Here is a 72,089-nt window from a genome sequence, read left to right as displayed (position 1 = left end):
CTCATTCATCTTAATAAAGGTGAGGTAATCTAGATTTGTTTGACCTAGGCGACTTCTCTTCTCAGTGACAATACCTCCTGCTGCACTGAAGGTCCTTTCTGACAGGACACTTGAAGCGGGGCAGGCCAGACGTTCTATCGCAAATTGGGATAGCTCAGGTCACAGGTCAAGCCTGCACACCCAGTAGTCAAGGGGTTCATCGCTCCTCAGAGTGTCGAGATCTGCAGTTAAGGCGAGGTAGTCTGCTACCTGTCGGTCGAGTCGTTCTCTGAGGGTGGACCCCGAAGGGCTGTGGCGATGCATAGGACTTAAAAAGCTCTGCATGTCCTCCATCAACAACACGTCTGTAAAGCGTCCTCTCCTTGCCGGCGTGGTCGTGGGAGTCGGAGGATTACTTTCACCTCCTTCCCTGTTAGATTCCCGTTGTGCTGTGACATCATCCTTATATACTGTGTAAAGCATACTTTTTAATTTATTTATGAACTGCTGCATCCTTTCCGACTTGCGGTAATTTGGTAACATTTCAGGCACTTTATGCTTATACCGGGGGTCTAGTAGCGTGGACACCCAGTACAGGTCGTTCTCCTTCAGCTTTTTTATACGAGGGTCCCTCAACAGGCACGACAGCATGAAAGACCCCATTTGCACAAGGTTGGATGCAGAGCTACTCATGTCCTGTTCCTCATCCTCAGTGATCTCACTGAAGGTATCTTCTTCCCCCCAGCCATGTACAACACCACGGGTACCAGATAGGTGACAACAAGCACCCTGGGATGCCTGTTGTGGTTGGTCTTCCTCCTCCTCCTCAAAGCCACATTCCTCCTCTGACTCCTCTTCCTCACAATCCTCTTCCAGAGGCAGTTGCCACTGGTCCAGCAAGCGATGCTGATAAGGCTTTTTCTGGTGGTGATGGTGACCACAACTCTTCCTCTTCACGCTCATCTACGGCCTAATCCAGCACTCTTCGCAGGGCACGCTCCAGGAAGAAAACAAATGGTATGATGTCGCTGATTCTGCCTTTGGTGTGATTGACTAGGTTTGTCACCTCCTCAAAAGGACGCATGAGCCTACAGGCATTGCACATGAGCATCCAGTAACGTGGCAAAAAACTTCCCAGCTCCGCAGAGGCTGTCCTAGCACCCCGGTCATACAAATACTCGTTAACGGCTTTTTCTCGTTGGAGAAGGCGGTTGAACATTAGGAGTGTTGAATTCCAATGTGTCGGGCTGTCGCAAATCAAGCGCCTCACTGGCATGTTGTTTCGCCACTGGATATCTGAAAAGTGCACCATGGCCGTGTAGGAACGCCTCAAATGGCCACACACCTTCCTGGCCTGCTTCAGGACGTCCTGTAAGCCTGGGTACTTATGCACAAAGCATTGTACGATCAGATTACACACATGTGCCATGCACGGCACATGTGTCAACTTGCCCAATTTCAATGCCGCCACCAAATTACTTCCGTTGTCAGAAACCACTTTGCCAATCTCCAGTTGCTGCGGAGTCAGCCACTGATCCACCTGTGCGTTCAGGGCGGACAGGAGTGCTGGCCCGGTGTGACTCTCTGCTTTCAGGCAAGTCAACCCCAAGACGGTGTGACACTGCCGTATCCGGGATGTGGAATAGTAAATGGAGAGTTGGGGGGGTGCCATTGATGTGGAGCAAGACGCAGCAGCAGAAGAGGACTCAGCCGAGGAAGAGGTTATGGAAGAGGATGGAGTAGGAGGAGTAGAGGAGGTGGCAGCAGGCCTGCCTACAAGTCGTGGCAGTGTCACCAACTCCTCTGCAGAGCCACGCATTCCATGCTTGGCAGTCGTCAGCAGGTTTACCCAATGCGCAGTGTAGGTGATATACCTGCCCTGACCATGCTTTGCAGACCAGCTATCAGTGGTCAGATGGACCCTTGCCCCAACACTGTGTGCCAGACATGCCATTACTTCCTTTCGCACAATCGAGTACAGGTTGGGGATTGCCTTTTGTGCAAAGAAATTTCGGCCGGGTACCTTCCACTGCAGTGTCCCAATAGCTACAAATTTTTTGAATGCCTCAGACTCCACTTGCTTGTTGGTAGATATAAAAAAAAAATCATCTTTTGAGTGTTAATTAGCATCTTTTTTTATATTTCTCATTTATGTTATCTTGCATAGTAAATACAAATGTGAACTGAATGTCAAAAAAACAAAACATAAGAAGATACCACAAAAAGTACTAAATTTAAAAAAAAAAAAAATTAATTTGGATTATAGCTTGGGAAAAGATGTTAGAGTGAGATGAATGAAAGAAAGATGGCCTACATCTTACATTAGAGAGGGATGCAGAAGAATGTGAAATAAATTGCTGAAAAAAAATAAAAAAATAATATATATATATATATATATATATATATATATATATATATATATATATATATACATATACATACTGTATATACACACACTTTATATATATATATATACATACTGTATATACACACACTTTATATATATATACATACTGTATATACACACACTTTATATATATATATATATATATATATATATACTGTATATACACACACTTTATATATATATATATATATACATACTGTATATACACACACTTTATATATATATATATATATACATACTGTATATACACACACTTTATATATATATATACATACTGTATATACACACACTTTATATATATACATATACATACTGTATATACACACACTTTATATATATATATACATACTGTATATACACACACTTTATATATATATACATACTGTATATACACACACTTTATATATATATGTACAAGAAATGTTCTTTTTATTTTTAAATATATATTTCTACATATATCTCCTATTTTGTATGTATTCCTTTATATATATAGCTTTATGAATATCTACAGGTATAGATATATACAGATATAAATAGAAATATCTATTTAGAAATACAAAGAACTATCACAGCCTAGAGAGATAATGTCCATTCTGAAAGGTTAGGTTAGGAAGTGAATATGAAAACACAGCGTCCCAGCACAAAGGGTTTAACCCATAACGTGACCAGTATAAATAGGCCAAGCGAAGTTGTTCAGGCAGAGTTGGCAACAAACTGGCAGAAAAAGAACCAAATCATAAGGAATGGTCAGTTCAAGAATAGGGATCAGAAACCAGGCGGACGATAAAAAGCCAAAATCACAAAACTGGAGAGTAGTCAGAGTCAAGATTCAAGGAATCGAAACAACAGTTCAAATTACAATCCAGAAGAGAAGTAGTAATCCAAGCAAGAAGTCGGTGCACAGAAGGAATTTGCAGTAGAATAAATCACTCCCAGGAAAAATGCAATACACAATCATAGGCAGGAAGCTGCAGGAAGCTGCTTATAAAGGCTGCTAATTAGGTAGCGCAGGCCCTGGAACCCTCCGTGCTAAGCCTATTATAGCACCCCAGGGCTCTGTAAAGAAGGGTCAGGATTAGTGCGGCTCTTCAGTGTGCAAGAGGTAAGTATATAACGCTACAGGTAAACAGAGCATTTACATTTGTTTAAGGAAAACTAATTTAAATGTTCCACGAATATTCAATATTCATGTTGTTTAAAATGAAATGAGCACTGAATATCACGGCAGCTGATGCACACCTCTAGTAATCATGCATATACTGTATATAATGAATAATTTGCATTATCTGTTATAGTTAACATATTTTCCAGTGTTATCAATAAAATTATCATTTTAAACGTGTACAAAGTATAATCTTGATTTCACAGAAAACAAACTAATGTCAAAAAAATTTCAAAAAGAGTTTGTGTACTTTTGCAATACTAATATTAAGTTGTTTGCTGTAGCATTCAATATTGCACAGTGTTAAAATGTGAACCAATATGTTATTTATATATATTTATTCTGGATGTTGCTTAGAGAATTAATCTCTCTTCTCTACATAGCTTTCCTTATCTAAATACTTTTATTGAGGCTCTGAAATGTGCACTTTTTTTTTTACTTGGGAGGACAATACAGTGACCTTCATGGCAGAAGTCACACCAATAAATCCTTAAATCTCTCTTTAGACTTTATAGAAGACATAGCAGGTGTGTTTTTACTAGTGTTGGCTAAATGCATAGCAACTGGGCTTCTGTATATTGCTTTAACCTTTGACCCAAATGAAAATACTTAAAAATAAATTAAGAAAAAAAGGAAAAATAAAAGCTTTGCAATAGCTCTTAGAAACAGAAATCCTCTCCGCTACTGTTGTAAATTAACCATGTACTTTAAATTACGTATCTGCAAAGCCAAAATGATTAGGAATTGAATCCAGACTAAACAGAAACAATGCAAAATTTAGAATGCAACTGGATGGTATGAAATACAATTTTAAGGTTAAGAGAAAAAGAGGTAATATTAGGTTAATGCATGTAAAAATATATTTATAAAAATTTATTAATTTAATTTATATGAAAAAATGTTTTTCTAAGAAGATATTTTGAAGAATACAGCAAAAAAAAAAAAAAAAGGCAAATAATGGAATTTTATCAAACATTTATCATATATATATGTGAGAATATAATATAGTACAGAGCTTTTTTGTGGCACAGTGTATAAGAAACACTAAAGACTATTTTATAAACTATTTTATAATCATTGGTAGTGATGAGTAATGATCAAAGTAATATTATTGTGCATGCTAAAATGTCTATTTATACCAGGTCTATAAAAAATAAATACATTTTGATGATGCTAATTAACAGAAAGATAGTACTATTACAGCTAAACTTTGATAAAAAAAAACCCCCACTTGGTTCATCTAATAAGTGAATGTTTAGTAAGAATTAAAAGAGAATGTAAAATAGAATTAAGTATCTAGTAATGTTAGATTTGTGTTGGTTAAATAGTTAGTGTAATACAACCTGTTGTCCATGAGAAGATGAAGTAGGATTATTGGCTGTGGAATCTGAGTTAGGAATTGCTGCCCAAGGGGAAAGAGGGTTGTAACTGTTTCTAACTGCTTTCTCGACAGCAGCTTTACTATGAGGTCTGAGGGTAAGGGCCGCCATCAGGGGGTAAATAGGGTGACTCCTGTCAGGAGCCCAGTGGGCCCCATAAGGCAAGCACAACTAATATTACATTTTTTTTAACATTTTGGCAGCCACTAGAGGGCGCTACAGCAGAGTGCTATTGAGCATGGGAAATGTCATTAAAAGAAGTAAAGCATTAGCATTTGAGAGGGTTTCTGAGTGTGCACTAAACCACTATGCACAGTGTTAGACAGACTTGGCACTTCAGTTTGTACAGTGTGTGCACTGTTAGTTTACATTACAGCTGACTTAATTTTGAAATACATACAAATAAGCCTAAATCCTGCATTCAAACCAGATCGAATAGTATGAGACCGAGTACCACAGCTGACAGATGGGAACATTTGTACACCAGATTTGAAGTGGTGCTCTTGGTTGGGGAAAAAAAAACAACAATCATATGTCAACCTTTCAAAAGTACTTTTCCTCATCTACCCATTCTGACTGTTCAATAATGTACAATTTTGAATTCACAGAAGTATTTTTGTTTGCATATATACAAATATGATTCTTTAAAAAGTGATTTCTTAATTTCTGCTATTTTTTTATCATTCGTGTTACACACTGTTGATTTAGGTTATGGCAATGTGCAGAAATGTTACTCCTGTGAGTGTTTCTGTGGGTGTCTGTGTTTATGTCTTTGTGCTTTTGTTGGTGTATCTATGAGTGTGTATGTATTTTTTTCCGTGGGTCTCTCTGTGAGGGTTTGTGTATCTGTCTGTGCATTTTCTGTGGACGTCTCTGTGAGGGTGTGTGTGTATGTCTTTGTGTGTTTTCTTTGGGTGTCTGTGAGTGTGTATGTCTTTGTGTGTTTTCTTAGGCTGTCTCTGATCAATGGGTAAGTAAGGGGTCCCAAAATTTCTAGTGGCGGCTGAGGGTCACACATAATGCATTGTCTTTTCTCATAGCAATATTCACTGACAAAGGGCCAGAATACAAGTAGCGCAACATCACTGGACTGCACTAATATTAGCGTGCAACTTGATATTACAAGTCTATGGTAAATCCCATTTACCAGAGAAGGGTTAGCTCGCCCAACATCACTGGTATTACAAGTTGAACGTTATAGTTTGCGCTCGAGCACAAACTGAAACTATGCTAGAATATTTAGCACAACACTTACACTTTTTAAATAAAAAATATATAATTTAAATATTGGTTACATTTTTTTTAAAAGGGTCAAAAGGGATAGGGTACATGGCAAGGTGTTTGACTGGATATATATGGGCTTTTTTTGGGGGTATTCACCAGTACTGAGTACCCCTACCTCTGCCAACTCATAACAGGTAATATTTGTAATCATCATTTAAATACTCTAGTTTTCATAAGAGGGGGCTGCAAAATACATCAAATGTTGTAAAAAATGTAGTCCCTTTGCTTTTCTCAAAGTTACTGAACAGAATTTATCAATCAATAATCAATGAGTACCGGCACCTTTTTTTGAGTATCGACACCTTTTTCTTTTACAAAAAAGCACTATATATTTATTTATATATTTATATATGTCTAAATATATATTTGTCTGTGTATGTATATGTGTATTTATGTTTGAAGCCCTTCCCAGTCAAATACCATGAAAACATACAATATCATTTTTATTCATTTTTAATTGTTTTTTTTTAATTGAGTTTTTCACTTAACTCTGTACAAGCAAATCTTACATCACTGTTAAACGGGGGTACAATCATAAGTATACATAGTCTGAGATAATCATTTGAATGAACATTTTTACAACAAAAGATGTCAACAGAGATACACATAAAATACCTGAGTAAATTTCAAGCAGTTGGCACACTTTCTAGTGAATGGTGCTAAGCTTGCAGATCTCTGCTAAGAAATGGTTAGAAAACCTCATTTATATATTTTTAAAGTGAAAAATTTCAAAGCTAAAGAAGGCAAATGAAAAACAAGGGACAACTTTTGGATCCCAACTTAGGATAACATGCAAAGTTTAAAAAAGAACCTATTACTTGTCATTGAATACTAGGAAATCTGAACATGTAAAGCCTAGTAAGAACATAAAATGTATTATATGACTCCAACACCTGCCACTGGATACAAGTCTCTAAATCTCAAAAGCTAAACACTTACCACATATGCATAGTTAAAACCAACAACACAAAAAAATAGAAACGTAGAAGAAAACAGGAATGATCGATAACTGCTATATTGAATGATCAGAAATATCGTTGGTTTTTGTATTTTTCTTTAGCAATCACTAGCTAAGAGTTCTCCCCAGAACATAAGATTCATTGGGGCCGTGTCATGTCTGCCACACATCGATAAATGCCAACAGCATACGCTGTCGGCATTTATCATTGTTCAAGCAGTTCTTGTGAACTGCTTGTGCAATGCCGCCCCCTGCAGATTCGCGGTTAAACAGCCGCTAGCAGGTGGTGTCAATCAGCCCGATCGTATAGGATCAGGGGGATTGAAGACTGCAGCCTCAGAGCAGGCGGATCAGTTATGGAGCAGCGGTCTTTAGATTGCTGCTTCATAACTGCTATTTCCGGCGAGCCTAAAGGCTCGCGCGGAAACAGGGGCATCAAGCTCCATTCAGAGCTTGATAATTCAGCCCCTTTATCTTAAGTTCTGGGGAGAAAGCTTAGCTGGTGACCGCCAAAGACAAATACGGTTAAACAACTGTCAAGCGGGAATAGTATACAAAGGGGCGGAATTATCAAACTCCGAAAGGAGCTTGATGCCCCTGTTTCTGCGCGAGCCTTCAGGCTCACTGGAAACAGTAGTTATGAAGCAGAGGTCTAAAGACTGCTGCTCCATAACTGGTCTGCTGCCTCTGAGGCTGCGGTCTTCAATCCGCCCGATCCTATACGATCAGGCTGATTGATACCCCCTGCTTCGGGCCAATTGGCCACAAATTTGCAGGGGGCGGCATTGCACAAACAGTTCACCAGACCTGCTTGTGCAATGATAAATGCAGACAGCGTATGCTGTCAGCATTTATTGATGTGCGGCGTACATGATATTCTACATCGTATCATGTCCGTCCGCACTTTAATAAATCAATAATTTTATGGGTGGGGCAAAAAAAAAGAAAGAAAGGAAGGGGTGATAAAACCACAGTAAAGTCTCTCTAAAAATAATATATTTCTATCACAGCTAGCTAGATTTCGAGAAAGTCACCGCCAAGCTGGTATTTTTATACAATTCCACAATCCAAAGTATCTAAGGTGCTAGAATCCTTCATAACAGAACTTAATTTAAACTATAATAGCATTAAGCATTGAAAACCCCGGATGGTACATACCTGAAGAAAAACAGGGCATAGCACAAATCAGCAGTACAACTAATAACACCCTAGGGATTGAGACCTGGGATCTAGAAACCCAGATGTGCTGTTGAAATATACTATGTTATTTTATACACATGATAGCAAATATAGACCTAGATTTGGAGTTTGGCGTTAGCCGTGAAAACCAGCGTTAGAGGCTCCTAACGCTGGTTTTAGGCTACCGCCGGTATTTGGAGTCACTCAAAATAGGGTCTAACGCTCACTTTCCAGCCGCGACTTTTCCATACCGCAGATCCCCTTACGTCAATTGCGTATCCTATCTTTTCAATGGGATCTTTCTAACTCCGGTATTTAGAGTCGTTTCTGAAGTGAGCGTTAGACATCTAACGACAAAACTCCAGCCGCAGGAAAAAAGTCAGTAGTTAAGAGCTTTCTGGGCTAACGCCGGTTCATAAAGCTCTTAACTACTGTACTCTAAAGTACACTAACACCCATAAACTACCTATGTACCCCTAAACCGAGGTCCCCCCACATCGCCGACACTCGAATAAATTTTTTTAACCCCTAATCTGCCGACCGCCACCTACGTTATCCTTATGTACCCCTAATTTGCTCCCCCTAACACCGCCGACCCCTGTATTATATTTATTAACCCCTAATCTGCCCCCCTCAACGTCGCCTCCATCTGCCTACACTTATTAACCCCTAATCTGCCGACCGCAAAGCGCCGCCACCTACGTTATCCTTATGTACGCCTAATCTGCTGCCCCTAATACCGCCGACCCCTATATTATATTTATTAACCCCTACTCTGCCCCCCTCAACGTCACCTCCACCTGCCTACACTTATTAACCCCTAATCTGCCGAGCGGACCTGAGCGCTACTATAATAAAGTTATTAACCCCTAATCCGCATCACTAACCCTATAATAAATAGTATTAACCCCTAATCTGCCCTCCCTAACATCGCCGACACCTAACTTCAATTATTAACCCCTAATCTGCCGACTGGAGCTCACCGCTACTCTAATAAATGTATTAACCCCTAAAGCTAAGTCTAACCCTAACACTAACACCCCCCTAAGTTAAATATAATTTACATCTAACGAAATTAATTAACTCTTATTAAATAAATTATTCCTATTTAAAGATAAATACTTACCTGTAAAATAAATCCTAATATAGCTACAATATAAATTATAATTATATTATAGCTATTTTAGGATTTATATTTATTTTACAGGTAACTTTGTATTTATTTTAACCAGGTACAATAGCTATTAAATAGTTAAGAACTATTTAATAGCTAAAATAGTTAAAATAATTACAAAATTACCTGTAAAATAAATACTAACCTAAGTTACAATTGATGCCTAATTAAAGTTAATACATACTTCATGTTCTATACACTGGTGTAAGTGAAACTCCAAGTTTAAATATAAATTTAAATTTGGATTTTCATTGCTAATCTAATGACTGGGTTCACATCTCAAATTATATATTCAGTCCTAGTGTTGTTATCAAATTTATTAATAAGATTCTGAGTGCTCAGATATATAATTATATCCTATATACGATTACAGTTTCTTTCTAACAAGTATGGTCGTTACATTGTAACACATTTCCGCATTTGCCCTAAAAGATACTTGCTTGCATTTGACTTTTATATTGTGGGAACTTTATAATGCGGGATTTTGCTACTTCAAATGTAATGACAGCTGCATTAGTTGTTTGCAAAAGGGTACCGCTATTCAGTACTTTGACATATTACTCTTTTTAGAATAGGTGTTTTTGTTTTAACGATCCTTTGTATGTACATGATTATTTAGAATGTATGTGTATCAACTTTATTGACAATGTAAACTAACATGTCTGTGATTTGTTGAGACGTAGGTGAGAACTCTGTATGCCGATTGGCTACTCACCTTTGTTACCTGTGATTTAACAGCTGTTTGTAACACCTTTTCCCCAGCTCTGATGAACCGCTTGTGAAGCGGGAAACGCGTCAGCGGGTTTGTTTTGCTGTGCCTCTTATGTTATACACGCTTTGAGATGTATTAAATACCGTTTTACTTGCAAATCTCTCATAGTCCTTCATTACATCTTTGCTGCGGAATCTGTTTCCTTTAAGTTACAATTAAACCTAACACTACACTATCAATAAATTAATTAAATAAACTACCTACAATTACCTACAATTAACCTAACACTACACTATCAATAAATTAATTAAATACAATTCCTACAAATAAATACAATTAAATAAACTAGCTAAAGTACAAAAAATGAAAAAGAACTAAGTTACAAAAAATAAAAAAATATTTACAAACATAAGAAAAATATTACAACAATTTTAAACTAATTACACCTACTCTAAGCCCCCTAATAAAACAACAAAGCCCCCCAAAATAAAAAATGCCCTACTCTATTCTAAATTACTAAAGTTAAAAGCTCTTTTACCTTACCAGCCCTGAACAGGGCCCTTTGCGGGGCATGCCCCAAGAAGTTCAGCTCTTTTGCCTGTAAAAAAAAAACATACAATACCCCCCCTCAACATTACAACCCACCACCCACATACCCCTAATCTAACCCAAACCCCCCTTAAATAAACCTAACACTAAGCCCCTGAAGATCATCCTACCTTGTCTTCACCTCACCAGGTATCACCGATCCGTCCTGGCTCCAAAATCTTCATCCAACCCAAGCGGGGGTTGGCGATCCATCATCCGGTGGCTGAAGAGGTCCAGAAGAGGCTCCAAAGTCTTCATCCTATCCGGGAAGAAGAGGCGATCCGGACCGGCAACTATCTTGATCCAAGCGGCATCTTCTATCTTCATCCGATGACGATCGGAACAGCCAATAGAATGCGAGCTCAATCTGATTGGCTGATTGGATCAGCCAATTGGATTGAACTTGATTCTGATTGGCTGATTCCATCAGCCAATCAGAATATTCCTACCTTAATTCCGATTGGCTGATAGAATCCTATCAGCCAATCGGAATTCGAGGGACGCCATCTTGGATGACGTCCCTTAAAGGAACCGTCATTCTTCAGTTGGACATCGCCGGAAGAAGATGGTCCGCGGTGGAGGTCTTCAGGATGGAGCCGGTCGTCATCGGATGAAGATAGAAGATGCCGCTTGGATCAAGATGGTTGCCGGTCTGGATCGCCTCTTCTTCCCGGATAGGATGAAGACTTTGGAGCCTCTTCTGGACCTCTTCAGCCACCGGATGATGGATCGCCAACCTCCGCTTGGGTTGGATGAAGATTTTGGAGCCAGGACGGATCGGTGATACCTGGTGAGGTGAAGACAAGGTAGGATGATCTTCAGGGGCTTAGTGTTAGGTTTATTTAAGGGGGGTTTGGGTTAGTGATCAGGTCCTCACTAGGAGAATCCTGACACCATTGTACCAAGTTAGGCTCACTCTGTTGTCTAGCATAGTTTCTGGTAATGGCTTCTACCTGAATTGCACCCATTAAGTGGTCGATATTAAGGAGTTCTCGAGTTATGCCTCCTTGTTTGGCTAATGAATCCACAAGATCATTGCCTTCCTTATCAGGACCTAGAACCCTGGAATGACCCTTGGTCTTTTTCCAGTGTATGGTTAAACCATTAGACACCACTAGATTGTCAATTACGCAGAACAACTTGCCATGCTTGACTGGTTTGTTGTTACTTTTCTGTATGCCATTTCTTTTCCAAGTTGGCAGTAATTCAACAAAACTGTCACGCACGTAATTTGAGTCAGTAATGATCACAAATTCATGAATATTTTGTCCAATAGCCATTTCAATGGTTTTTATAACAGCAGTGAGTTCTGTAACTTGACTGGATCTTGGTCCAATGTTGAAACCTATAAATATATTTGGTAATCCACTTGCCCAAGTTATACCACTGCCAGTGACTAGTCTGCGCTCATTTTCAATAGTGGCATGGTAAGAACAACCATCAACATATATCCAAGGTAATGTTTGACAATGTTCCTCATTGTATATCTTATACAGGGAAAGCAATTGTTCCTCCAGGAAATCATCTTCTAACAATTCTTCCCCAGGATCCTTAGCAGTACAGTCGTGGAGCTCAGCGAGCCCCTGTGTGACTGGATTCTTTTTGTTCTGCTTGTAGCGAATTTCTAAAGGCCAGCCTTGTAAGGAAAGAGTCCAAGCTGTTATGCGGCTATTAGACAATTTCCCATGTCTTATTTTTCACTTTGTAGATATAGCAAAGGCTGTTGGGCCATTTCTACAATAATTTTCTCGTCCTGTATATAGCTGCGGAAATTATGTAGAACCCATACAGTAGATAAGAGGGCTTTTTCGCAATCACTAAATTTTATTTCTACTGGGGATAGAGTTTTGCCCGCATAAGCAATGACTTTGCTTAAATTATCATGCATTTGGTATAAAACAGCACTCATGCTTATATCTGTGTATCTCTAAGATAGTTTACCACCTTCAGGGTATGCTAAGCAAGGTGCTTGAGTGAGTTTCCTCTTCAGCTCCTTGATGGCTGTCTCTTGAGTCTCATTCCAGAGCCATTTCACATCCTTGTTTAAAAGAAGTAGTAGTGGTTTAGCTAATTCTGCATAATTATCAATGAATTTGCGAGAATAATTCGTCATACCCAGGAATGATCTCAATTCCTTTGTTACTTGGGTTTTTTGAATTTATTATACATTCCACCTTTTTCTTCTGAGGATTTAGCCCTTCAGAAGTAACTTCATGTCCCAAGAAGTTTACACGAGTGCGGCACCATTGAGCTTTTTGTGGGGATAATTTGACACCTGCCCTTTTAAGTTGGCTGAGGACATGTTTAAGTTATGCAATGTGTTTTTCAAAGTCTGTGCTTTTGATTAAAACATCATCAACATAAGATAAGGTCGCCCTTTCCAGTGCATCAGGCATAGCCTTATGCATGAATACTGCAAATTCATGTCCTGAATTTATGTATCCAAATGGGAGCCTTTGGAATGTATACTGGACCTTTTGGAATGAGAATGCCAGCTTATACTGGTCCTCCTCGTGTACCTTTATGGTCCAATATCCTTGTGCACAATCAATGGCAGTGAATATTTTGGATCCCTGCATCTGCGCTAGGCACTGGTCAATATATGGCACAGGCCAGCCAGACAGGTACACTCATTTGTTTAGCTGTCTTAAGTCATCACACAAACGCCATTGTCCATTGGGTTTAAGAACACCTAGCATAGGATTGTTATAAGAACTGTGCACCTGTCTGATAATACCTCTTTTTTCCAAGTTCTTTATGATTTCTGCAAGAGAATCATATGAGGCTAAAGGAGGTCTGTATTGTTTAACAAAGACAGGTGATCCATTGGGATCTGTTTGGATTCTTGCAATGTGCAAGTCTGTAGTCCCACAGTCACAAGAATCCCTAGCAAAAATATCCTTGTACTCCATCAGGAGTTCTTGTAGCTGTCAGCGTTCATCATCACTGGAACAGCCATTAGCTAAAGATATTTGCTCTTCGACTATTTGCTGAAATCCTGGAAAGATTTCAGGCTGTCCTATTTCATAGGCTTCTTCCAACCTAGAGGTGAGGTCCCCTTGATTATAATTTATATTGCCCCCATGACTTTGGGTATTGGGGTATTCTTGCTGTTTGATTGGCTGATCAAATACTAGAGAGGCTTCTTCAATTTTACAGATGCCTTCCTCTGAGCTGAAGGGATAAATAGACTGAATTGTAAATAGTCCCTCTGGCCTAAATGCAAAAGATTGTTCTTCAGTTAAGTATCCTTCAGGTATTAGCCCAATTATATTATATATATATCTGGAATCCAAAAGTGTAATAACTTGATTCCATCGCATATCCTATGGTAGTTCCCTTGGATAAGGTGATATCCTGTGGAGTCATGTTATGCACAATAACATGTAGTGGAATAGTTCCAATATTTACCATAGGAGTATGGGTCATTGTTATACCCAGATTTTGCATTCTATGGGAGAGGCAAATTAGTGTTTCAGAAGTTTTTAATTTCTGACCTCTTTTTATCTGTAAGGGTAAGAGGAATTTATCAGCCCCAGCAGGAATTATAACATCGTTAGACACCTGCATATTCACAGCATATGGCATTTGCTGGTTTGATTTTAGGGCTGCGTTTTCATCCTGAAATACCTCAGGGTCTCCCTTTAACCTGCTCCAGAGGCAAGAGTTAATCAAATTTATTTGTATGGCATATCTATGTAAAAGATCATTGCCAACGTATATTTGATTATGGGGAGTATTTAAAACTAAAAACAGGTGCTTTGCTGATTTATTACCTATGGATATAGATAATAAACACTTAGCTGTGACATTATAGCTTTTAGACCTGTCATCCAGGCCGTGGACACATTGGTCTTGGGGAGAAAGATATTTAATGACTTTAGGTTCAGCGATCTGCGCTAATAAGCCTTCACTTATATAGCTAGCTTCCTGTTTTAAGTTTAATTTAGCATACTTGGTTTTTCCAAGGTCATGCACTTGCATGGGGATAATTAGATCATCCTTAACTCTCTCAATTCCTGTGAGGTATTGAGTGTGGCCTCCCCCTTTAGGGGACTTAGCATCCCCCTTGTGGAGAGATATGGTTAACACATCGCTGTCTAAGGAAATATTCGCTATCTTTCCAGGTGAAATTTTAAAAGTATTATCATCAGAACCACTTAAAGGAGCCTGATCATCTATTTGTAAGATAATGATTTCAGGTACAGAGTTATTCCTGAAATGAATCTCCACAGCATCTGGCTTCTCTTCCACCATGTGACAGTTATGTCGGGTGCGTGATATATTGGATCGCTCATAATTAATAGGCCTTTTTACTTGTGACCAAATTACATTATTTATGCAATCAATTAAGGTGCTTAATCGCTTCAGGAGATCACTACCAATTATTAAATGATCAGTTGGCAGATCCACTATAATGACAGAGTGTCTTATGACCCTGTTCCCCAGTTAAAATTTTAACCATGCAGTACTGTACATTTTGAGAGAGTCACCCCCAATACCTATTAGAGAACCATCAAATTCTTTTATTTTTGGTTTGTGGGGTGTTAGCTCATTTAGCTGTGTGTAGTACCTGTGGGTTAAACTAGTTGCCGGAGATCCAGTATCAATTAATCCCATTATAGGGTTGGAGACTGAATCCTGGAGCTCAGCTAATACATAATATCTCCCTGCAGTTTCTAACATTTCACACATAAAATTGGCATTATCATACATTCATGGGCTTCGCCACATGTTACCTGAATCTGCCACGTTACCTGATACAGGAGACTTTTCATGCTTACCATTCACGTCCTTTATAATAGGGCTGATTGGGTTCCTGTGTACTGCATCGGTGGAAATAAGGTTAAGAGAATGCTGCAAAGGAAGAGATTTGTTAGGGTTTCCCGGCTGAGGTTGCTCGTCATCACAGCTAAATCGTCCGTCTCTGGTCTGTAGGGAAAGAATATGATTAGTACCATTATTGACATTTATCATTTCATTTGGTATATCTCTCCCCCCTCTCTCAGGTAATACTGCAGTATTTATGACTGTGCCTGTGGCCCACTGCTGGCCACTGGCTGTACCCCTAAAAAAGGATTGTTAGGTTGCTGAGCCGTAAAAGCTTGACTCATATTAGTAAATAGTGTACATAATTGACTAACTTGTGTGCTGAGTTGGCCCACTTGAATGGACAAGCTATCTTTACCCACGGACTGATTTTTTGATGTCCCAGGGTATTGATTCCTTGATCCTTGGGATCCCTCAGAATCATAGCTATTTATCCTATTTTGACGTGGTTGTCTTTGGGGTTCAACTTGTTCAGCGTTAGTATCTTGGGGAGCACTATTTACTTGGGGTGTCTGGTTACCCTGAGAGTATTTTCGCCACTTTTGGTATTTATTTTTACGGGGATACCAATTATTTTGTGGGTGTTCATCTCTTTGGGGATAATTATTTACCTGGGTATGCCCCCCATTTGGGGTATAGTCTCTCTGCGCCTCAGCCCATGTTGGGGGAGGGGCAGAGTTAAAACTTTGTGGGGATGGCGTGTTTTCTCGGGCCACCTCTGCATAGGTTTTCTTTTTAGACTCCAAATTGAGGGGGCTAGATGACACCCTCGTTTCTGCCACAATTTTGGGGTTGGGCTTTGGTTCCCTTTTAACCCCCTGTTCACCGGACTGCTGAATAGAGTATATCATTGTACTCTCTTTGATCAGCCAGTCCAATGAGCGATGCGCATCAAAATCTCAAGCTAAATTAAGTTTGATGGGTGAGGGCAGTGCTTCGAAAAATAAATTCACAAATTCTGAGCATTCAAATATGGGATAATATTCAGCCATACTGTATGCACCTTTTAGTACAGAAAGGAATTCTATAGGGCTTTGATTCACACTACATTTTAAACTGTATACAGCTATTTTCGCTGCAGTTTTGGTGCGATATTGCCCGAATTCTTTTCTGCACTGTCGTTTTGTCTCATTCCAGGAATGAATATTAATTTTCTTTAGTGAAGCAAAGAATTTGTGATATTTACCTTCAAATACCCAGGGCAGAAATTCAATTTTTGACTACTCACTTGTAACATTCATAATGGATAAAGCATTTTTATAAGTCGCTAAATGGTCAATTATAGAATTGGTTCCCTTGTTGGAGAACTTAGATACTGCATGACTTAAAAATTTAATTATTTTACATGTGTCATATACCATATTAGACGTATCTTGGGCTTTCCTAGGAGTCTTATTTTTGGGGTTGGAGCATTCTCTATCTTCCCTTTTACTATGGGGAGAACCCTTATGCATATTAGTATTATGGGGGCTATTTGGGTAGCTAGCTCCGCCCTCTGACTCACTACTAGAGCTTTCCTCCCCCTCTTCAGCTGAGGTATAGCAGTTCCCTGAATTTATATCATGAGGTAACTGTTTATTTGGGAAATTTACTTCTGACCCAAAAGGGGTCATTTTTTAAATTCTTCCCTAAATTTCTGCAGTTCATTACTGATGTAATCTTTAAGGGAGTTAGAATTATCTGCATTATCCTCATTGCTAATAGAGGGTTTTTCATTATGACGATACAATCTTTTTAAACCACTTAATTCTCTCTGGCTTTGTGCGAGTTGTTTATGCAAATCTTCTATCTTGGCAAGTAGATTTAAGTTATGCTTATCTAAGGTGACCATGTTTTGGGCAATCTCATCAATTTTATTTTCGGCTATATTTAAATTCTCTTGCATCTGTGTGAGGAGCGAATACTATCTTCGTCAATAATGCATATTACCAGGGGCCAAGATTTTAGTATTAGTTTGTTTTGCTTTTTGAGATTTTTGCATTGATTAATTTTTAATAATTCTTGGAATAATTCACTTTTTTCATTCCCCCTACCATCATCAATAGCAATATTTTTAGCCTTAATTTCAAGCATATCCATATAATTATTTAAATTACCCGCAATATTACGCCTCTTTTTAATGTGGCCTATAATGTCCATCTTAAGAACATCGCCCTGAGATAGGGGTAATTTTGGGGAACAAATTTCAACACTATGTACAGATTCCAATGATTCACTTCTGGTTAGAGACATTATTATATTGGCTTAGTATTTAGTTAAATTAAAATGCTAATACAATTTTGGCTAATAAGAAGAAAGAAAAAAAATATTTTCAAAACATTAATATTCATTTTGAAATATGAAAAATCAATTTATCAATTTTTCAAATTTTTTTAAATAATATTTCAAGATATTAATATTAATTTTAAAATATTTAATCACAACAAAAAAATAAATATTAATAAAATCTAAAGCAGTGCCTCCAAATAATATGTCAGTATATGGCTGGGTTATAATACAATATATTTAATAATTATTCTTTAAAAATAAACCCCCAATAAAATTCATATACAAAACAATAAAATTAATGTAAATTCCTAAATTCTTTATATTAGTTAAAATTTATAGACACATTGAATTATATTTATAGGAAACCAGATATGAATCAGACTATACCAGCATAAACTGTATACAATATTCTTTACAAAGCAAACCAAATTATAACTTTAGAATTAACCTTATGCACAATTGAGTTGCAATAAATTACCACAATGAGATACCAAGATATGAGCCACTAACATTCAGATTAATACAACTAAGCTATTTAACCCACAAATGATTTTATGCAACTCTAATTAAAATACCAGAAGTTATATATATTCTTACTGTAAACAGTCAGTTTATATGCCAATTTATCTAAGCTGAAATAAATTCTTAATTATCTACAATTAAGACAAATTCTAAATTCAAGACATCCAAAAAACGTTGCTTCCCTTGTGGGAGCTGTACAACGTGCAACAGCATGTGTAAAGGGGAGTCTTTCCAACACCCCCATAAGAACCAAAGGTTTAAAATAAACCATCGCCTCAGCTGCACCAGCACCTATGTGATCTACATGTTGTCCTGTCCGTGTTCCCTCATCTACATCGGTAAAACAATAACTTCCTTCCGCGACAGGATGGCAAACCATCGCCATGCCATACGGGAAGCACTGAAAGATGGTGACTCGGACCAACCGGTGGCACGCCACTGTGCAAACTACAAACATCCAGTGTCAAGCATTAGATCAATGTTGATTGACCATGTCCCACCAAATCCAAGGGGTGGTGACAGGGGTAAAAAATTACTCCAATGCGAGAGCAGGTGGATTCATAAGTTGGGAACTATGACCCCAAAAGGACTCAATATCACTTTGGATTTCAGCCCTTTCTATTGAAATCGATGCCTATGTCCATCTGGCTTGAGCTAGTGAACACCTCACTGTTATGGTTACTACCGTACTCCATGGGCTTGATGTATATTTAAATCTATTAATATATTTTTTTTTCTGTATATATACTTTTTAACACACGTTGTTGCATATAATTCTTAGACAATGAAGTATTATACATCTTGCAGACTTGCATTTCAGTAGCATAACATATTTACATTTGCATGTATTCTTATTGGATAGATTTTTATCATGTGAGTTGTGCGATTTGCTAGGCTGATAAGATCTAATATTCCTTGAGTACCCGCCTTAGCCACATAATATGAGACACCTAGAGCGGTTTTCATCCGCCAGGTTGACAGGTTTACACTGGTTGCCTAGTGCAACCGATGCGCTTCATGAATACGGTTGGTTCTGAACATGCGCAGACTGTCTCCTGGTGATCTCCTATTATTTGACTTGTATACTGATGCAACGCTTGGGACGTTGTCATAACAACGCCGTGCTATGCGTCATCACGCTAGGCACGGCTAGCGTGCCAGCGTGAAGTATCGTCTAGCTAATTGGATGAACATGCAAATGCTTTGGCGGCAAAGTCGTAGTGGGGTAATGTTGTCTCCTTCTATTTAAGGGGGTTGTTTTTAAATGTTTGTTCACTGATCCGGGGTACCAGGGTGCACTCTGTCCTTGTACTTTTCTGTATAACATTGACAAAGGCACAATGCAGTGCCGAAACGTTTGTTTTTTAAACTGACATAATAAATTCTAAGTTTTACTACAAAGACCAGTGAGTTGCCTGCTTTTTGGAGAAGATTATATATATATGTATATATATTTGCAAAGATAAATTACTTAGCATACAAAAGACAAGCTTAAAACTTTACAGGACTATGAATGCAAGCTAAAATACAAATTGTCCTTTTAAAATTACTATCTGCAATTTAGTTATAGTTACCAAATACCTTTGTTTTAAATATTAAAATATAGAATGGTCATACATCACCAACATGAGCCAATTTAGTATTTCAATATTCCTTGTTTCACCTCATATGAAAATAAGGGTATTTGCAATGTGGATAAGAAAAAGTAGCCCAATTTGCTTAAGAATGACTGTGTTCCAACGCAGCCAGTTATCAGTTCAGAATTCAGCAACAATCAGCCAGCCTGCTCCTTTTCTCCTCTTGCATTCAGCTTATATATCTTAATCATTGGTGAAACAAATTCGATTGGCCCTAACGGAGCTTGTCCCTAGTCTGCCCTTAGAGTTGAAAACATTTTATTGGCTATTTGGATTTACATGTGTTCTAATAGATAATTCATTTGGTTGTCATACCAGTTTTAATCCCCTAGGGGGCAGTAGACAACCGCAAATATCCTCACCATCAATATTGCTAACAATTTAATACATCCCTATAAAGTGATTATTTAAACTACTTTACTTCCTTGTATTAATCATTTACAATTTAATTATAGATGGGATGATATAATGTCATTTTTCCTGATTATTTTAATATGAAACATCAGTATTATTTCTAACATCATATTATTATTATCTTAAGCCAGAAACTGTTTTTTCCTAAACCCAATCAAGCTTCAAACAAAATCCAGTGAGCCATTGTGTTAAATTATCTCATGTCTGTTGGCATATGCTTCTCTCAGATCAGAAAGCATATTGAGAAATTTCAAAGGGCTTCTGAGCATATTTTCCACCAAAACACAGATTATTGGCTCCATTAACCTAGGGGTTCCTGTGATCTAGGTAATAAGAAAGATGCTCTCTTTTGAACTCTTAATGCTATGTTAATCAGGAGAAGTATTTCCTGTCTGATCTAAGTTTTGCAATAAACAACCATATAGATGACCATCCTTTTGAAGTAATTTGTCTTTCTTTGAAATGACTGCCTGAACTAAACTAGACCAAATGTCTTCCCTTTGTTCTCACCTGGATGCATTGTAATTTTGCATATTGAGTGGTGGAGGATTGAGTTGTGGTCAGCCAGGCATCTAATGTCTTACAAATAAATGAATCATTTGGTGTAGACAGCCATATATATTAAATAATATATATATGTATATATACATTATTTAATAACATTCAGATACCCTGACAAAAGGGGCCGCACAGGTACCATTTTTTAAGGGTTTCCTTTTCCTTCCTTTTACGTAGTGCCAGTAAAATATCCCTTTCCTAGCAAATATAGATTATAATAAGTAGTAACAGCCTAACAAGGCATTAAGTTGCACAAACATAGGGAACAAAGTAGTTCATGTATAAACAATAGGGATGCACATGTATATTGTATATCCCAAAGGGTGCATAAATCAGCAAATACAGCTACAAGGGATACATTTGCTATATCGTTAAAGGAAAAAAATACAACAGTCATCCTAACAAAAAAGGCTGCAAAGTATAATTCAGAAAGATCTAAAGTCTGAAGCAAAATCAGGATATCAAATAGTCTTCTGAAGAGTAACACAACTTAGTTTACCCACTAAAAATTGACACTTTTCATGGTCCGACCACTGTTCATAAAAGATTACAACCCTATGGATCAGACAACTTAGCCTATAAAAAATCCATAAAATTAAGGTGACATATCTCCCCTGAGAGAATATATTATCAAGAGTTAGTAATAGAGTCAGGCGTAGTCTCAGAATTCAGAAACCATCCGTATCTCTTCTATTATGGGATAACTCAACCTATCCCAGTCTTACACACAAGGCTGAGAGTTTCAACAATCTTCTGGTTCTGAAACTCTATATAAGTGAACATTTGAATGTAACCATTATAATAAACACTCTGTGGACCTGAACCAAAATGTGGCGGCATTCATGATAGCATTGGGCCTCTGAAACCCTTCGGAGCGCACACTGGCTAAAGTGCTAAGTATGTCAGAATCTGCTAAATTAAGCTGCCTATATTCCAGTCTTTGTGAAATCTAGACTGCATGTTGTTTTGCTTTTTTACAGAAGTAGTAGTTTAAGGCGATACCTGTAAGTGCCCATTTCTTCTTTGTTCAAGTAAGCTGCCTACATCACTCTCGATCAAATCCCTTTTGAAGTCTTCAAAATTTGCGGCAATGAAAATCTTGTCCCCAGGACCCGCTGGCAGCTCGATAAGGTAAGTGGCATCTGTTGGGGCCCCAAAGCACCGTCACCCCCCCTACTGCGAGCCAACAAGGTTCACAGATGAATTATTAGCAGGGACTACATCATCCAGTGAGTTAAACACCACCATCAAAGTTTTATCTAAAGAGGCAACATAATCATCCACTAATATATGGCATTTCCTTTGCAAATAAGCATCTGCTATTGTCGATACAAGTTCCAGGAGGCAAGTGCCAGATTTGAGATATGTTAATTTAAACAATAAACATATTGTGTGACATAATGACAGGGACCTAGGTGTACTCTACCAGGGGGGGGTGAGAGGCTGCAACCTCAAAAATGCTCCAGATCTCTGATGCTGGCGACTATAGTGGTAGTAGTAAGTTCTTTCGATAGAGGCTCAGGAGCCGAATTATCATTGTGTGGGTGGATATGATCTGCTGTAGCGGATCATGTCAGCTGCACACAAATAAATGCCGACAACATACGATTGGCCGCTAGCAAGGGGTGTCAATCAACCCGATCGTATCTGATCGGGATGATTGTTGTCCGCCACCTCTAGTCAAAATGAAACTTTCATAATTCAGATAGGGCAGGAAATTTTAAACAACTTTTCAATTGACTTTTATCATTAAATTTGCTTTGTTCCTTTTATGGTATTTTGGAAAAGCTAAACCTAGGTTGGTTCAAACTGATTTCTAAACCAATACAAGGTAATCACAGAGGTAAAGTGAATATTAATATAACTATGTTGGTTATGCAAAATTGGGGAAGGGGTAATAAAGGTATTATCTATCTTTTTAAACAATAAAAGTTCTGGTTTAGACTGTCCCTTTAACTCCTGTTTTCAGCAAATTAGAATTACCCCTCAGAATTACATTACAGATCTGCTATGCTCTGTCTCGGATGGTGTCTATTGGAGATAAAGCTCAAAAGCTGAAGCAGCAAACAGCTTTGTGACTGTTCATGGCCGCCCATGGCCACAGATTTTTTTTTAGAAAAAACAGCTTCTATAGGCTAAAGTAGTATTTAGTGTAACCTCCCCTTACACTTAAGCAATAGCAGGAACCTGGCTCTCGTTAACCTAAATGGAATGGAACCCTTATTAATGCCATTGCTAACACCTGTATTTGTCCTAATATTTCATGTCAAAATGACTGCTATGAAAAAGGTCTATTACACCAGGTTTGTGCAAGACATGCTTGAGCATTACATACACATGTGGTATGAGTTTAATTTATTGGAAGCTTGCTAATAAGATCAACTTTCAATCACATCATTCCATTAAAAATGATGTAGATCACAGAACTTGACAGACATAAAATTATACTTTTGCATCAGCAAGACCACTCTTGAAAGGGAAACCAGCAAACAAACTGGACACTCAAGATGTAGTATTCAAGCTGAAGAAAATTGAATAATCAGGAGAGGTCAAGGACCAAAACAAAAGGACTGTAAGGCCAAGAAAACTTTCAAAATCTGATGAGAAGTTTCTCAGAGTTTCTTCTTTGAGAGACCACAAGAAGTCCAGCAAGAACCTGGCTCAGCATCTGGCAGCTTCATTAGGATGCCATGTTGACCCTTCTACGGTCTGAAGAAGCTTGATCAGGAATGGTCTTTGTGGAAGAGTAGCAGCCAAGAAAACACTTTTTCAGAAGGGGAACAGGGTAAAAAGGCTAAGATATGCTAAAGCTCCCAAAGATTAGAAAAAGATCAGTGAAAAAGAGTATTATGGAGTGACTAATACAAGTTTGAAATGTTTGGGTGCAACTGAAAATATGTGAGAAGAAGAGTTGGAGAGAGATGGAAGAATAAGTGCAAGTGGCCTTCATTGAAACATGGTGGAGAGTCTGTCCGGGTTTGGGGCTGCATTTCTGCCAGTGCTGTTGGCTATATTGTCTAAATTGATGGGATCATGAATGCTGAAAAGTAAGGGCAGGTTTTAATTCATCATGCCATTCCTTCTGGAAAGAGCCTGATTGGGAATGGTTTTAATTTTCAGCATGATAGCGATCCCAAGCACACTGCTAATGCAGTGAAATCATATTTGGAGAGAATAACATCTGCTAAAACACTGACAGTCATGGATTGGCCTCCACAGAGTCCAGACCTGAATATTATAGAGGCAGTATGGGATCACCTGGGCAGAGAAATAAATAAAAAAACAACCTAAATCTAAAGAAGAACTCTGGGAAGTGAAGAAAGAAGCCTGGTATAATATACCAGAAGATTACTTTAGAAAACTTCAGGGCAGTCTCCCCAAAAGAGTTAAAGATGTGCTTAGTGCCAAGGAAGTTCACACTAAATACTGACTTTTACCTGAAGAAGCAATTTTGTTCTGAATATGAGTATAGTTTTTTATATTTTGTGTACATATTTCATGTATTTTCTGTTTGTATCTTAATAAAGGGCCCGGAAAATAAATATGGATGGCCATTAAAGCTTTGCTAAACCAACAGATCTAATGGTGGCCTAAGACTTTTGCAAAGTTCTGTATGTTTATATACCCTATATATATATATATATATATACTGTAAATATATATTTATTAACACTAAAAATAACATTTTCTTCTATGTAAAAAACATATGAAGCACATATGAATTTTTTGTATTCTCAGTCTTTTGCTCGCTTGCTAACTTTTTATTTTCAACTTGTAATACAAGCACTAATGAGGCCTCGCTAATTTTTTACTTCAAGCTCAGTTAGAGTGTGAGCATAAAAAAATATTGTTTTTATTAGTTAAATATTATGTGCACTTAGAAAGGACATGCTTTATTGGACTTTTATGAAATCGTCATCTCAGTGTTTCATCAAAGTGGATAATCTGTTTTTTTGTGCACTGTGTCATAGTGTATCCATGTTTTCATGATTATCTATTAATATGTAAAATCAAAAAGTGCGCTAAAACAGTAACAACATCAACCAGTATGTGTAAAGATAATATAATGATTTATTCTTTGAATAAAATAGACATAGCCTATTGGGAAATATAATTTTAAAAACCACCGGTGGTCTGATAAAAATATAGTACACAGGGAGGCGGAGCCTAACACAAAGGAGACCGGTCGCATTTCAAAAGAGCTCTATGAAAAGCTTGAGAGACAAAGAGTGCGGCAGCAACAAGCAGAGGCAAAAAAAAGTATGTTAAAAATACAATACTTTATTATTCCATTTAAAAAAGCCAATAGGCAAAATGTTTAGATACAAAGGGTAGCAGGATAGGAACCTCCTTACATGTTTCGTGCCTATGCTTGGCACTTAATCATAGGAGTAAGGTGTAATAGTACAACCCCTACTATTTAAAGGGGAAGTACCCAATGATGGCAAAGCTGAGAAAACACCTGAACAAATTAGTGTTTAAAACTGCTTGCCTTCACTTAGCACTTGCCAGAAACATAGGAAAAACAATTCTGTGAACAATAAGTGTTAAATAGCAGAACATGAAAAACATGAGAAAAATGAAAAAAATGTATGAACAAATAATATGAATGATATGAAAAATAATGCAATGCATGAACACTAATATACCCATAATCATAGAAACATATACAGATTTGAATATCACACTGACAACTGTATGGTTCATATAATGATATGGGAAATTCAAAGATAGAGAGAGAACAAAAGACATATGTATATCCATACCTCTCTTTAGATAAAAATAACAATTATAATAGTTAAGTTAGCCTTAGATTTTTAAATTTTTAAATTTTTAAATTTTTAGATGAGATATTAGTAATTGTACTATATTGAATTTCTAAATATGAGTTTAATGTTTAAATAGACTTTAAGTTAATAGTGTATCAAACAGTAATTCTAGTATATATATATACTAGCAGTATGTAAGCAAAGAACTAATATCCCTGTATAACATATTAGTATGGACAAGTATGAAGGTAAAAATAGGGTTAAAAAATCTCTTAAAGGAAACTAACTAACTAGAAGAGAAAAATATGGGTAATTATTCTACAAAATAAGACATGTCCCATTCCCTATTTAAACCTTGTGGTACTATTGTTTTTAATTTGTAAATCCAAAATAGTTCTCTCTTGAGTAACAGTTTCTGCTTATTACCCCCTGTGATGGGAGACTGAATTTTATCTATAACTTTAACAGTGATATGTGCTATGTGGGTCATGTGTATTTGATTGAAATGTACTGCTACTGCTGAATCCTTGTTGTAGTTCTTGGTATCCCTAATGTGTTCTCTAATGCGCGATCTAAGCTCTCTGGTCGTCTGACCAATGTACTGTAGGGAACAAAGGGAGCACTCCAATAAATAAACAACAAATTCAGTCCTACAGTTAGCGTAGAACTCCATATTAAATCTCTCATTGGTTACTGTACTAGTGAATGTATCACTTCTATTAATAACTTCACACGTTAAGCAAGGTCTAGTACCACATTTATAAGTACCCTTTTTCTTATCCAGTCACACCCCTGCTTATTATTAAATATATGCGTTTCATAGATGACCTCATATTTATAGTGGATGACAAATTGGAACTCAGTACCTTTTTGGAATATATCAATACCAATGACCTAAACTTGAGATTCACGGGTGAATTACAACAACACATTATATGTTTTTTAGACTTGGAACTCACTGGTGATCCTGAAAAAGGTACCATACTAACAGACACATACCGAAAACCAACGGCTGTAAATACTATACTCCATGCCAAATCATGTCATCCTCCACATCTTATCAGATCAATTCCCAAGGCACAGTACATTAGAATGAGAAGAAATACTAACTCAAACGATAAATTTAATTGTCAATGCACTGAGCTTACAAATAGACTAAAGCAGAGAGGATATTCGACAAAGGTCCTTAATGAATCTCTTTAGCAGATCAAAAACAAAACCCAAAGTGAAGTTATTACTTCTAAAAATAGATCAAAACAAGACTTCAGTAAGGACAAAATAGTATTTACCACTGAATACTCTAAACAATTTAATGATATTAGAACCATCCTTAGAAAACATTTACATATACTGAGAGAGGATGAATCTTTGGGCAATATTGAAGAAAATTGTAAATTTGTTTCTAAGAAACCCTCGACTCTAGGTACTAGGTTGGTACCAAGTATGGTAAATACAATTAAAAAGCAGGGGTGTGACTGGATAAGGAAAAAGGGTACTTATAAATGTGGTACTAGACCTTGCTTAACGTGTGAAGTTATTAATAGAAGTGATACATTCACTAGTACAGTAACCAATGAGAGATTTAATATGGAGTTCTACGCTAACTGTAGGACTGAATTTGTTGTTTATTTATTGGAGTGCTCCCTTTGTTCCCTACAGTACATTGGTCAGATGACCAGAGAGCTTAGATCGCGCATTAGAGAACACATTAGGGATACCAAGAACTACAACAAGGATTCAGCAGTAGCAGTACATTTCAATCAAATACACGACCCACATAGCACATATCACTGTTAAAGTTATAGATAAAATTCAGTCTCCCATCAGAGGGGGTAATAAGCAGAAACTGTTACTCAAGAGAGAACTATTTTGGATTTACAAATTAAAAACAATAGTACCACAAGGTTTAAATAGGGAATGGGACATGTCTTATTTTGTAGAATAATTACCCATATTTTTCTCTTCTAGTTAGTTATTTTCCTTTAAGAGATTTTTTAACCCTATTTTTACCTTCTTACTTGTCCATACTAATATGTTATAGAGGGATATTAGTTCTTTGCTTACATACTGCTAGTATATATATATACTAGAATTACTGTTTGATACACTATTAACTTAAAGTCTATTTAAACATTAAACTCATATTTAGAAATTCAATATAGTACAATTACTAATATCTCATCTAAAAATTTAAAAATTTAAAAATCTAAGGTTAACATCTATTATAATTGTTATTTTTATCTAAAGAGAGGTATGAATATACATATGTCTTTTGTTCTCTCTCTATCTTTGAATTTCCCATATCATTATATGAACCATACAGTTGTCAGTGTGATATTCAAATCTGTATATGTTTCTATGATTATGGGTATATTAGTGTTCATGCATTGCATTATTTTTCATATCATTCATATTATTTGTTCATACATTTTTTTCATTTTTTGTTTTTCATGTTCTGCTATTTAACACTTATTGTTCACAGAATTGTTTTTCCTATGTTTCTGGCAAGTGCTAAGTGAAGGCAAGCAGTTTTAAACACTAATTTGTTCAGGTGTTTTCTCAGCTTTGCCATCATTGGGTACTTCCCCTTTAAATAGTAGGGGTTGTACTATTACACCTTACTCCTATGATTAAGTGGCAAGCATAGGCACGAAACATGTAAGTAGGTTCCTATCCTGCTACCCTTTGTATCTAAACATTTTGCCTATTGGCTTTTTTAAATGGAATAATAAAGTATTGTATTTTTAACATACTTTTTTTTGCCTCTGCTTGTTGCTGCCGCACTCTTTGTCTCTCATGCTGTATTACAGCAGCGGAACCGGCTGCTAACAGCGGTGTGCACCCCCTGGCTCCACTACCACTTTCCCCTTACACACTTCCGGTTTGGACACTAACCGGCTTGGGGCTTGGAGCGGTACGGCGTTCGTGGTAAAGCTCTATGAAAAGCCCTATTATACTGCCCAAATCACCCTGTTAATTAACACGATTTTTCCTGCCTTCACCCCAAGTATCTCCCCACCACTTGCCTCCAATCTGCAGAGCAGTGTCTAGGCAATCGGACAGTGTTTAGCATACCACTGCTCTATTACCTCACATCTCCGGAGCGGATACAGTGAGGTCACATCCGGCCTGAACTTAGCCTCAACCTGAGTCTCTAACACGAGCCGGAGCCACCGGTAAAGCAACAGAGACCTCACGCTTAGCAGCTGAAGAGCAGAGCTGCAGAATCTTACTATTTTGAGCAAGTCGCTCCACCGATCTGCCTCCTTAGCGCTGGACAACAGCAGCTGCGCCAGCCCCTACCTTCTGGGGACACTGCCCTGCAGTGGCTACTTGGTGAGGACAACCTCCATGGAGAAACTTGGCTCTGAATTAGAGTAAGCCTAGCAAACCGCTGGGTAAGCACACCTTCTTTACTGGGCAAATAATAACAACTAAACTGCAGCCTCCACACCACATACGCACCTCATTACAGCCACGTGGAGTAACGTTCTATGCCTACACCCCCCATCTCTGTACAGCAACTCAGGAATAAATTGATAGCCGGTCAGGCACTACAGCCATTAAGACTCGGGGCTGTAATTTCAATATACACTCCTCACAAAAGAAAGGGGATATTTTGGAACTTTACAAATAGGCCTTGTTCACAATTATCTACAGTGCCTGACAAGGGATACCAACATACACAGCAATAATCCGTAGCAAGACCCACTAATCTGTATAGACCAATCTCATAGGGTTCCCTATTCAGCCTTATCATTTAAAAAGTGAAAGACTTTCAACAAGACACGCTGACTTGTGCAGCCTATTTTCTTCTTCATTACCTATATGGAGCTTAATGTATACTCTTTCCTTCTTTATTCTATGAAGTTTTAATACCCACAAAATTGAATAAACCCTCTTTTCTTAGGCTGCGAGAGCCCACCCTCCACTCAGTGTTCTGCCTTTCATCCCTTAACTAACCTTACCAACAAATAAGAGATTGCACATTGCTGAGAAGTCGCCTAAGCACGACAACTGAGATCTTGTGTTTGATAATACCGTCAACCCACACTGGTTTCTGGAACAAAACAGCTCCAGCTCATCTATGTCACAATCACAAAGACGGAAGAATAAACCCCAGTTCCCCCCCAAGAAAACGGTGATGGACCACTTCAGTCCTCCTCCTTTAGAACCCCACACTGTATCTGAATCCCCAGATTCTCCTGGATCTGAGTCATCTGAATTTGCTCTTTCTGCTCTAAAAAACATACAACATGGCTCTCTAGATACAGTGACACCTACCTTCATACTTGACTCTTTAAAAACCATGCTAGATGATCACCACTCATCGTTTGCGGCCAAACTCTCTGCGTCCACAGCAGAACTGAAAAGAGAGATATCTTCCACCAATGAGCGCATAGACACGCTCAAAAGAAGATGTGAGGATCTAGCCACGGAACAATCAAACTGTTTAACATACACCCATCTCTCAGAATATCTGGTCTCTGTAGAGGATAAGATAGCAGATATAGAGGACAGATCCTGGCGCAGCAACCTCAGGATCCGGGGTGTGCCGGAGTCTGTCTCCTCGACAGACCTTCAGTCCTTCCTCAAAGAACTCTTCGAACAACTAGCCCCAATTACCTCAGAATCTGAAAATTTGCTGGACCGAGCTCATCGCTCTCTGAGACCTAAAGGTCTATCAGATGATCAACCTTGTGACGTTATTGTCCGTCTCCATTATTTTACTTATAAAGAGAGGATACAGAGAGCGCATTTTCAAAAACCCGCACTACCAGAAAAATTCCGAAACCTACAGATATTCCCAGACCTATCTGCTCGGACATTACAACAGCGAAGAACCTTTTCTGACATTACTACAATTTTGAGGAAAAAGAACATCATGTACAGGTGGGGCTACCCAATTAAACTATTGGTCTTCAAAGATAACCAAACCTTCACCATCCAGAATGTCAACCAAGGAGAGGCTCTTCTCAAATCCTGGAACATGACCAACTCCCAGACTGATGAACCACATGGAACACCACGACAACCTCACCAGTACAACGCCACTGCCTCTGAGTGGGCAGCCCCTTCACTACGTAGGCCCAGCCTTTCGGACACATGAAACCAACCTTAGTAGCGGCTTTCCCCAGCAACTTTTAGGACATTCCTATATTACTCAAAACCTTATTGTGGAGAATGTGTTCCCTGAGAAATATCTTGCAAGGGACAACTGCTTCCTTTCGGACTGACCCATGGAACGAGACTGATAAGTATATGCAGAATTTCATAATATTGTTTGTTTGTTAGACTTTGATATGTTCATTGTTATTATTTCACTTATTTACTGCAAATTCTCCTCAATGCCTCAAACCACACCGGCCCATATCACAGATATTAACTGTCTTTCAGCCTGTAACATTTCCTGTAGTTATTACAGGAAGCTTAGCCTTATACCCTCCTTGGCATTTATATGATGCAGGACCCTAAGACCAGTTTTATCTATCGTATCCTGCTCTCCTTCATATACATTTAAAATTTTATTTATGCAATGTATATTATGGTAACCTTAGAAACGTACCCCTCATTCAGTACCCCATATATTCTCGAGCTTAAGCCTATAGGAGCTAGCTATTTGCCCCTTTAGCATCCCTAACTCTATCACATCTCCTTGGTAGCTGCCCCAATATCTATTATTGCCCTCTGCTTTAATTATAGCTCTATTTTGGTTGTACAGGGCTTTCTCCCACCCCCGTGTGAAATGTAAGTAGCAAAGATATCAATGGGACCTATTACTCCATACATCACATCGCTACGAACAGCTTGTTTTGCGTACCTGCTCTCCAACTGCATAGAGACCTAGCCCTGGGCTTATCTCTTTTTCCATCAATGACAGGTAATGGTGCTTGAAAGTTTTGAACCCCAGCTCCTAGATACTGTAATCCTTTAAATTAAACCATAACCCTTAATATCCTTCCTTACCTTCTATTGGAAGCAAATTTTTCTAGGGTCTGTATGGTATGGTACCCTTTTGCAAACGAGTTTTGATTGTTAACTTTAATATTAAGGGTTTATATCTCTACTTACTTAGTGGTGATTTTATCTACTTTACTCTGTATAAATTTTAATATAACATACCTTTACACAAAGTGACATGCAATAGGCCCTATACTGACAACATCACATCTGACAAGCTTCCTTTCCCTGTTTGCAATTGTTATTGTCTGTTTTTCCTCCGTCTTAAATTAGGGTTATAACCTTATTACATGGCATACTTTTACACACTGTTTCATGTACACCTACAACACTGAAATCACTGCACCCAATTAACTTACTAGCTCAAGTCCTTACCCACATTGTCATCCCCATATAAGTTCAGTGTGCTAGGGCCCTTACTCCCTACTATCCATTCTGCCCCCCCTTCTTCTGAGTCCTACGACAACTTATGCAGGCCCTCAAGAAGACTTCCCAGTGTCCTAGAGTTACACCCTGTATACCCCTTAAAAAGAACACTGACCAATACCCTGAATTTGGCCATTGGCCATAATACACACTCCTTATGAGTGGACAATCCTTTGTGGCCACTCATTCTCACTCTCCTTCTCTACCATAAACCCCCATCTTAGTCCCCCATCCCTCCCATTGGCAACCGGTTCTCCTCCACTCTAATCATATTTGGCTTTTTGTGCCTTTACCTAGAATACCCCTAACCCCCCTCCTCGCAACATGCCCCTCTCTATGAGCGGACTACCTAAGCGGTTTGTCTTGCCAATACCGCAATCCTATTGTTCTTATACAATTGAATTTTTTTATTTCAGTTAGGTGCCGGACATCTATTACTAGTGTCTTCCCCCCCCTCTTTTTTTTTTCCTCTCTTCTATTTCCCCCCCTCCTCTTTCTCCTCTCCCCCACACTATCTCTCCTTTTATCTCCTGTTTTTTGTTGCTGTTTTTTTTCTTCCTCTATCTTACCCTCGTTGGACAACATGGCTTTGTCATTCATGTCCCACAATGTCTGGGGCCTCAATACTCCCAATAAACGAACAGACTCCTTCATTATCTTAATCATATAAAATCTCAGATAGTATTTCTTCAGGAGACCCACTGGATAGGTGGCTCCCCAGCCCCCTTTAAATCTAAGCAATACCCAGTAGTCGAAGTAGCATCCTTTACGAGCAAATCCAGAGGGGTAGCGATTTTAATTCACAAGAGCATACTATATGAAAAATTGAATGTATATGCTGATCCCCAAGGATGCTACTTGGTGCTGAAATGCAAACTAGAAGGAATCCCATATACTCTCGTGTCCTATTACAGACCCAACACAGGTCAAATCCCGTCCCTCAGGAAGTTCTTGCGCTACTTAGATTCTCACAGAATAGGGAACTTACTCCTCACTGGAGACTTCAATATGATCCTTGATACCACACTGGACAGGCGATCCCCCAAGCATAGGGCCTATGATAACTCTCTAATCAAAACCTCTAAACAATTTAATTCGCTGTTAGCGCAACATAACTTGTTTGACATTTGCCGATCTTTACACCCCTCGTCCAGGGATTAGTCATGCTACTCCATGGTGCATAACTCCTATTCCCGCATTGATTTTATTTTTTGCAAGCCACTCCTTTTAGATTCTATACAAACTGCACAAATGCCAATTTGCACCTGGTCGGATCATTCCCCTATACAAATAACAATTCACTCCAATATTTCCCTGACCTCCACACCCATCTGGAAGTTACCTTAGTATCTACTTGTTGACTTAGATAATATAAACCTAGTACAGGAAGAAATTAGACAATACCTATCCATCAATGACAATGGTGCAGTAAATGATCATTGTCTTTGGGGCTCACTCAAAGCCTATATGCAGTGGCGTCACTAGGGGGGGGGGCGGGCCGCACCCGGGTGACACCCTCCAGGGGGTGACACAAAAAAAACACAAATTTTTTTTTTTTTTTTTTTTTAATTTTATTGAAATTCAAAGAAATACAATGTTGAGATGCATAGATTTTTTTTTTATTAGAGGGGCTGGCATTTGTGAACATTGGTGGGACTGGGGAAGTTGTAGACACACAATTTTTTTGCCCCTTGAGCCAGTGCTGCAATTTCAACAAATAGTTTTCCCGGCTGCTTTTGCTTGTTTGTACTTTGCTTCTCCCCTGCCCAATTTCGCTATGAATGTTGTGGGCATGCCGTGGGGCTTGCAAAGTTGCGCTGCTAGCCTAAACCTGCCTGCCTATCTGTGCTCACTGCTCAGTGACATGTGGAGCAGTGGAGTCACTCACTGCTGTGCTGTCTCTCTAAACGGGAACTGGCAAATCATGAGGGGATGCCTGGCACCTGACCGCATGACTGTTTGACACTATCTTTAAAGTGAAGGAGCCACGTATGATGCCCACCAGACCATTACGGTTACAGTACACTAAGTGCACATTGAATAGGTTGGAGGGCGGGCGGGGGTCTGGGGGTGGGCAGAGTGCAGAGGTGATTTACCATAAGAAGCGGTAGGCACGCGGCCCGGGGCTGTGCACTGACAGGCTTGGAACAGAGTCAGAGAGCAGAATTTTCATAGTTTGCGCCTAAACCTTTTCTTTAGTGATTTATTTTTAGAGTGCTCTGTTTATCTTTCATTTGATGTTCTGCTGAGCCAGGGAGCAGCTCTAGGCATGAGCTTCATAATTAATGCAGTGCAGTTTACATATTTTGTAAGTGTGTGTCTGAGTTTTTGTGTGTGTGTGTCTGAGTGTGTTTCCGAGTGTTTGTGTGTGCATCTGAGTATGTTTTTAAGTGTGTCTGAGTGTTTGTATGTGTGTGTGCCTGTGTTTTTGTGTGTGTCTGCTTTCTGGGGGGGGGGCATAACTTACCGCACCGGGTGACACCAACCCTAGTGACGCCACTGCCTATATGCCGGGCATCTTTATTAAGCTGGCGTCCAAACATAGTAAAAACCAAGAAGGGACCTTAGCGCAGCTCCATGTATGCCTCCACACTCAAAGACACAAAGACTCACTCGACCCCCACACCCTCACACTAATGGAATCAGTAAAATCTCAAATCACTAATCTAGGGAATGTCAGAATGCAATGGCAACTACAAATAATTAAGCAACTGTACAATGCTAAAGGATATAAGGCGGATCGACCTCCTAGCCAACAAGCTGAGACAGCGGACAGCGGATGCCCGCATACCCTACATTAAGACCCCAAGCAGTCAGGTCAGGCTTCCAGCTGACATAGGCAAAGCATTTGCCACATACTACCATGGTCTCTATAATCTGAAAGACTCCCGAGATCACCCTGTTCCTACTTCCTCGACAATACAGACCTTTCTGGATCCGCTCTCCCTTCCAACCCTAACGGATGACCAAAAAGATTTCCTAGACTCAACTCTCACCCCACAAGAGTTAGCACTAGCCATTAAATCCTTAAAAACCCACAAAGCACCAGGCCCTGATGTGTATACCGCTCATTTTTATAAAAAATATAGTCCCCTTATTGTCCCCCTATTAACTAGAGTCTTTTTACTGGCAAGAAAATACGGCACTCTCCCCCCTGAATTCCTTACTGCAACGATAGTAACCATCTCGAAGCCTGGCAAGGACTCCAACATATGCGAGAATTTTCGGCCCATATCCCTCTTAAATGTAGACACAAAGCTTTTCGCCAAAGTTCTAGCCACACGATTAAATTGTATTCTCCCTTCCTTGATAGACTGGGATCAAGTGGGATTTACTCCAGGCAGAGAGGGCCCCTATAATACCAGACGCCTTCTGAATATATTCCTTGAGGCTAAATGTGAGACAATACCCAGCACCACCTTGGCCCTAGACGCCGAAAAAGCCTTTGACTGCATAAATTGGCTCTATCTTTTCGAAGTTCTAATCAAATTTGGCTTCCAACACCACTTATATGCATATGTCAAAGCATTATATGCGTCCCCTACAGTTACTGTTAGAGGATTAGGATTCTCGTCCCCTCCTTTCCCAATCACTAATGGAACAAGGCAGGGGTGTCCCCTGTCCCCCTTAATATTTACATTGGTTATGGAACCCCTGGCTGAAGCAATTCGATCTAATAATGCTATTAAAGGAGTGGTAATAGCAGGCACACTTAAAAAAAATGCTCTGTTTGCCGATGACCTTACTGTATTTTTGGGCGATCCTACCCACTCCCTTCCAGCCCTTTTTGACCTCCTACACACCTTTGGGACAGTTAGCTATTACAAACTAAATGTAAATAAGACTGATGCCTACATAATAAACATACCTGACATAGAATATGCTGAACTTAAGAGACGATACACATTCAATTGGTCAAGGCAAAGACTTAAACATCTAGGAGTCTACCTATCCAGTAATATCTCGACTATTGTTGAATCCAATTTTTATCCCCTTCTCCATTCATTTAAAAAATCTGTCGATCATTGGAATGTACCAAGCATCTCATGGTTAGGCAGAGTAGCAGTCTTTAAAATGACCATCCTCCCTAAGCTCACCTACCTTTTCCGAACCCCGCCGATACCCATACCTAAATCCCTCATAGGGAAATTCCAACTCTTATGCAACAAGTTCATTTGGAAATACCAACACCCTAGAGTAGCCACTAGAATTTTGCAACAGCCACTCCTAAGTGGGGGCGCTGGCGCCCCCAACTGGACACATTATCACAAAGCTTCCAGATTAGCCCATATTCTCCAATGGAATTCCGAAATTTCAGATTGCAAATGGTGGACTTTGAAGCAGGCTACTCTACCAGATTTGCTTACACTCTTGGATCTATTATGGACCCCTAAACACACAAGAGTCTCCTTCAAAATTCAAAACTATATAGTCCTTTCAGCATTGCGATTCTGGGATAAAATCCAATCTCTACCACAAATTGCTGCCCCTTATCCCTCACCAGTCCATTCGCTGATGGCTTACTCAGAGCTCTTAAAGATTCACACCCCTTCATATGTACTAATATTCAGGATCTCTTCCCCAATGGGCGACTAATTTCACTTGCAAACTTCTGCTCTACATTTCTACCCTCCCAGCTCCTACGGTTTGAATTCTGGCGATTGAGAAGCCTTCTCCAATCATGAGGATTTACCGCACTTCCCCTTCGGGCCCCCAAGTGGGAGCAACGCTGGTGTACAGCCAAAAGAATTCCCAGAGCGTTGTCAGTTTCCTATCGTGATGTTCTTAACCCCCCCCACTTATTACAAGTCGGCCTATATCATCTCATGGGAAAGAGACCTGTAATTCCATGCCTCCCCAGAAGACTGGTCCAAAGCTGTACTAGTAACAAAACAGGCTCTTCACTGCATCACATTACTAGAACTATATCTCAAGATATGTATGCAATGGCATCTAACTCCCCTGAGACTTTTTAAAATATCCGCTCTAAATTCCCCACTGTATTGGAGGGGATGTGGAGAAGTGGGATCACAAGCCCATGTGTGGTGGTCATGTTCCGCTCTACAGCCCCTCTGGAATATGCTCTCCCGCAAATGCATTGACTTAGCTCCTACTCTCTGGACTAGACCACAGACTGTTTTATTCCACCTGTCCATTGGGTCTACCCTTTCTCAAGTGGGTCTTCTTAGCATATACTTGTTAATAGCTGTCAAACTAGCTATTGCCTGTCTTTGGAAACAGGCCGTACTCCCCACCTGGAATGACATCACCAAAACTATGGATTACTTAGAGTTGATGGAGAGTCCTATTTTCACTGTCAATAACAAGATTAACCTATACTGCCAAACATGGGAGCTGTGGAAAACATCAGATAGCCCTATATGTATTAGAATTGTTGAGCCACCTTGTTTGAGAGTTTCACCTATCTCTTCCCACTCCCCCCCCCTTTTTTTTTTCTTCTCCTTTCTCTTTGCTCTCATTTCATTTTCCTGGTCCGGCACGCTTCCCTTTGTTTTGATACTTAGACTTATTCACAAGTCATTTTTATAGCTCTCTAGCTATACAAACACCCTATACTACTACACACTACCTTGATTATATAAAATGCCATATTATTTCTCAGCCACCAGTGTATGATTATGAGTATGCCATGTTCTGTTTATTGTTGGCCTTTGATTCTTAAGATTCCAATGTACCGTGAAAGACCATATATCTGTGATTCATGTTATTCTTTTATTGTATTATGGATATGGCTCAATAAAGTTTATTTAAAACCAAAAAAATATATATATAGTACACAAGATAATCACAGCACAAGATAATAGCAACAATATTAATAACAGTATTAAAATGATGCGAGCAATATAAAATAAAATTCAACAGATGCAGCTTTTAGGATTGGCTTTTAGCAAAAAGTCACACCGGATAGTCTCTTTTAGAACTGTCGATAGGTAAACCTTGATGTGTCCCCTGTTTCAAATGAAAGGTTCCACTCTGCAATCATAGAATGTGGATTTTTTAATCCCCCCGTTCAAACAACACCATATAACTGTGTGTATATTTACTTGCCTCAAATGACAGCTTAACTATCGTCACGGTTGATGTCCTTTAGGGGCTAATGTAATCTTACCACAACAGTGATGGCCTTTTTCGCTTTCCTGTGAGGTGTCTTTGTAGTTCTTGTGGGTATAGCCGCTGGCGTCCGTCTCACTTGCAGCGATTTTTCACTACTCGTGACACTTCCGTATTGCTTGTCATGTGAGTAGGTCCAGCCAATGGAGGGCTTGTTCAGCCGAAAACTCAAAGTACACAGTGGATAGCCATATAATCACTCCTCTTAGATCCACAGAGTGCTCTGTATAGGAGAGTAGGAGTAAGGAATCCAGGTTCAACGTCTACACGCTTCAGCCTCTCAAAAGGCCTTTATCAAGATTATCTATCAATAGACATGTCTGTCATCTGGAAACATTGTTGTGTTTATGTTATTGACGTTTTTATTTTAAAGTTCATTTGACTACGAACCTTGGATATTGTAAATGAGCAAGATCTCTGCTGGCTTTATGATTTTATGAGTTATTTGTGTTAATGAGACAATGGGGTTAAATTATTGTTTTGTATATTAGTGGCAGACAAGCGGAAAACATCATTGGCTCTTGTTTGTTACTGACACATTGGGGGTAAATCCTTGCATCTATGTGATTTGGACTAAGGAGCTGTCTGCTAGTTTGGGATATTGCCCTATCCGGCATTTATTGTAACGCAGGCTTTAAGCAAATTGACATGGTTCTGCTAAAAATGCAGAAAATGCAGTGGTATTGACTAGCTTGTAAGAATAAGAATATTTTAACTCTATACCACATATAGAATTATAGCTTAGAAAAATAACCTTTATTGTGTTGATAACAATCAAGCATTTGTTTTGTCAGATAGTTTCTGAATATTTTCTGTTGTTGTCAATGTGTTTTTCCATTGATCACAATTCTAAAATGCTTCTGTAATTAATATCCCTGAAACTGGAAATTGTTACCTTCAGAAAACAATAGTTATTAGCGTTGTTAATTTCCAGATTTTGCAATCCAAAAACCAAATGCACATGATAAAGGACAAACAAAATGGTGGTTTTACTGGTTTAGCTGGTTGTACATTACAGGTTAAAGGGCCTGTGTGTTGACTGATCCCCTTTAATAGTGTGTAGTGATGCTAATAGGTGATGTGTACAATTAACTTGTTGTACTTCAAAACCATAATGATATAAGTGTGTATGTTTTTTTAAGGGTTTTGAACAGTGACATCACCAGTATAGTAGACGTGTGTTTGTGAGATTATTGATTTTGCTCATTTTTATTAGTGTAAAAGTGCTTATTATTATTTATTTAACTTTAATTGATTGAGCAGGTAGCATTTGTATCTGTTTGCTGACATTGCTTCATTATGCAATCCAATATGGTGGGGGGTTATGCCATTGCTTCATTATGTAATCCAATATGGCGGGGGTTATGTCATTGCTTCATTATGTAATCCAATATGGCGGGGGTTATGTCATTGCTTTATTATGTAATCCAATATGGTGGGGTTATGTCATTGCTTTAATATGTAAACCAATATGGCGGGCGTTTTGTCAGAAGATTTTGTGCATGCGGCAAACTAATGTTATAATTGAAACATTTTTGGGGTACTTGATAATAAGTAGAATAGTGTGGTGTGGGGTTTTATCAAATCCTTTTAACTGCTGAATTAGATTAAAAAAATGGCCTTGTGAATGTGTAAAGTATTGAGAATTTGGATAGTAATCAGCCAAACAGGACTGGCTTATGTTAAATATTGGGCCAAATTCTAGTATATAGTTATTTTCTTATGGTATGTTATAATTATCTGTTCTCCTGCACTACTACTCTACTGTCACCATTTGTACACATAGAGTGGCCGCTCATTATGATTTTGCCATGCAGCTTATATCTAGTTGGAGAAAAGTCCAATGTTACTGCTCTTTCACTTCAAAGATCAACCTGGGGATGCTAGAGAAATATAATCCAGATTACAGTAAATAAATGCTCAGCATTCTCCCCTTAGATGCATTAATTTACTTTAATATATATATATATATATATATATATATATATACAAACTTTCACGAAGAACAATTCATCTGAATCAATTTTTTGTCTGTTCTCAAATATATATTTCCTGACATAAATATATATATATATATATATATATACAGTATATATACAGTATATATATTCTGTTTTCTTTGTAATATATTCTATTACATGCAATTGTGTAACACCCGCTTTTCCCTTCCTCCAATTGCACCCCTCTTCCTCATGACTGCAAATTAGGAATGTAGGCAAGGAACGTTATTCATCAATCATGCATGCAGGAATTAGTAGGGCATTATTCATGAGAGAGACTCAGTACAGCCTGGAGGATGTGGGGATGAAATTGAGTGATAGCGTTAAGCCTTTTGACTGTATTTTATTTTACACAGGTTCTTAACAAATAATCTTCCAGTGAAGGGAGGCAGCCTTATCGGTCTCATGCAGACTGCTTCAAATCCTTATCTCCATAGACCAGTTTGTTGGAGTGATCTCGTTTTTTTTAGCAGTGAATAGAAGAATCAAAAGCATCACATAAACCATGGTCCCCCTCCTTTTTATTCCCTCTCTTCAAATGAACAGCAGTACTCTGTCATTTGCTGGAAATCAGAACAGCTTCCAAACCTGTTTCAGGGTATAACATTTACCTGGCACATGGAATATACTCATAAACAAGCTTGTTGCAAAGTAATAAACCTTCACTTAAAAATATGGATACTGAATTGTTTTTGGAAATGAAAAGAGCATCATTTTACTGAAACATAAGCGCCAGAAACCACAACAAAACACATATAGGCTTGTTATTGAAAATCCATTACAGTCATTTGTAAATGTGAAAAGGTAAACATTTGCTTTGGCCCAATCATATTGCTACAGAATTCTGTTTCCTAGGACTTTGGCAACATAGACTGCAATCTTGTCATAGGATGAGATTTATAGTGAGAAAAGTAACTGCTGTTTGTGAAAAGAAATGTTTGTTCCCATTTTCTATTTCTCTTTTTTTTTTCAGGAGGGAATGAAGGGTTTTCTATGTTTGGTTTGGTGATGCCAAGCCACTATGGTTGCACAGTGATAATGTGATACAAAGACATTTACCAGAGAGAGCTGTCTTTGGAGAGATAGTGCTGAAGCAAAATACATTGTTCCATATACTGAGATACTGGTACTTTTTCTTCTAATATTTTATCCATCACGTTCAAACTCTAAATAATGAATGTCTTAATTACTAGCATTACAACAGTAATGACAATCAATAACTAACTGCATTCTTATAAAATTATATATTTTTTGCAATATTTCATTCTGCACCTGCTTTAAAAACAATAAGGCACACTGAACAAATTATATAGTTTAGTGAGTATTCTATCTCAACTACTCTGATTTTTTATCTATAACAAATGCAGATATATTTTGAACCTGTTTCAAACTTTCGGCTAGATTACGAGTTTTGCGTTATGAGGGGTGCAGTGCTAACTTGCACATTATTGTCACCGCTCCTACAGCGCTGGAATTACAGGTTTTCCTAAACCCAGCGTTAAAAGACAAGAAGTGAGCGTAGAGCAAAATTGTGCTCCATACTGCACTCCAATACCAGCGCTGCTTAAGTCAGCGGTGAGCTGGTTGTACGTGCTCGTGCACGATTTCCCCATAGACATCAATGAGGAGAGCCGACTGAAAAAAAGCCTAACACCTGCAATAAAGCACCGTAAAGCTCCGTAACGCAGCCCCATTGATTCCTATTGGGAAACTAAATTTATGTTTACACCTAACACCCTAACATGAACCCCGAGTCTAAACACCCCTAATCTTACACTTATTAACCCCTAATCTGCTGCCCCTGACATCGCCGACAACTGCATTATACTTATTAACCCCTAATATGCCTCTCCCGACATCGCCAACACCTACATTATACTTATTAACCCCTAATCTGCTGCCCCCAACCTCGCCGACACCTACATTATACTTATTAACCCCTAATCTGCTGCCCCAACATCGCCAACACCTACATTATATTTTTTAACCCCTAATCTCCCACCCCCAATGTCGCCGCAAACCTACCTACACTTATTAACCCCTAATCTGCCGCCCCCAACTTCGCCGCCACTATAATAAACATATTAACCCCTAAACTGCAATTGGATTGAGCTCGCATTATATTGGCTGATTGGAACAGCCAATAGAATGCGAGCTCAATCCTATTGGCTGATTGCATCAGCCAATAGGATTTTTTCAATCTTAATTCCGATTGGCTGACAGAATTCTATCAGCCAATCGAAATCTAAGGGACGCCATCTTGGATGACGTCACTTAAAGGAACTTTCATTTGTCGGGTAGTCGTCGGAAGAAGAGGATGCTCCGCGCCGGATGTCTTGAAGATGGACCCGCTCCTCGCCAGATGGATGAGATAGAAGATGCCATCTGGATGAAGACTTCAGCCCCTTCTGGAGGACCACTTCTCCCAGCTTGGATTAAGACTTCTCCCGGCTTCGTTGAGGACTTCTTGCCACTTCATTAAGGACTGCTTCGTTGAGGATGGATGTCGGCTCTTCAAAACTGTAAGTGGATCTTCAGGGGTTAGTGTTAGGTTTTCTTAAGGGTTTATTGGGTGGGTTTTATTTTTAGGTTAGCCTTTGGGCAGCAATAGAGCTAAATGCCCTTTTAAGGGCAATGCCAATCCAAATGCCCTTTTCAGGGCAATGTGGAGCTTAGGTTTTTTTAGTTAGGTTTTTATTTGGGGGGTTTGGTTGTGTGGGTGGTGGGTTTTACTGTTGGGGGGTTGTTTGTATTTTTTTTTTACAGGTAAAAGAGCTGATTTATTTGGGACAATGCCCCGCAAAAGGCCCTTTTAAGGGCTATTGGCAGTTTAGTTTAGGCTAGGGCTTTTTTTATTTTGATAGGGCTATTAGATTAGGTGTAATTAGTTTAAATATCTTGTAATTTGTTTTTTATTTTGTGTAATTTAGTGTTTGATTGTTTTTGAAATTTAGGTAATTGTATTTAATTTAGTTAATTGTATTTAATTTAGGTAATTTATTTAATTGTAGTGTAAGGTTAGGTGTTAGCGTAACTAAGGTTAGGTTTTATTTTACAGTAAATTTGTATTTATTTTAGCTAGGTAGTTAGTAAATAGTTAATAACTATTTACTAACTATTCTACCTAGTTAAAATAAATACAAACTTAGCTGTAAAATAAAAATAAACCCTAAAATAGATACAATGTAACTATTAGTAGATTTAAATAGTAATTGTTTAGTTAATGATAGGAATTTTTATTTATATTTATTTTAATTATATTTAAGTTAGGGGGTGTTAGGGTTAGGGTTAGATTTAGCTTTAGGGGTTAATAAATTTAATATAGTGGCGGCGACGTTGGGTCGGCAGATTAGGGGTTAATAAATGTAGGTAGGTGTCGGCGATGTTAGGGGCGGCAGATTAGGGGTTAATATTTAACTAGTGTTTGCGAGGCGGGAGTGTGGCGGTTTAGGAGTTAATATGTTTATTATAGTGGCGGCGATGTCGGGAGTGGCAGATTAGGGGTTAATAATTTTATTTTAGTGCTTGCGATGTGGGAGGGCATCAGTTTAGGGGTTAATAGGTAGTTTATGGGTGTTAGTGCACTTTTTAACACTTTAGTTATGAGTTTTATGCTACAGCTCTGTAGTGTAAAACTCATAACTACTGACTTTAGAATGCGTTACGGATCTTGCGGGATAGGCTGTACCGCTCACTTTTTGGCCTCCAAAGAAAAGCTTGTAAAGTGTGCGGGACAGCTGTACCTACAAGACTCGTAATAGCAGCGGTAGTGAAAAAGCAGCATTATGAGCCTTAACACTGCTTTTTTACTCATAACGCAAAACTCGTAATCTAGTTGTTTAATTGTAAAGTTTTAATATGAAATAATTACTACACAGCTTAAAAATAATTAATAATAATTATATATACAGTGTGTGTATATATATATATATATATATATATATATATACACACACATTTATTTCATTTTCACCGTAACATGGTGGCATTTCAAAAGATTTGCCATGTGAGTGCACACATATTGTAATACTTTATGTATTTATGTGGGGAAAGTCATATGTGGAATGTCATGCTTATTTTAAAAGAAATAGAACAAGTAACTGCAACCTTTTATTCAGGAAACTAAAAAAAAAGTCTGTCGCCATTTTGTGAGTGTAGCTGTGTTGGGATTGGTGGGGTCATAGGTAGATAGTAAGTGGCATTGGTGGCGTGTTTGGACACTGAGTGGGCATGCCTGAGTGATCTGCGGGTCGGGCTAATATAGTCCATTAAAACAGTGGGAGAAATCATGCAATTCAGGACAGCAGGACAGAGCTCAGACATAAAACACATATCCTTTATATATGTATAGTATATACCACCAATTAAATAGTACATTGCAAATGTTTTGCATGCAAAAGAATGCTTTAACTGTTTTGATAGCTCATTATCATCACATTGTTGTCTGTGTGCGTATAACGATCCATGGTTGTCATGAAGGGGGTTCACTGATGCCGTTGGCAGTGATTCCCGTACTACTGGCTGTGTTGGTGGTGGTATAGTAGGCAGGACTTCCAAGGCTTTATGGGAGTACCAGTGAAGGTTGCTGGATGGGGGAGGCTGTCCAAGACTCCCTTTTTCTAAGCTGAGCTGTTCAGTTCCCTCTTCCAAAACCTCACACAAGCGCAGCTATGTGCTAACTGCATGAAGGACACACAGTGTTTTAAAACATATTGATACATTTATTATTTATCCCTGTGTCATAACAGTTTATAGAGGACAGGCCCGCCCTTTGGGTGGGGCGAGTGTGGTACTGGCCCGGACCCCGCACTTTGAGGCTGGAATCTTAATAACTATCACCTAGATTACGAGTTATGCGCACTATATGGAATTTAATGAACGCAACAAAAAGTTGCGTTATTTTACCCCCTATAGCGCAGCCATTACAAGTTTTTAAACAGCCGCCTTGTGCGTGCGATATGGATGTGTTGAGCTCCATACCGCACACAATTCAGGCGCTGTTTTGACGTGATCGTGCATGCTTTCCCCATAGACATCAATGGGGAGAAGGTGTCTGAAAAGAACCTAACACCTGAAGCGCAGAATGAAAAGCCCTGTAACGCAGCCCCATTGATGTCTATGGGGAAAAAAAAGATACGTTTAAACCTAACACCCTAACATAAACCCGAGGTCTAAATACCCCTAATCTGCCACCCCTGACATTGCCGACACCTACATAATGTTATTAACCCCTAATCTGCCGCTCCCGATATCGCTGCCACTATACTAACGTTATTAACCCCTATTCCCCTGCACCCCAACATCACCCCCACTATGATAAATCTATTAACCCCTATTCCGCCGCTCCCCGACATCGCCGCCACTAAATAAAGTTATTAAGCCCTAAACCTCTGGCCTCCCACATCACAACCACTAAATAAACCTATTAACCCCTAAACCACCAGCCCCCCACATCGCAACAACCTAATTTAAACTATTAATCCTTAAACCTAACTCTTAACCTAACGGAACCCTAACCCTAACGTAACCCTAACCCTAACACCCCCTAACTTTAACATAATTAAATCAAAGTTACAATTGTTAACTAAATAATACCTATTTAAAACTAAATACATACTTACCTGTGAAATAAAACCTAAGCTAGCTACAATATAACTAATAGTTATATTGTAGCTAGCTTAGGTTTTATTTTTATTTCACAGGTTAGTTTGTATTTATTTTAACTAGGTAGACTAGTTAGTAAATAGTTATTAACTAATTACTAACTACCTAGTTAAAATAAATACAAACTTACCTGTGAAATAAAACCTAAGCTGCCTTACACTAAAAACTAACATTGCAAAAAATAAAAAAACACTAAAATTACAAAAAATAAAAAAAACCTACCATTACAAAAAATAACAAACAAAATTATCCAAAACAATAAAATGATTCCTATTCTAATACCCTGTTTTTTTTAAAAAAAAAAAAACACCCCAAAATAAAAAAGCCTAATCTATAATAAACTATCAAGGGCCCTTAAAAGGGCCTTTTGTGGGCCCTTAAAAGGGCCTTTTGTAGGGCATTGCCCTAAAGTTAACAGCTCTTTTGCTACAAAACAAACACCCCCTAACAATATACAAACCCCCACCCCCCAAACCCACAAAATAAAAATAAAGTAAAACCTAATCTACCCATTGCCCTGAAAACAGCATTTGCATGGACATTGCCCTTAAAAGGGCATTCAGCTCTTTTTCCTGCCCTTTAAAGGGCATTCTGCTCTTTTATGAAATGCCCAACCCCTAATCTAAAAATAAAAACCCACCCCAAAACAAAAAAAAAACATTACACAAAATAAAAAACGAATTATCAAAAATAATAAAAATTATTCCTATTCTAATACCCATTTAAAAAAAAAAATACCCCAAAATAAAAGACCTAATCTCGAATAAACTACCAATAGCCTTTGTAGGGCATTGCCCTAAGTTAAACAGCTCTTTTACCTGAAAAAAAATTACAAAGACCCACTAACATTATAAATCCCCACCCCCCAAACCCACAAAATAAAAAAAACTCACTAAAAGAACCTAAGCTACCCATTGCCCTGAAAAGGGCATTTGTATGGGCATTGCCCTAAAAAGGGCATTTAGCTCTTTTGCATTGCCCTGAAAAGGGCATTTAGCTCTTTTACGAAAAGCCCAAACACTAAACTAAAAAAAACAAAAACCTTAAAAAATCCTAACACTAACCCTCGAAGATCCACTTACAGTTGCTGAAGTCCCGCTTGAAGGATCTTCATCCCGGCAGCTCCATCTTCATCCAGGCAGCTCCATCTTCATCCAGGTGGCAGGTGGCTCCATCTTCATCCAGGCGGCATCTTCTATCTTAATCCCAGTGGCGTCTTCTATCTTTATCCTGGCAGCGCGGAGCTGGTCCATCCTGAAGACATCCGGCGTGGAGCATCCTCTTCATACGGTCGCCACCGTATACTGAATCTTCAATGCAAGGTACGTGATTCAAAATGGCATTCCTTTCATTCCTATTGGCTGATTTGATTTTGGAAATTCAAATCAGCCAATAGGATGAGAGTTTAGAAGGGGCAGCAGTTTTAACTCTTGATAAGAGAAACATGGGCACTTTTCTCTTAATGATGGCAGCAAACCTATAAACCTATAATACATAATACCACTAGCTGATATTCTACACAGTGTCAGCAAAACTTGTGTTCATGTATTCCCTGCCATTCCAATTTTCCTCAATGTTCTTAACAAAAATGTTTAAACAAATTCATGCATCACACTTTTAAATAGCGCACTGGAGAGGTCTTCATCCATCCAGGCGGTAACTTCTATCTTCATGCCAGTGTCGCGGAGCGGGTCCATCCTTCCAGACATCCGGCGCGGAGCGTCCTCTTCATACGGTCACCGCCATACACGGAATCTTCAATGCAAGGGAGCCTTTTCAAAATGGTCAGAGGTTTAGGGGTTAATAACTTTATTTAGTGGCGGCGATGTCGGGAAGTGGCGAAATAGGAGTTAATATCTTTATTATAGTGTGGGTAATGTTGGGGTGTGGCGGAATAGGGGTTAATAACTTTATTTAGGTGGCGGCGATGTCGGGAGCGGCAGATTAGGGGTTAATAACTTTATGTAGGTGTCGGCGATGTCGGGGGCGGCAGATTAGGGGTGTTTAGACTTGGGGTTTATGTTAGGGTGTTAGGTTTAAACTTAACTATTTTTTCCCCATAGACATCAATGGTGTTGCGTTACGGAGCTTTTCATTCTGTGCTTCAGGTGTTTTTTTTCTAACACTCACTCCCCATTGATGTCTATGGGGAAAGCGTGCATGAGCACGTCAAAGCAGCCTATGGATTTTGTGCGGTATGGAGCTCATCGCAACCATATCACACGCACAAGGCGACTTTTCAAAAACTTCTAATGGCAGCGATATGGAGGGTGAAATAATGCGCAAAACTTGTAATCTAGGTGATTAAGAATAATGTGGCAAAGTAGTATTACTGCATTAGGGTATATGCACAGCTGTATTCAATAAAATTAGGGCTAGCAACATAATACTGTGCACATTGCTCAAGTAGAAAGAGAACAGTTAGAACTATACAGCATTCTACCAAGATATAGCTATATACTCTGTTATTTTAACATAGTATTCATTTTGATGTGTTGAGTTCTTTATGAAAGCAGATAGATGCAGGATCTTTATCCTGGCTGTGTATAGTATTCAAATGCCCAATTAGATCATTTAAACACTCAATGAAGACAGAAACATAATATGAAATAAAAATGAAAACAGGTGTAATGAAACATATCACACCTGGTAGACAGTAAAATGTATGCTCCGTTTCTTCGAATTAAATGAATTAAAGGGACAGTTAACCCAATTTTTTTATTTTGTGATTCAGATAGAGCATGGAATTTTAAGCAACTGTCTAATTTACTCCTATTATCACATTTTCTTCATTCTCTTGATATCTTTATTTGAAATGCAAGAATGTAAGTTTAAATGCCGTCCATTTTTGGTGAACAACCTGGGTTGTTCTTGCTGATTGGTGGATAAATTCATCCACCAATAAAAAAAAATGCTGTCCAGAGTTCTGAACAAAAATAAAGCTTAGATGCCTTCTTTTTCAAATAAAGTTTGCAAGAGAACGAAGAAAGATTGATAATAGGAGTAAATTAGAAAGTTGCTTAAAATCGCATGCTCTATCTAAATCACAAAAGAAAAAAATTGGGTTCAGTGTCCCTTTAAGCATTTTAGCAAATGAAAAACTTGTTTTATCACCAGATAGTTAAAGGGATAGTGAACCCAAATGTTTTCTTTCTAGGAACCAATAAGCAAGCTCTACCCGGGTGCTAAACCAAAGATGGGCCAGCTCATAAGCTTACATTCCTGCTTTTTTCAAATCAAGAAACAAAGAGAACTAAGAAAAAATTGATAATAGGAGTAAATTAGAAAGCTTAAAATTGCATGATCTATCTAAATCATGAAAGAAAACAATTTGGGTTTAACTTGACTTCTTCGAATGCACCTAACAGATGGTTCCTAATTATGTGCATATAGCCACTTTACTGTATGCCAAAAGAACACTGAGTTATAAACAAACACAGGATCTACTGCTATCTATTAGAAGAGCCATGTCAAGTTCTTGCAATGAGATTTGGGTGTGACTTTGTTCTGTGTAAATTCCCTCAATATTTTGCAAAGAGACAACTTGAGAGTGGTGTCCCAATTCATCAGAAAAAAGGCAAGCAGATTCTAGCAGGATCTTTGGGCTTTTCAATTCCAGCAGTCTTGATCTTTAGATTTATTTATAAAGTGCCAACATATTACACTAGTGTATAAACTCTCCCTTTTATAAAAAAAGATCCAGAATGTTAGTGATATTTAAGATGGAGTATAATTAATCAGTTGTAATGAAGTTGCGCTATAACATACTTTTTAATATAGATATGACATTCAAATACCCTGCTCTGCTGCCCACTTCAAAAGTAAATTTTTCTGTGAGCTAATGGTTTGAAGTGTTTTCCAATCAGCTCTCTCCCCTTATGGTACGTTTGTTGTAGCTGGAGCACTGATTGGACAACAATTCAAACCCTTAAATCACAGAAAAATTGACATTTGAAGTTGACAGCGGAGCGCAGGGTATTTGAATTTCATATCTATGTTATAGCACTAAGTTATAGCACTAACAATCTGGATCTGTTTTTATAAAGGGGAGAGTTAGCCATCACTTTAAGTAACAAATTAAACTTTAAAAGCTGTAAGCAAGTCCTACTGAGCAAGGCAAGCAGTTCCACATAATAAGTGCAGTTCTGGTAAAGGCTTTCAGATAGATATATGGGGAAGCAGAACAAACGGGGCAGGTAGAAGAGTATTTGCAGACAAGGTCAGAGATATAGGAGGGAGCAACATTAGTAATAGCTTTGTATGTTACAGTGATATTATTTTTAAGAGAAAAATTTCCCAAAATACCGGAGAATTTTTAGTATTCACTCAGAAATAGAGACGTTTTTTATCAGTTTACCAGAACTGCTTGTGCAATGTTAAATGCCGACAGCGTATGCTGTCGTCATTCAGCGATGTCTGGCAAACATGATACGCTACGGTGTATCATGTCAGCCAGACACTGATAAATCGGCCCCTATATACAGGGAGTGCAGAATTATTAGGCAAATGAGTATTTTGACCACATCATCCTCTTTATGCATGTTGTCTTACTCCAAGCTGTATAGGCTCGAAAGCCTACTACCAATTAAGCATATTAGGTGATGTGCATCTCTGTAATGAGAAGGGGTGTGGTCTAATGACATCAACACCCTATATCAGGTGTGCATAATTATTAGGCAACTTCCTTTACTTTGGCAAAATGGGTCAAAAGAAGGACTTGACAGGCTCAGACAAGTCAAAAATAGTGAGATATCTTGCAGAGGGATGCAGCACTCTTAAAATTGCAAAGCTTCTGAAGCGTGATCATCGAACAATCAAGCATTTCATTCAAAATAGTCAACAGGGTCGCAAGAAGCATGTGGAAAAACCAAGGCGCAAAATAACTGCCCATGAACTGAGAAAAGTCAAGCGTGCAGCTGCCAAGATGCCACTTGCCACCAGTTTGGCCATATTTCAGAGCTGCAACATCACTGGAGTGCCCAAAAGCACAAGGTGTGCAATACTCAGAGACATGGCCAAGGTAAGAAAGGCTGAAAGACGACCACCACTGAACAAGACACACAAGCTGAAACCATCAAGACTGGGCCAAGAAATATCTCAAGACTGATTTTTCTAAGGTTTTATGGACTGATGAAATGAGAGTGAGTCTTGATGGGCCAGATGGATGGGCCCGTGGCTGGATTGGTAAAGGGCAGAGAGCTCCAGTCCGACTCAGACGCCAGCAAGGTGGAGGTGGAGTACTGGTTTGGGCTGGTATCATTGTGGGGCCTTTTCGGGTTGAGGATGGAGTCAAGCTCAACTCCCAGTCCTACTGCCAGTTTCTGGAAGACACCTTCTTCAAGCAGTGGTACAGGAAGAGGTCTGCATCCTTCAAGAAAAACATGATTTTTCATGCAGGACAATGCTCCATCACACGCGTCCAAGTACTCCACAGCGTGGCTGGCAAGAAAGGGTATAAAAGAAGAAAATCTAATGACATGGCCTCCTTGTTCACCTGATCTGAACCCCATTGAGAACCTGTGGTCCATCATCAAATGTGAGATTTACAAGGAGGGAAAGCAGTACACCTCTCTGAACAGTGTCTGGGAGGCTGTGGTTGCTGCTGCACACAATGTTGATGGTGAACAGATCAAAACACTGACAGAATCCATGGATGGCAGGCTTTTGAGTGTCCTTGCAAAGAAAGGTGGCTATATTGGTCACTGATTTGTTTTTGTTTTGTTTTTGAATGTCAGAAATGTATATTTGTGAATGTTGAGATGTTATATTGGTTTCACTGGTAAAAATAAATAATTGAAATGGGTATATATTTGTTTTTTGTTAAGTTGCCTAATAATTATGCACAGTGATAGTCACCTGCACACACAGATATCCCCCTAAAATAGCTATAACTAAAAACAAACTAAAAACTACTTCCAAAACTATTCAGCTTTGATATTAATGAGTTTTTTGGGTTCATTGAGAACATGGTTGTTGTTCAATAATAAAATTAATCCTCAAAAATACAACTTGCCTAATAATTCTGCACTCCCTGTATATATTAGATTTTAAGTAGACAACTCAAGGTATTTATCTAGGCCCATTATGGTATATTTCATGCCACCATTTCACAGTCAAATGCGATCAAATAAAAATAAAAATGTAAATTTTTTCACAAACTTTGGGTTTCTCACTGAAATAATTGACATACTGCTTGTGCAATCATAGCTTAAATGGTTGTAAAAGCTTCCCTGGGATCCTTTTTGTTCAGATATAGCATATATGGTTTTGCCATTGCTTTTTGGTAATTAGAAGGCCACTAATTGCAGCTGGGCACCACACTTCTATTAGAAACTTAAAATACCAAAATATACACGCAATAGGTGGGTGGAGCTTATCAGCCATTTTTGACTCCTCTCCTAATAAACAATAAATATTTAAATGTTTCATTCTTGCAAGCTTATAGATGTAGGACCAGTTGAAGAATGCTTCTCTGGTATGTAACAATAAGTAATCATAATTATGTATTGGGTCTAAACTGTCCCTTTAATTTTTTTTCTTCAAAGTGCTCCCTTATTTATCACCACTGTGAGTATACCAAAAGTGTGTTATGTTTACATTTTCTTTGTCCTAGTGTATCTTTGTCGAAGAGTTAATCTACATAGTCTAATAGGAGCTCAGAAGTATGCACGTGTCTTTAGTACTCTATTGCAGCACTGTTTTCCAACATTGGGCCAGATTACAAATGGAGCACTAAATATCGCTTTGATGAAAGTGATATTTGTGCTCCACTGTGTAATACCAGCACTGGTATTACAAGTTTTCAGCAATGCGAATGCGACCTTGCGTTTGCATTTTTGGGAAACATTTGAAGCATTGGGCTCACGAGAGTGCGCTTCCATAAGCTCCTATGGGAGCCGTCAGAGAAGGCATCAGAACTTCAGTGCCAGCGAAGGGGGTAAGTAGCACAGCCATGGCAGCAAATATAGATATATATGTATATGCTGATATACATATATATTTATGAGTTAATATGTGTATATATATATATATATATATATATATATGTACAGTTCCCATAAACCGCAATTTAAAGGCACTTTTTAGTGCCTTTTTTTTCTAATACCCCACTCCCACAAATTTTAAACCCAGAATACTGCCTAGTGCAGTCATTTTATTAAAATGTATTATTGTGCTCTGGTATTTCAAGTTTTAAGCAATACAAGTGCAACCTCACGTTCGCATCGCTGGGAAGCATTGCGCTCACGAAAGTGCGATTCCATAGGCTCCTATGGGAGCCTCATTCTGATGCAGTCAGAGAAGGTATCAGAACTTCAGTGCCAGCGAAAGGGGTAAGTAGTGCAGCGATTGCAGCAAATATAAATATATATGTATATGCTGATATACATGTATATTTATGTGTTAATATGTGTATATACACATATTAGCACATAAATACATATGCATATAAGCATATACATATATATTTACTGGGAACACACAGTTCCCAAAGACCACAATGTACAGGCACTTTTCAGTGCCATTTTTTTACTAACACCCCACCAGCTTTAACCCCAAAATACTGCCTAGTGCAGTAATTTTATTAAAAAATAAGATGCTGGGGAGCGGAGCCGGGGCGCAACCAAGGATGGCAGCGTAATTCTGGGCTCCGTGGACAGCACAATGATCACTTTCATCAAACAGGGGACCGACCAGCACTAACTATCATAGATAAGAGGGCTCATTATACCTAGGAGCCAAGGATCATCTCCGGTAGCAAAGAACGTTACTGGAGAAGCTGGGAGCCGTTACCGCGCCTATCCCTTGTGAGGCCTGACCGCACCTAACACCTATTGCACAGTGGGAACTGTGAAAAATAACACCCGGCTCAGGGAGGACACACCAAAGCTCCTGTGCCCTAACAGACTTAAACGGTCAGCGGTGAGTGCTGCAAGGGGAACCTTTAACCCCTTTTCTAATCCTATTAGACTGTGCAGGAACAGCTTAGATCGCTGGGGGACTGACAGAATTGTTCCGGCAGGTTACATACATACATTTAAAGGCAACTACTGCCGTTTTCAAAACAATCACCAGAAACCGGATAAATAAAATATAGTTCACAGGCAGATTTATACTGACTACTCCCTTTACAAGGGGAGACGACTTGGGACATTATTACTATTTTTATTATGGTGGATATACTCTAGAAGACACTGGTGGGAGAGACTTGGGCTGCAAGAACTGTACTAGTAATAATCTGGTCACTGGGTTCTCGGCTAATATAGCCAATTGAAAGTGTGTGGACTACCACAAATTAATACAAGACAGCTACCACACCTCATTTCTGTGTACTAGGCCTTGGCCTGGCTGTATGCCGCTAATATGGCATCTAAACAAAAACCCAGACAGGAAAAGTCAAGCAAACCCCAGCCAAGCAAGAATCAATCTGTCACATCTTACTTTAGTGCAGCAGAACAAACTACTTACTGACAATGCATCGCCAGGGGCAATTGACACTCAAAAAGCCTCAGCTGTGGAATCAGACTATGATGCACAGGATTTAATACAAGTCCCGGCAGATGTTCTTTCCTCCCTCCCATCTAAGCAAGATATAGCCGATATTGTCCGTGCATGTGTCAGAGAAGAATTGGCAGACCTTAAGCAGGATGTACATGCCCTAGGCTTTCGGGTGGAAGCATTGGAGGATGGTACTGACTCTATGATGGAAGAATTCACCCAATTACAGGCACGCTATGATGCCCAACAACACTCTATGGAAATGCTGTATGACAAAGTGGACGATTTGGAAAATAGGAGTAGGAGGAAAAATTTACGAATTCGTGGGATCCCAGAGTCTGTCTTGCCTAAAGATCTCCCCATCTATCTGCCAGCCTTGTTTGCGCATTTGAAAGGTGACAAATCTACAGAAATCATCCCATGGGACAGGGCACACAGGGCTTTACACCCGAAACCGCCAGCAACAGCACCCCCCAGGGACATAATTATTAAATTTAAAAATTTTAGGGACAAGGAGGAACTGCTTGGCCTCTCTAGGAAGAATCAACCGATAAGGTTTAGAGGCACAGTTCTGCAATTCTTTGCAGACCTGTCTCAAAGAACCCTCCAACAAAGGAGGGATTTTGGCCCTCTGACACAACTTCTCTGTCTCAAAATAATTCCCTATAGGTGGGGTTTTCCAACCCATATTATGGTAATTCATGAAGATAAACGGCACATCTGCAAAGATGTCTTGGAGATAGGGGAATTCTGCAAAGCTCTAAATCTGGAGGCACCAACAACATCCAATCTGTCGGATGGAACTTTACTACAGCAAGACCAAGGAACCTCAGATGCTTTTCAAAAATGGAGGACAGTAGGCAACCAACAGAAGAAGACCTCCTTATTGCAACAAGTTCATGCTCAGGATCCTAAAACCCAAAGACTATCACAACCTAGATCCCCGAGGTCAAGAACTGGACGGTAATTACTAGGATAATAATACAGTTTATTGATCCCTTTTGGGATTGGGACTGGACTTAGTTATGCGGTCCTGATATGTTTTATTGCTGTTGACTGCCTGTTTAGTTTAATATTTGAGAAATGCTGACTGTTCTGTTATGTTATGTATTTTCTTGTCTTTTACAATCTAAATAATTATTTAAAAATGGTCCCCGATACCATTTCATTTTTATTGAATTTAAGTATTGTTGCCATCATTCACCCCTTTAAAAGAAAGGAGAATTTCTTTTTTTCAGAATAGTGGTGGGGAGGGTGGAGAGGGCCCTCATGGCTTTGTCTGCCCTCGGCATCACTACGGGTCATTGGTACCTGGCTCTGTTATGTTAAATTGTTTTTATGGGAATGTTGTTGCTTATTATGTTGGGCTATATTCATGGTTTTCATTATGCTAGACTCAGATAGACAGTAAAGTGAACCACACTCTAATACATACATTATGGATCCAGAAAACCGTAGAATAACTTTAATCACTCAAAATGTTAAAGGGTTTAACTCCCCTAGTAAGCGGTATAAAGCGCTATCTGATCTAGCTAAAAGGGGTGCAGATATTCTTTTTTTACAGGAGACCCATTTAAAAAAGCACAAAGAATCTGCATATTTTGGGGCTCAATACGCTCAACACTACCATAGCTCAGTGGGGGTTAAGAAAAGAGGGGTTAGCATTCTTATACAGAAGACAATACCATTCACACTCCAGAAGCTTGATAGGGATACAGATGGTAGATATGTTGGAATATCAGGATTATTATATGGTAGAAAAGTATTGTTCCTGAACGCTTATGCTCCCAACTCACAGCAACTACCATTTTTTAAATCACTGTTCCGAATGTATTTAGACCTGTTACAAGGTATAGTGTTCTTGGGAGGAGATTTTAACTTTCCATTTGAACCAAAATTAGATTCCTCAAACCCCAATACTATGATCTCCCAAAAGACCACAAACTTCCTCTGGAGGGCCCTCAAAGATCACAACCTGTACGATGTGTGGAGATTTGTAAATCCAAACAGGAGGGATTATACCTTTTTCTCTCACCCAAACCGGTCCTATAGTAGGATAGACTATGTTCTTACAAATCAAGAGGGCCTTTCATTGATAACCACAAGCAATATTTCGCCGAGCTCTTGGTCGGACCACTCGGCTGTAGAGGTTAGATTTAAATGGCCAGACACATACCATACCTCTGTAAACTGGAGACTTGACAACTCCCTCTTAAGTAATTCCATGAATTTAGAGAACTTAACTAAAATACTGGTTGAATATTTTGAAATAAACACTACCTCAGTTACAGATCCCTATATACTTTGGAAGGCACATAAATGCACCATTAGAGGAGAGTTCATCAAGCTTAAATCTCACACACAGAAAATAGCTAGACAATTATATAACACTTTGACTTCTAGACTGACCCAAGCTGAATATGCCCATAAACAAGATCCATCAAACTCCCAAATCCTAACTGAGATTAAATCTCGTACTCAACTTAATGATTTCTTGTAATAAAGAACCCAAAAATCACATATGAAAACTAAACAAATATATTTCTATAAAGGGAATAAGGCGGGCAAACTCTTGGCACACGCCCTTAAGAAGAAAAGACTGAAATCATATATTCATGACATCAAACTACCAAATAATACTAAGGTTAGGAATACTCCTGAAATTCTGCAACAGTTTCATGAATATTATTCTATGCTATATAACATTAACTCACGGAAAAATAGGGACATGGTTAACACCACTCTATCGGTATATCTTCAAACTTGTAGGCTCCCTAAACTCACAGAGGATCAGATTAGAGATATAAGTTCCCCAATAACCCCCTCAGAGATAGTGGCAGCGATAAAACTGTTGAATGCAGGGAAATGCCCAGGCCCGGATGGCCTCACGGCCAGATATTACCAAGCCTTTCAGCCAATTCTCCTTCCTCATCTGCTGCATTTGTTTAACTTGACGTCTAGTCAGGTCACTTTTCCGGCATCTATGTTAGAAGCACATATAACAGTTTTACCCAAACTGGGCAAACCCCCAGATAGCCCATCTAATTTTAGACCCATTTCCCTATTAAATGTTGACGTTAAGATATATACGAAAATTCTGGCACATCACCTAAACAAAATCCTTCCTTCCCTGATAGACATAAACCAAGCCGGATTTACACCAGGGCGAGAGGCCAGGGATAACACTACAAAGATAATCACATTGCTAGAATATGCGTCCTCTCACAAGATCCAATCTGTATTTGCGTCAATGGACGCAGAAAAAGCATTTGATCGGCTAGACTGGTCATTCCTTAGAGAGTCTCTCATACAATTCGGATTCCCCACCAAATTTATAGAAAAAGTATTTGCCCTTTACAGCCGACCTAGTACTAAAATCGCATTAAATAACGACCTATTACCCACAATCCCAATATTAAATGGCACTAGGCAGGGATGCCCGCTTTCACCCTTGTTGTTTGTGCTGGCGATGGAAGTCTTGGCCACTAGAATTAGACAAAATGTCAATATCAAAGGTATTCAAATAGGCACTAGGGAATACAAAATTACCCTATATGCAGATGACATATTCCTAACATTGTTATCCCCGAACAGCTCAATAAAATTTCTTATTGAGGAATTAACATTATACGGAATGCATTCCAATTTTAAAGTAAATGCGAGTAAGTCTGAATTTCTGGGTTTGGGTCTCTCTCAGGTTGAAATTGACAATATTGAAAAGACATGAATTTAAACACCAAAAGATATCTACAAAATACCTGGGGGTATATCTCTCCACCTCCCCTCAATGCCTTGTTACGCTTAATTATACCTTGTTAACCAAAAATATTCAACAGGAACTATGTTCCTGGCAAAATAAAACCCTGTCCTGGGTGGGAAGGATAAATGCGGTTAAGATGTCCATATTGCCAAAGATATTATATATTTTTCAAACTATCCCTGTAAATATTCCAGATTCCCAGATTTGTGTGCTACAAAAAATCATCAATACATTTATCTGGCAAAATAAAAGGCAAAGGATAGCTAGGTCCACTATGTACCGCACGAGAGACAATGGTGGTTTGGGGGTCCCACAATTAAAATACTATAGATGGGCTGTTTTTCTTACTCGGATAGTAGACTGGTGCAGGCACTCCTCACATAAAGAGGGGGTAGTGCTGGAACATACTCTGGCTAATTCCCCCTCAAAACCGACAACTAGGACAGAATACCCCTAAAGTGACTTTAGAGACATATAAAATATGGGACAAACATCTTACAAAGATCTTAAATGTCTCCTCAAGCATTTCACCACTGACCCCTCTGGCCAATAATCCCAGTTTACCAATATCTTTGGCCCCTACTTCAAAACTCTTTACCACATTATCCGACATACCCAAATGTTATGATGTTTTACAAAATAGGAAAATAAAACCCAGGGCAGAACTGTCGGATTGTTTTGGGGGGATATTTTGTCATTGGTTTAGATACCACCAACTCACACACTACATCAATAACCATGTACATAAGGACGATATACTTAGGCCTCTTACGCCTTTCGAAACACTCTGCCACATGAGTTCCCCTAGAAAAGGCACATTATCTTTAACCTATAAATTACTCTTGCAGCACCGCTCTGTGAAGTTACCAACCTACACAAGTAAATGGGATAGGGAATTGCAAAATCACCCTACACATGAGGACTGGAAATACATTTTTCAAAACATAAATAGATATTCTTCCTCAGTGCAAATTCAAGAGATGAACATTAAGCTTCAATGTCGGTGGTACTTCACACCATTTAGATTATCCACGATATTTAAGAACACAACAGCGGCATGCTGGAGAGAGTGTGGATATCCTGGCACCTTTATACATATTTGGTGGGATTGCCCCCTCATGGCCCCATTTTGGGTTAATATCATAGATGCAATTAAAAAGGTCATTGGAATCACATTGCCACTAGACCCAGTGGTTCTCTTATTTAATAAATTCCCTAAGGTACGTTGCAAACTTAGTCTCCAGCTATTATATATCATGGTTAATAGTGCAAAAAGGATAATTCCCCAGAACTGGAAACAAATTAGGCCCCCCACCATGGAAAAGTGGAGAGAGGGGGTATCATCTACAATTTTATTAGAAAAGTATCACTTTGTTATTTCTAAGAGATTTGACGATTACTTATCTATCTCTTTTTTGTGGGAGGAATATTCTACATTACACACCACAAAATATATCAAAGAACATAGTCTGTCTATGGGTCAAAGTTAACAACTATATTAATTATATGGAGCTTATAGTATAATGATCTTACATTATTCATCTTTTCTGTTTAAACCTTATATGAATACGTGCTCATCCTTTTTGATAAAAATTTATTTTGTTCCCTTTTGATTTGGTTATTGTTTGTTTAATTGATTATGTAAAACTGCAATGCTCTTAATGATTGTGAATGTCCTGTAATGTTTTGACAATCACTCAATAAAAATTTTGGAAAAAAAATAAAATAAATAAATAAAGATGCTGCTATCTTTATTTTTTAATAAACTACACTAGACAGCATTTGGTGTACATTTATAAAATTAATCAGAGGTCTGCTCTCTGGATTAACTTTATAAGTGCTAATTGCTACAGCGAGCTTGTGGTAGCAATAACCAGCCACTTGTAATGGCTGGTTACTTATCTCGCTCCGGCAAATGGGCAAATTTGCCTATTTGCCGGAGTGCGATAATATAGCCCACCACTTGTAATCTAGCCCATTGTTTGTAGAAGTGTTTTACATTGTAACTACTCCAATGGCCTGGTATTAAAAATATAGGTCTAGATTATAAGTAGAGTGCAAAAATATTAGCATTATTGAGAGCTACAACCATTCAGTTGAAATCAATAGTGCTCCTTTTCTTGCGCTCATATTACGAGTTGAAAGTAAAACGTTATTGCTCGAGCAAAAGCCTCAGGCATGCTAACATCTGGAGGTTGGATTTTCCCCATAGACTTCCAAGGGGCATGCTACAAAGCCCTTATGTGGCTTTCGTTCGAGCGCTAACCTGAAGGTAAGCTAACCCAAGTGCCTTAAAATAGTTGAAATAGCATTGTTCTTCACTTCATTGTTATTTTTGTTTTTAAATCTTTATTTCTACCTATTTATATATCTATCTATTCGATATAGAGATATATAGATATGTATGTATATCTATACTCCACTAAACCATTGATCTTTCTGCAGCACCTTCAATAGGACTATATGTCACTCCATGCTAGTTTAGTGCAGCAATGCTTACATAAGATTATAATTAAAAATGAGCATACAAAGTAGGAAAAAAAACAGAGCGCACAAAGAAAGATTCAAGTGTAATTTATTAAAACAGGATAACACGAAAATAAAAAATTTACTTACTAGATGTAAGTTAAGTAAAAGCCTCCAAACAATATTTACAAGGTGAACGGCGGTCAGGAGCACAGTTGACCGAGTCTCCTTCATGGATGCTAAATCCTCAGAGTTTCCGGATCACAACCGAGGTAGCGGTCGTGTGATAAACAAATGCTGCACACAGAATGTATCCCAATATTGGTAATTGAACAAAATAACCTCTACGCGTTTCTCTCGGTCATGTGCACTATGCCGACACCTAATTAGACCTTAATCAGAGAGATATAAAAATCATTGGGAAAGTATAAGCAGTATCCAAAGCAACTTATCCATTTGGAACAGAACTTTTCTAAGTGAGTAAGTTTTCAGAATGGCTCAAACAATTTGTATGTATTTTAGTAACAAAGTCATCATTATCCTCACAAAGGCCCCCATGTATCAACAGACATGCGGACAGCTTTTCATACGGGCAGCAGATCTGTTCGTCCACTGTCCCGTATGCAGCATTAATGCCCGCCCTTCACTATCATCACCAATCAAGCAAGAGAAGGGCCTGTCAACCACTGAGAGCGAGCAAGCTTTCAGTGATTTCTCTTAGCTCCCTCATAGGCAGCGAAGAGTGTAAGAAGAAGCGGTCTAATGACTGCTGCTTCTTACATTGCGGGAAGCAGGCTCGCAAGTGTGAACCTGCCCTGCAAGTGCTCAAACCAGTCAGCACAACTTAGCTTATGGTAATTGTTTAAGTTTATTACACAACAATTTCAGCGAAATGTAAATCTCATTCACGTATTCTAGCATGTTCAATGTCATAAAACCCTGTGAATTGGTTATATCATACGTAATAGATCAAATGTATAACTCTACTGTCTGGTACTTGCTCTGAACTGAGAAATCTGGTTTATCTGGGTAGTTTTGCAACCTTTAGTTCAGTCCAAACCCGAACACTCTTGAGCCATGTACAGCACAACAAAAAATGTTTTTGCAGAGTACACACAATGGGCTAGATTACGAGTGGCGCTCTAACTGTTGCTCGCGAGCCATAAGGGATATATTGCGGCTCTTTGTTGGAGTCAGAAGTTACGCCGTATTACGAGTTAAAAAGTAATCAACAAACTGAATTTAACGTGCGTTATTTTAAACTTCAGAGCTCTGGTTAACTGTTAGGCTCGACTAAAATGTTGCACAAAACATAAAAAATACATTGTACAGTACAATTTTTTTTTTTTAATATTGCATAAAAAAGTTATGAGGGCTCAAAGATATGCATGCAAACGGTTTTAACATAAAGATACATGCATATACATGTCTAAATATTTATATTTTATGTGTGTATATATATATTATATATATATATATATATATATATATATATATATATATATATATATATATATATATGTTTACATATGTGCCTTGGAGCTATTTGCAATCAAGTAGATGAAAACATGTAAAATTATATTTATGCAATGCACATTCCAATGTTCTTCACATAAGGAATTATGTTCAAACTATTTTTAAATAGATATTCCTCTCTCTCTCTATATATATATATACAGTATATATAAAAATGTATTTAACCAAAATTCCATCAGATATATATATATATATATATATATATATATATAATATAGCCGGTAGCCCAGCACTCCATCCATAATGGTGTAGCCACAACCTGGGTGCTATCCTCAATTTAGTGTATATGATAGGATTATTGTTGGAGGGCACTCACAGGACTTGAAAAAATGAATATACAATTTTATTTCCAAATTAATTTCACATTAGTAAAATGTTGATGTTTCGACCCATTTAGGGGCCTTCTTCAAGACAATTTTCATCTGAAAAAACACAGAATATACAGATATGATCTACATTGACAATATACTGTATCAAAGACAAGCTATAACTAACCATCAAATTACACCAGTGACAACCCTCCACCATAGAAAACAACTACAATAAACAAGAAAACAATAGCTAGTCTAAAATTGTATATTAATTTTTTCAAGTCCTGTGAGTGCCCTCCAACAATAATCCTATATTTTATATATATATATATATATATATATATATATGTGCGTATTTATGAATCAATATATCATAATTTTCTATGTGAAGAACATTGGAATGCAAGATATTCATATTTCCTGTCGGGTTAGTGCACTTGAGTAAACACAATCTGGTTTGCATGCGAGTAAGGATGGTATTTTTTTTGCACTTTTTGCGCTCCATTAAAGTCTGTGGGGGGGGGGGGGAATACGTTAACACATTTGTGATATTAGAAGTTCAGATTTTTTTTTTTTTTTAAAGCTTTGCGCTCATGCGCAAAGTTTTTTACTTTTGACTTGTAATGCGCTCGCTACCCGATGCGTGCAAAAAGCTTACTTCTAGTGAAGTTAACACATGAGTGGGAATGCTAATTTACACTCCATTAGTAATCTAGCCCTATGTATAATAGCACACAAACTCCCACATAGATATTTACACTCTCTCGTACACGCACTCTCTCATACACATTCTTTCACACACTCTAACAAACTAACACACACTCACACACACACATACTCTCACACACACACAAATACACCCACTCTTTCACACACAAACTCACACACACAGAAAGACACTGACAAACACAAAGACACACTCTCATACACAAATATGCTTACACACACAGACACACATCTACACTTAGACACACTTCCACACAAAGGCACACACACAAAAGAGAGAAATTACTGTAGGCATGTACAGTATGTTGCAAATGCACAATGTCACCTTTCTTGGCTGTGGCTGTTTCCAAAAACTCAGACATTTGCATGTTTGGGTCTGACTCAGCTTCAAACCCGGACACACAAATGGAAACCCGAACTGTCCAGGTCATTCCCGGACAGGTGGCAACCCTATCTGGGTCCATCATGTAACTTGTTTCACTTGTTATGTGACCCGAAGTATTTACAGTTTGTGTTAGAAACATTTGGACAACATAGTAGTTATATTATATATTCATCTCATTAAATAGGACCTTCATCTCCTAAACTGTTAGTATTCTAGTTTGCTTGTTTGCTGCAGCTCACAATTTTCTAAGCATTAATTCATTTGTACTAACATAGCTTGGTTTGTAATGCCCTTTACTGTGCTTAATAGCTTGGGAGGGGGGTTAAGGGAGAGGAGGTGACTGAGCTGAAGTAGGAATTTACATAATCTGATTAAATGGGGATTATGTTGTGGTCGCTAAACAGGCTTAGTGTGCTTGAGCTGCAAACCTTTACTATTCATTGCTCTCACAGCCGCGGAGCGACTGGCACCTGCAGGAGCACTGCTTGCAATTCTACTGGGATCTCCACTATATGAGGCAATGGGAGGAGTTCAGAGACACCATGCTTCATGTCTACATAGCGAGTAATTGATCTGTCTGGATTAGTCTCAAGAAGACCTAAAAATTAAAGCTGGGGCAGTTAGAGCTATCACTTAAGGTCATCGCATTCTGAAAAGGATAACTCGTCCTAGTTTTTGCTTGTGATTCCTTCTAATGTTTTTGTTAAAAAGAAAAACTACCATGAACTAAGCTCCCACTCCTGTTTATGTAAATATGTTATTTATATGATAAATACAACAGATGGAGAGTTTTATACTATTTATATTTTTAAGGTTAGATTACAAGTGGCATGCAAAAGTTTGAGCAAGGGTTTTCGCGATTGTTTGTGTGCAGGTTGAATTGCGCTCATATTACAAGATAAGTGCAATCGCAATTTACACTAGAATCATTACCAAGATCTCAGAGCTGTGGTTGACTGTTTTGAGAAATTAAAAAGTTGCACAAAACACATCAAAAATACATTACAAAGTACAGTTACACTCATGATAACTGTCTAATAAAAATTATTAAAAAAAATATTGGTCAAAAAAGTTATAAGGGCTCGAAGATATGAGATTTCAGGCAAAGGGCTTTAACATTGAGATAGATACATATACATCGTTAAAGATGTATATGTATGTATATATATATACAGTATATATATATATACTGTATATATATATGTCTATATATGTAAACATATGTATTTATGTAAATACATATGTACACACACACACACATATATATATATATATATATATATATATACAGTATCCCACAAAAGTGAGTACACCCCTCACATTTTTGTAAATATTTTATTATATCTTTTCATGTGACAACACTGAAGAAATTACACTTTGCTACAATGTAAAGTAATGAGTGTACAGCCTGTATAACAGTGTACATTTGCTGTCCCCTCAAAATAACTTAACACACAGCCATTAATGTCTAAACCATTGGCAACAAAAGTGAGTACACCCCTAAGTGGAAATGTCCAAATTTGGCCCAAAGTGTCAATATTTTATGTGGCCATTATTTTCCAGCACTGCCTTAACCCTCTTGGGCATGGAGTTCACCAGAGCTTCACCGGTTGCCACTGGAGTCCTCTTCCACTCCTCTATGCCGACATCACGGAGCTGGACCTTGCGCTCCCCCACATTCCATTTGAGGTTTCCCCACAGATGCTCAATAGGGTTTAGGTCTGGAGACATGCTTGGCCAGTCAATCATCTATACCCTTAGCTTCTTTAACAAGGCAGTGATCGTCTTGGAGGTGTGTTTGGGGTCGTTATCATGTTGGAATACTGCCCTGTGGCCCGGTCTCCGAAGGGTGGGGCTCATGCTCTGCTTCAGTATGTCACAGTACATGTTGGCATTCATGGTTCCCTCAATGAACTGTAGCTACCCAGTGCCAGCAGTACTTATGCAGGCCCAGACCATGACACTCCCACCACCATGCTTGACTGTAGGCAAGACACACTTGTCTTTGTACTCCTCACCTGGTTGCTGCAACACACGCTTAACCATCTAAACCAAATAAGTTTATCTTGGTCTCATCGGACCACAGGACATGGCCGACCCCCACCCGTTCAACCTCTGCAGCAATGCTGGAAGCACTCATGCATCTATTTTCCAAAGACAACCTCTGGATATGACGCTGAGCACGTGCACTCAACTCCTTTGGTTGACCATAGCGAGGCCTGTTCTGAGTGTAACCTGTGCTGTGAATCCGCTGTATGGTCTTGCCCACTGTGCTGCAGCTCAGTTTCAGGGTCTTGGCAATCTTCTTATAGCCTAGGCTATCTTTATGTAGAGCAACAATTCTTTTTTTTCAGATCCTCAGAGAGTTCTTTGCCATGAGGTGCCATGTTGAACTTCCAGTGACCAGTATGAGAATGCTCCCCATTTACACCTGAGACCTTGTAACACTAACGAGTCACATGACGCCGGGGAGGAAAAATGGCTAATTGGGCCCAATTTGGACATTTCCACTTAGGGGTGTACTCACTTTTGTTGCCAACGGTTTAGACATTAATGGCTGTGTGTTGAGTTATTTTGAGGGGACAGCCAATTTACATTGTTATACAGGCTGTAGACTCTACTTTACATTGTAGCAAAGTGTAATTTCTTCAGTGTTGTCACATGGAAAGATATAATAAAATATTTACAAAAATGTGAGGGGTGTACTTACTTTTGTGGGATACTGTATATAAGTGCATTGGAGCCCTTTGCAATTAAGTAGATGAAAACATGTAAAACCATATTTATGCAATTTGCATTTTTTAATAAAGTGTTATAGTGTATATTTATTGTAAATATTTCACATTCTAATGTTCTGCACATAGCAGAATATGTCCTATGTAATTTAAAATAGATATTCCTATATATATATCTGTATATATCTATACCTATATACAGGGAGTGCAGAATTATTAGGCAAGTTGTATTTTTGAGGATTAATTTTATTATTGAACAACAACCATGTTCTCAATGAACCCAAAAAACTCATTAACATCAAAGCTGAATATTTTTGGAAGTAGTTTTTAGTTTGTTTTTAGTTTTAGCTATTTTAGGGGGATATCTGTGTGTGCAGTGACTATTACTGTGCATAATTATTAGGCAACTTAACAAAAAACAAATATATACCCATTTCAATATTTATTTTTACCAGTAAAACCAATATAACATCTCAACATTCACAAATATACATTTCTGACATTCAAAAACAAAACAAAAACAAATCAGTGACCAATATAGCCACCTTTCTTTGCAAGGACACTCAAAAGCCTGCCATCCATGGATTCTCCACGCTGTGGAGTACTTGGACGCGTGTGATGGAGCATTGTCCTGCATGAAAATCATGTTTTTCTTGAAGGATGCAGACTTCTTCCTGTACCACTGCTTGAAGAAGGTGTCTTCCAGAAACTGGCAGTAGGACTGGGAGTTGAGCTTGACTCCATCCTCAACCCAAAAAGGCCCCACAAGCTCATCTTTGATGATACCAGCCCAAACCAGTACTCCACCTCCACCTTGCTGGCGTCTGAGTCGGACTGGAGCTCTCTGCCCTTTACCAATCCAGCCACGGGCCCATCCATCTGGCCCATCAAGACTCACTCTCATTTCATCAGCCCATAAAACCTTAGAAAAATCAGTCTTGAGATATTTCTTGGCAAAGTCTTGACGTTTCAGCTTGTGTGTCTTGTTCAGTGGTGGTCGTCTTTCAGCCTTTCTTACCTTGGCCATGTCTCTGAGTATTGCACACCTTGTGCTTTTTGGGCACTCCAGTGATGTTGCAGCTCTGAAATATGGCCAAACTGGTGGCAAGTGGCATCTTGGCAGCTGCACGCTTGAACTTTTCTCAGTTCATGGGCAGTTTATTTTGCGCCTTGGTTTTTTCACACGCTTCTTGCGACCCTGTTGACTATTTTGAATGAAACGCTTGATTGTTCGATGATCACGCTTCAGAGCTTTGCAATTTTAAGAGTGCTGCATCCCTCTGCAAGATATCTCACTATTTTTGACTTTTCTGAGCCTGTCAAGTCCTTCTTTTGACCCATTTTGCCAAAGGAAAGGAAGTTGCCTAATAATTATGCACACCTGATATAGGGTGTTGATGTCATTAGACCACACCCCTTCTCATTACAGAGATGCACATCACCTAATATGCTTAATTGGTAGTAGGCTTTCGAGCCTATACAGCTTGGAGTAAGACAACATGCATAAAGAGGATGATGTGGTCAAAATACTCATTTGCCTAATAATTCTGCACTCCCTGTATAATCATCTATATATATAGGTATAAATATAAATTGTACGAAAATACCATCATATAGATATATATATACAGAAATATGTATTTATGAATAAATAGAACATATTCTGCTATGTGCAGAACATTGGAATGTGAAATATTAATATCTTCATGTCGGGTTAGCGCATATGAGAATATGAGTTTGGGTTATCGTGCTAGTCGAGTGTTTTTCTCCATTGACTTCTATGGGGGAAGAGGTTATCTTTTGTGCGACAGTCTAATTGCCCTAGAAGTAATCTGTTTGCACGTGTCTGGTTAGCGTGAGCGCGATAACTTTTTCCCTTTCAACTTTTAATACCAGTGCAATTAGTGCTATAGCGGAAGTGGTAAATACCGCTCCACTTGTAATCTGGCCCTTAATGTATTAAAAGACAAGTGTACTGTCAGAGGTTGTGAAATACACATAAATGTATGGCCCAATCAAAGGAAAATATCTTAATACAGATTCTAAAGTTAATAACAACATAATTGAATGTTTTTATTTTTGGTAAGGTATATTTTTATGGTGAGGTTGTGAGTCAGATAAAAACACATAAAGTCAGCAAGTCTACTGGTGAGATTGCTGAGTTGATTTGAATAAAATATTCTTGATTCAGATAGAGCTTACTTAAAATAACAAAACATTGCAATTTAGTTTTATTTCAGTTATGACTTTGTTGAAGCTTAGCTCATTTTCATGAGAGTATGGCCTCTAGTTATCAAGTTCCCCCTTTCCCTTTAATTAGTCAGCTACACAACTTGATATAACCTCTAATCCTGGCAAGACCACCTTCACTTTTAATCCTATTTAATAATAGATGATGTCATGGGGTCAAATGCGTTTTTAAATGTTCTGATGTGTTAAACAATCTGAATGCCATTACTGTAATACATGATGGGTTTACTGATGTCACAGCTAAGAAGATTTAAATGGAGTCCAGAAGCAAAGGATAATGCTTGCAGGTAACTCACCAGAAAGGGAAGTTCAAAAGTGTAGTCAAATAACAATCAAGGGTGAAAACAGGCAGCAATGATTCATAAACAATGTACAGTTTACCCTAAATTTTTCTTCCCTTTAATTTGTTCTCAATGATTTGTTTTAATTTGTTCTCAAAGTTTCCTTTTACATGCTGTTTACAAATAGCTTCTTTATCTTTATATATGCATTTGAAATAGCTGATGTTGCCCGTGCTATCACTACCTATAATTAAAGTTTCTATACTTAAAGGGGCAGTCAAGTTAAAAAAAAACTTTCATGATTTAAATAGGGCATGTAATTTTAAACAAGTCCCCAATTTACTTTTATCACTAATTTTGCTTTGTTCTCTTAGTATTCTTAGTTGAAAGCTAAAACTAGGAGGTTCATATTCTAATTTATTAGACCTTGAATAGTGCCTCTAATCTGAATGCATTTTGACCACTAGAGGGCATTTGTTCATTCGTTTCATATAGATAACATTGAGCTCATGCACGTGAAGTGACCTAGGAGTGAGCACCGATTGGCTAAAATGCAGGTCTGTCAAAAGAACTGAAATAAGTGGGCAGTCAGCAGAAGCTTAGATACAATGTAATTACAGAGGTAAAATGTGTATTAATATAACAGTGTTGGTTATACAAAACTGGGGAATGGATAATAAAGGGATTATCTTTCTTTTTAAACAACAAAAATTCTGGTGTTGACTGTCCCTTTAAAGTGAAGATCAATTTGGATGAATTAGTGCCCGGTTTTTAATAAACCTATTAAAAACAAGGGCACTTTAATTCTTCAAAATTGACATTTAACTCCTTTTCTTCAAAAACGTACCTTTTAATCCTGAAAGCCGCTCCAGCGATTCCCCCGACTGTCGGAAGCCTCTTTTTACATCAGATATTATGAATCCAGCTTCCTCCAATCACGGCTTTCCCCCCTCCCGGGGGGATCATGCCTGATGCAACGCCGTGATTGGAGGAAGCCGGATACATCATTTTGGACCCACAAAGAGGGCTTGTGACGGGCGGAGGAAGCGCTGCAGCGGCTGTCAGGATTAAAAGGTATGTTTTTGAAGAAAAGGAGTGAAATGTCAATTTTGATTAATTAAAGTGCCCTTGTTTTAAATAGGTTTATTAAAAACCGGGCACTAATTTATCCAAATTGACCTTCACTTTAAGTATAGGTCATAGAAAAGCTGTATAAACATAGCTAGCATGAAATTACACTCTCAGTTGAGGGTAGGAGAGATAAAGTAATAAAATGTTAATTTTGAATTATTCTCTGTAAGTAGTGAGATTTGGTATGCAAACAGAAATACAGATATGGAAGCATTTGTGTGTACAAAAAGTAATTTCCTTGCTAGCTCAACCCATTTTGATGGGCTGTGGTGTCAAAATAACAAAACCAGATATTTCATATACAAAACTAAACCCAAAGGATCATTTTCTCATACATTTTATACTCTGCAGCTTGTATAACAAGCCATTGGGAACACATTAAGGGAAAAACTATTTTTTATAAATGGTAAACAGGCAGCAGGACAGGCAATAGGTCAAGTAGCAAAATAGCAGGGTAGTAACGGATCGCTAGGATTGCTCTTTAATAATTGAGCACTGAGGTGTCTGAGATGATTGACATTTATCACAGGAGGCTACTGTGATGGCTTTTCTCATTTTTATACTTGGCACCTGATACTGAGGACCTTTTGCCTTTAAACATAGTTATGTGAAGTCAGAAATATGCCTTGTGCACGCCAAAGCTGTCAGGGAGTCCCTCAACATCCCGCAGATGAGCTTTGTGGAAAAATTGAACACGAAGTGGAGTATATATATCTTCAGCAGGAATCTATGATGTTTCCTATAACTTTGCCAGTGAATTCAATTCTTAAGATTTTTTCTTCTCCATTTATGATAACAAAACAAGGATTTGTAGGTAGTCTTGAGGAGAAGGAGCCGGGTATCACATGTTTTAATAAGGAAGCATGAAATACAGGGTGCATTTCGTAGTCATCAGGCTGATGCAACCTCATAGCAATAGGAGACACAACTTTTATTACTTCAAAAAAACATAAAAAAACACAGTGTCTCTTAAAAACACTCCCAGTTTTTGATAGACTCTGGACCGGTCTCTCCATGGATTTCATCAAAGAGTTACTATGAGTTCATGGGTATAATATCATCATTGTGATCATAGACTTCTTTAGCAAAATGACACACTTAATCCTTACTAAAGGAATCCCTACAGCCAATCAATCTGCTGTTATTTTTAAAAAAGACATCTTCAGAGATTACAGTATACCTGAATCAATAGTCACAGATCGAAGTACACAATTTACCTCTAAAGTCTGGACTTCATTCTTTCCCTCTCTCTCTCCCCCCTCTCTTTTGTACTCTCTCTCTCTCCCTCTTTTGCTCTCTCTCTCTCTCTCTCTCTCTTCCCCCCTCTCTTTTGCGCTCTCTCCTCCCTCTCTTTTGCTCTCTCTCTCTCCCCCCTCTCTTTTGTGCTCTCTCTCTTTCCCTCCTCTTTTGCTCTCTCTCTCTCCCCCCTCTCTTTTGCTTTCTCTGTCTCCCCCTTCTCTTTTGCGCTCACTCTCTCCCCTCTCTTTTGCGCTCACTCTCTCCCCCCTCTCTTTGCACTCTCTCCCCCTCTCTTTTGCTCTCTCTCTCTCTCCCCCATCTCTTTTGCGCTCTCTCCCCCCTCTCCTCTCTCTCTCCTCTCCTCTCTCTCTCCCCCCTCTCCCCTCTCCTCTCTCCCCCTCTCTCTCTCCCCTCCTCTCTCTCTCTCCCCCTCTCCTCTCTCTCTCTCCCCTTCTTTTCCCACCTCTGTCCCCTCCTCTCTCTCCTCTCCTCTCTGTCTCCCCCATCTCTTTTGCGCTCTCTCCCCCCTCTCCTCTCTCTCCCCCCTCCTCTCTCTCTCCCCTCCTCACTCTCACTCCCCCTCTCTCTCCCCTCTCCTCTCTCCCCTCCTCTCTCTCCCCTCTCTATCCCGCGACCGCGCCCGACCACACCCCCTTCACGCCAAACCACGCCCCTTCAGATTGATCACGCCCCCTTCACGGTGGCAACGCCCACTTCTGCCACAGTAGGACTCAAAGGCCAGGTGTGTTTGTCCTCGTGCTGTCTCTACT

This window comes from Bombina bombina, chromosome 2, assembly GCF_027579735.1.
Source record: "Bombina bombina isolate aBomBom1 chromosome 2, aBomBom1.pri, whole genome shotgun sequence".
NCBI lineage: Eukaryota > Metazoa > Chordata > Amphibia > Anura > Bombinatoridae > Bombina > Bombina bombina.
This window is presented reverse-complemented; position numbering follows the sequence as displayed.